The sequence below is a fragment of the Rhineura floridana genome, chromosome 9 (assembly GCF_030035675.1).
Source record: "Rhineura floridana isolate rRhiFlo1 chromosome 9, rRhiFlo1.hap2, whole genome shotgun sequence".
Taxonomy (NCBI): Eukaryota; Metazoa; Chordata; class Lepidosauria; order Squamata; family Rhineuridae; genus Rhineura; species Rhineura floridana.
The window spans coordinates 69,222,304-69,283,251 of NC_084488.1; the positions used below are offsets into that span (position 1 = coordinate 69,222,304).

Here is a 60,948-nt window from a genome sequence, read left to right on the forward strand (position 1 = left end):
TTATTATAGCAAGTCTAAAATTTTGGTTTGTTCTAAAGCTCAGAAAAAATATAAATGGACTTTAAATGGTAATATCATTAAGCAAGTTGCCCATAAAATATCTAGGCATACAAATACAGAGCACTGGACTTTGGTCTGAACAACGAAGGCAGGCAACTGACTCAGCAAATTTTAGTCAGCAGCTGATCCTAAGATTCTTTTTTATGCAAGGTGGTCAATTTATCCCTTCTGCAATTCAAATTTACAAAGCCAAGACTCTGGCCCAACTTATTTATGGTGTTCTTATTTGGATATTGGGATGTAATGCCTAAATTGAAAGAGTCCAGTCTGCATTTTTAAGGAAGTTATTGGGCCTTCCTTCCTTTGTGGGGAATGCAGCTATTTATCTGGAAGTGGGTATTCAATCAGTCAAATGCAAGGCATGGACTGATGCCTTTAAATGGTGGCCATGGTTACACTTCCTGGCAGTTCCTGGTAGCTATCTCTTCATACTGCTTTCAGATTCCTATGTCACTCGTTGGATGAGAGAGATGGAGAAGAAGCTACTTAGGCTAGGCTTCTCTGTGGAAGCTGTGGGCAACTATGGCCTTTAGAAGGCCCAATTTCTTGTTGTTCAAAGATTATTAGACTTATATCTACAACATTTAAGAACTGCTGCTAACAAATCTTGTTCCCCGTTACCAGAGCTTGGAAAAGTTTTTTTTTTTTAAACTACAACTCCCATCAGCCCAATCCAGTGGCTATGCTGGCTGGGGCTGATGGGAGTTGTAGTTTAAAAAAGTAACTTTTCCAAGCTCTGCCCATTACTCTATCATCACTTTACCAACTATGGACTCACTGCAGCTTCATATCTGCATACGTTAACTATGGGCTTGTTTATATGGGACCCCAGATCCACTTTAAACATGCTGCTTTTTCCATCAGGATTGATTTTGACAATTTACATACTTCCGCCCTCGCTACGAATACATTCTTTGTAGCATTCACACACGTGTGCGTTTATTGCTATCAGCGTTTCCTTGTTGTCACGCCCACACATTAGCATGTTAACTGCGGAGGAGGGGAAGGGGCGGTGTTTCCCTAAACGAAGGAATAGACGCTTGAAAGAAAAGGAAGAGAAAATCACAGACACTGGCCCCAGTAGGGTTTCTTATTTGTTTTGTTTTGTTGCCCAACAACTTCAGACAGGAGCAGTTTACGTGAGCAGTGAGAACATGGAAAAGTCCAGCAACGATAGCATATGAAGCATATTAATTCAGAAATGCTGAATGGGGCTCTTTGCCAAAGTATGCATGGCCATTGCAGTCGTACAATGCAATCCTCTGCAGCAGAGGCTAGAGGCTCCGCTAGTTTATTCAAAAGAGGCTGAAGAGGTCTTTCACACATACACATGGGGGAGGAAATGTATTGGGGGGAAGCGGGAGAAAGCAGGAGAAAGGAAGGCGTGCAGCCCGGGCTCCAGCATCCCCAAAAATGCAAGCGCAAAGACACATGTGCATGCTTTCACCCCGGCTCTCACCCCACTCGCAGGTTGATCTTCCCCGTAATGAGGTCTCCGATTTGACTGTTCTGCACTAATGGAAGCCCTGCCTTCCCTCTCTCTCTCTCTCTCTCTCTGAGCTTGACTGAAGGTGAGAGCAACCGGAAGTTACTTCGTCAAGGGCCGGAAACAAAATGACGCCCAGGGACAGTTAAAGGGGCGGCGACAAGGGAGGATCTAATGCTGAAGAACCTGTGCAGCCAAAAAAAGGCGCTTTAAAGGTAATACACGGTAGGAGCAGAAGCGGATTTTAAAAGCAAATGCTGGTTTTTATCGCATCCATTTAATCCAGAGTTAAAGGCAAAAGCAGTAATATGCACGCGGGTTGGGAAAAACGTCAAGTAAATGGTCCAAATTAAAAGGATCTGCATTTTGCGCCAGATGCGCATTTTCTTGGCATGTAAACAGGCCCTATCCCAAAGTACAGAAGAGCATTTACCCTTGCTCACTTTAACGTGTTGCCATCAGCACTGTTTAAAGGCAATTTAGTAAGATCCTGGTTAACAAACGGATATGTCCCTGTGGCACTGGAACAATAGAATCTGTTTAACATATTATTTTGTATTGTAACATGTATAAGGAATACAGAAAGAAGATAATTTTTTCCATTATTAACAGCCTTTTCTGGAAGTAACTCCACAACCTTTGTACTAAACTGTTTAAGGGATGTGTCCTCTTATATCACTGAAAGGGTTTCTAAGTTTATTATGATTTCAATGCAAATCAGGAAAAAATGTTATCCTCCTGAGAGAGGGAATTTTAAAAAACTGTATTTTGCTCTTATGTCATTTTTAAAACTATCTTTTATATGTTTTATATAACTTTGCTGGTCTGTGACTGTAATAAATAAATACTATTGGATAAATGAGGGGAACCAAACTCAGCACTCACCTTATGTGTCTTTTTAAGGAGCACTCTTATTATTTATTTAATTAAAAGCATTTGTAAATGGCTTAATACTTCAAAAATCTCTAACCTGTATACAGTATTAAAAAAATCCAATATCATTAAAACAAAAACCAATAAAACAGCTGTATAAAAACATGTAAAAGCATATAAAAGTAAATAAAATGAAAATTCATGGGATTCAAGAACATAAAATCGGTCTTTGGGGGCATGGAAAGCCCGAGGAGGGGAGAGAAATAAGTCCTTACAAGATGTCTTAAGCAACTGATGGCTGCTGCTTCATGTATGGCAGATAGTGTGATGGTGTTATTCATTCCCTTCTATCTCTCTGGTGGAAGCTCTGTACACTCTTGTACTGGAAATGTGTGGTTGCCAGTTCAGTTTAATACCAGAACTGCCATTAAGGATTGAGGTGAGACAGTGTACCCCCTCTTGGCTGCCTGTGCTGCACGCCCCACTGATCCTCTGTGGTGCACAGAACAGCTACTTTGCATGGGTTATCCATCCAGCTTCTGTGTGGTATGTCTTGCAATCTCTCCCACAGTGGCTGATAGCACAAATCCAAACAGGACAGGTCAGGTTAAAAAAAAAGTTAAGATTGTTTTCCCCACGTGATCTCGTCACTGTATCCTGTGCATACTGGCAGAAGATAGGTTCAGTGCACACAATTCCCTAGGTGGGATGTCTCAAAAAGTGCCATGGGCTGAGTTCATGTACTGCTGGTGCACACACAAGAAATTTCTTTGCATGGCGCTGTATATGAGTATGGGAGTCTATGAAAGAACAACCTGCTTTAAAAAAAACTGTAAAATTCCTCCCCACTCTTGACTACCAAGTGCTAACAATGCACACAATAAGATGTTATCTGCCATCCTAGTAGAAAAGGAGGTGTGCATAGTTTGCCTGTCAAGGATGTGTGGACAGTCTGGCAAAAGAAAGGGCTTCCTCTATTGCCAAGAATAAATCAAGTCAGGTTTATTCTTTTCCAAAGCCCAGCATACATACCTGCAACCAGAGATTTAGGCCCAATCAAACTGAAAGAAATTAGTTGAACTCAGTGAAACTGACTTTTGAATAAACCTATATAGGATCATACTATAAGCATGCAAAACATCTCATCTGTCAAGACTGTAATCCTATTCATACTTGCCTTGCCTGACTTCTTTGTAAAGATTTTAGGGCTGCACTGTAATTGAGATTGGAAAGGCCAAATTTTACTTGTCTCTCGGAAAAGATGCATCTCTATGAGCTGCTATCCACTGAACATAAGGCTGCAATTGTTACATTCACATTCTCTCTCCAAATGGATGGTGCTGACCTATCTTAAAATACAAACAGTTTTAGTTTACAACATTTATGTTTAAGCAAAAGGGGGGGCAGTTTGCATGGTTTCTCTCTGCTTCCTGCTGAGAGAGCACTATATTCCCCATATATCTCATCACAATCTGTTTAAACTTCAAAAGGCACTTAGGTAAATATATACAAACTAGGTTAGTGATTAAAATAATATAATGCAAATCTCAGAGACTAGATATAGATCTAAGCACTGTGTGTGTGTGTGTGTGTGCGCGCATGTGCATATATATACATATCTATTGTAACAACACATAACTTGTACTTCAAAGAAAAGCCATGTTGAAATTCTCATAAGGAAGATAATTGCTTGAAAGCCTAGGAAAGGCAGCGGGGGAGGAAAAATCATCAGTCCCCAATAGCAGCAGATGAATTTTACTTCCTCATAAACACTCAAGAGAAGGAGCAATGTATTTGCAAGCAATGAGCCGCATTTTTTCATTAACTTCTTGTCAGCCACTGTTTTTAAAGATCCTCATTTGTCCTCAGAGAGCTTAACTTTACATGCAGCTCCACTTTAGTCACCTGCTGAGATTGGACTGAATTGGTAAGAAAGAGAGACATCTAAAGGCATGTCTAGGAAATAAATTGTTATGGCATATATACAGTGTCTGTCTGTTTTCAGCATCTCCTTTTAAATTATAATCAGAGTAGGCTTCATTGTTTCACCAGAAGCAGATAGAAAAATAAAATAAACTGCGTACTTTGTAACAAAACAAGGTAACTTCTTAACATCCCTTTGATACAGCGTTCACCATGCACAAAGGCTGCGTACACATTTAATACACATTTGAAGCATATGACTTCCCCCAAGAATTCTGGGAACTGTAGTTTGTTGAGGGTACTGGGAATTGTAAATTACAGTTCCCAGGATTCTTGGTGGGGGAAGTAACATGCTTTCAATGTGCTTTAGATGTATACTGTGAATGCAGCCAAAGCACTTTATCATCCTTACCTAATAATCCTCACAAAATCTCAGAGAGATGAATCATCATCTGACAATGGGCAGAGGCACAGTTTCTCCTCCTTTCCTTCTGTCTACAGAAGCCTACAGAACTGGCAGTTGACTCTTACTTCAGCACTGGGGATAGAACAGCATCCTCCACCACCACCCCTGAGGGCAGCAGACCAACTTAAGGGGTGCAGGTCATGTTGTTGGGCACACACCGCTCTGCCATCCAAAACCTTGCAGCTGCTCCTTACCGAACCCTCCCCCCATCTAGAATTTACCTCCCAGGGTAATCACTCTGCATCAGTCTGCTTAATGGTGGGACTACTCCTGAAGAACTCAGTTCTTTAAAGCCCAAACCTCCATCAAGGAGAGGCAGGTAACATGCAAATGATGCGAGTAAAAACCTGGTGAGCAAGTTATTATTTATCTGCTGCTTTTCAACTGGCATTCTTCAAAAAAGTGCCTGTGACAAAATCTGGTCTCTTGCCCTCTATCATGTCTTGTGAAATAGGTGCATCCCTTCTAAAATACATAAAAGTTATTTATTAAGTCCTGTCTAGCAATGAGACAGAGAAATCTTGGTGAGAAATTCCACCAGCAATAATCATCTTCCTCGGCTTCCAGGAGGTGTCTTCCCCAGTGGCAGCTGGTGGCTCCATGTCAGTGGGGCAGTGGAATCCACTCTGGGTTTTAGTCTGAACTTTAAAGGAGCTGTCCAAGGTGCTGCTCGGATAGCTCCTTGAAAGTTCAGACTAAAGCCTAGAACTGGTCTTCCCTGCTCTCAGGGTGTCTGTTATTTTCCCCAGCCCCCAAGGAGGTGTCAAAATCCTATTTGCTGAACTTGATGTGACCTGAGCTCTGATTAGCTAAAAAGTGTCAACTGTCATTTAAGCCTAATGTGGGTCCTCCTGACTGAGCCCTTAAAAATGTGCTCTGGCCATGCAGCCATTGTCTCTCTTGAACCCCTCAGGCTGCCACTGATACCTGAAGCTGCCTCTGCCAAAAATGACCACTAAGAGTAAGTTTTGCAATGTTAGTTTTGGAATAATGAAAGATTAGTTAGGCCAATCGTCTGGTGTAGAGTTTTATTTCAATTTTGAGCCATATACTTGCTATTTCTCCTCCCGCCCTCTCCATTGTTACTTATTATATAGCCACGAGAGTGGCTGTATACTATAGCCAGCATGGATTATTCACATTCTGCCATGTTAAATTGAAAATACCCCCATGCCATTCTGCTGCTTCCCATAAGCTCATTTCAAAACAAAATTTACAAAATGTATAGTCATGAACTCAGAAACACTTGCTTAACAACCCTCTAAATTTTCATGGTGATACACAAAACAATCAGAGAGAATAAAGTGTTCTAAGTGTAAAACAAGAAGGGAAAATCCAGACCAAATTACAAATTTGTAGGGCAGTACAATATCTCAGACAGGAGGTCAGGTCTCCTGCTTCCCTGGTGCATTTACTATATCTGCTGAATTTCCCTGCTTTTTAAAGTTGATAGAAATATCTGTTGGCTAGAGGTACGTTCTTAAACCACAAGATGTTTTTGCCTATTAGTGAATACTCCTTTTGAATAAAGTGCTTAATTGGATTTCTGGACAGTACTGGTTTCTGAACTAAGTCAAGGAAACACACTCAAGGAGACATGCTGAAGTTGCCCTACAGGAGTTTGGCTGGCTGTTCCCTTGCTATCAAGGAGGCCACCATAAGGCAGTGAGAATCCTGCACTCTTGTTTTAGGTGTCCCATAAGTAGATTGTGGCAGCAGAGAGAAAGAACTAAGGCGAGGTCCCCAGGACTATTACCCCACTACAGGGTTGGTGCTGGAGCGGGAAACTGCCCTTCCATTACAGCACCTACATTTGTACCAAACTCCCTGGGTATTTAGGTCATGTGATAATTGGGGAGAAGACTTTTCTAACAATGGCACCTTGGTTATGGAAGGCCGGCCCCCCTTCCATAACCAAGGGCTTGCCTGGTACTAATATTACTTGCTGTTGGGTACCAGGCAAAACTCTTTTTATTCACCCAGGCATTTGAAGCATTTAATCCTGCCAATTTTGGTCTTTTGACATTGGGCTGCATCCAACTAAGTGTTTCTGCTAGTGCAAGGATCCCTATTTGCACAATGGAACTTCCCCTCCCACTCCTCTTCCTGTGTGTCCCCTACTCTGTCCTGGAGAGTTGCAGAAACTCCCTGAGTATGGCAGCCATTTTATGCTGGCACCCACAGCATGTTTATCAAGATATGAGAATTGGCACCTCATTTTTTTTTACCACAAAAAGCACCAGGCAAACAAATCAGGATGAATTCTAGATGAATGCTCATTGTCATCTAACCTCCCTCCATAAACAAATCTTCATTAAAACCTTAGGTGACTGACTTTGGGTGGATACTGGGGGGGGCAGGGCTGTTGAGAACTACCAGGGACTGCCCCCCTGGCTTCAATCCTTTGTGGATGCAGGATCAGGTCCCCGGTCAACCAAAATGGCTGAGGAAGAAGGGCTGGGAGGCAAGCCAAATGAGGAACAGGTAGATCCAGCTGTTGGTAGGGAGCTTTCAGAGGCCCATACAAGAGGAGGCCTGATGAAAGCTGGGCAGGGTCTTCAGCCTGAGAGCAAGAAGGGACTGCATGGGGCCTTGAGGGGCTAGAAAGCTACAGGATGAGGGGTGAGGCCCAGACCTAGGCTCCCTAGGGACTGCAAAGAGATCCTCACTGGAGAAGTGTGGAGTGATGCAATTGCCTGTCTCCAATCAATTATAAGATGCCAAACTGTCCTGGGGTTGTGATTTTTCCCCATCTACTGCAAGAGGAAGACCCAGACCATGGAAGCTGGATCTGTTGATGTTCCCCTGCCCATAGATGCCCCTTACATATTGGACAGGCACCATCTCTGTTATCTTTTTGGTGCCTGCTAAAGACCTTCCTCTTTCAACAAGCCTTTTAAGCAGAGACCTTATCTCAGTTTGCATCTGTGTTGCAATTGCTTTTTAATATGTTTTCAGCCTTTTTTTAAAAGATGTTTTTAAAGCTTTTTAAAAATGTTTTTAAAGATGTTTTAATTTGTTTTTAAGGATTTTTTTTAGTTTTAATATATTTTAAAGTCTGTTTTTATTATGTTTAAAAGTGTTTTTGAAAGCCAGTGTGGTGTAGTGGTCAGAGTGTTGGACTATGACCTCGAAGACCAGGATTCAAATCCCCACACAGCCATGAAGCTACCTAGGTGACCCTGGGCCAGTCACTGCCTCTCAGCCTCAGAGAAAGGCAATGGTAAACCACCTCTGAATACCACTTACCATGAAAACCCTATTCATAGGGTTGCCATAAATTGGGATCGACTTGAAGGCAGTCCATTTCCATTTTCAAAGTGTTTTTACTGCTTGTGTTTGCCGCCCTACTAGGCTCCTACTGGGGATATTTAATATCCTACTGGAATAAAATCAAACAAATAAATAGGGACAGATAGCATTTGGGGTGGTCTTATGGGGGGTTTGGGTCAGAGCCCTAGAGCCTCTGTGCCACTGAGGATAGCAAGAGGAACAGCAGCTATTCTTTGCATTGTTGTATTTAATATGCCATTTTATTATCTTACATTGTATTTTATATTCTATTTGATGCTGTTGTATATTGTATTTTTGTTTTGTATTGTACTGTATGCCACTTGAGTATTATTGCAGCAGAAAAGCAGATAATAAATAATACATCTAATCTAGACTAGGCATAGTTTAATCTCTGCATAAATTTTGTGCAAGCAAATCTGGATGAATGCTCAGTATTATTTATTTATTACATTTATATCACACCTTTCCTTCAAGGAGCTCAAGGTGGGTATATATGGTTCTCCCCTCCCCATTTTATCCCCACAACTACCTTGTGAGGTAGGTTAGGCTGAGAGAAATTGACTTGCCCAAGGTCACTCAGTGAGCTTCATGGCTGAGTAGGGATTCAAACTCTGGTCCAACACCTTAACCATTACATCACAATCAACAGGTAATTTGGAGAAGCCCTAATTGTGTCCCAATATAAACACTTAAGGCCATGCATTCAGGATGTGGATATGGAAAGGTTGGATTTCCCACCGAATGCAAGAACATTGGGAGCATGGCTGGCTACCTGGCTGTGCACTCATCTCAGGAGTGGAGCCAGCAGTGGCAGTTCTGCACAGCCATCAATTAACACAGGTTTGCCTGCACTGTCCTGTGGCTTTGGCACATTCACACTTCACAGGCACTTAAAACATCACAGATGTATAACTGTAAACTGTAAAAATGTAAAGTGCTGAGAGAGGCCGTATAACCTGTCTCAGGTCTGCAGAACTTTAAAGGGGCTCGTTCGCAATTACTCTTAAACAAAGTGGAGTCTCCAATTTAACATTGATTTTGCTCTAGCACTTCACTAGGTGCATATCAGAGAGACTGTATGACAATCTTCCTTCAAAAAATGGAAGTCTTGTCCGAATGAAGAAAATAAAAAAGAACACAAACTCTGGCAAAAGAAATGCAAGAAAACAATAAGGGATGCTAAAAAAGAATTTGAGGAGCACATTGCTAAGAACATAAAAACCAACAACAAAAAATTCTATAAATACATTCAAAGCAGGAGACCATCTAGGGAGACAATTGGACCCTTGGATGATAAGGGAGTCAAAGGTGTACTAAAGAACGATAAGGAGATTGCAGAGAAGCTAAATGAATTCTTTGCATCTGTCTTCACAGTGGAAGATATAGGGCAGATCCCTGAACCTGAACTAACATTTGCAGGAAGGGATTCTGAGGAACTGAGACAAATAGTGGTAACGAGAGAGGAAGTTCTAAGCTTAATGGACAATATAAAAACTGACAAATCACCGGGCCAGGATGGCATCCACCCGAGAGTTCTCAAAGAACTCAAAGGTGAAATTGCTGATCTGCTAACTAAAATATGTAACTTGTCCCTTGGGTCCTCCTCCGTGCCTGAGGACTGGAAAGTGGCCAATGTAACGCCAATCTTCAAAAAGGGATCCAGAGGGGATCCCGGAAATTACAGGCCAGTTAGCTTAACTTCTGTCCCTGGAAAACTGGTAGAAAGTATTATTAAAGCTAGATTAACTAAGCACATAGAAGAACAAGCCTTGCTGAAGCAGAGCCAGCATGGCTTCTGCAAGGGAAAGTCCTGTCTCAGTAACCTATTAGAATTCTTTGAGAGTGTCAACAAGCATATAGATAGTGATCCAGTGGACATAGTGTACTTAGACTTTCAAAAAGCGTTTGACAAGGTACCTCACCAAAGGCTTCTGAGGAAGCTTAACAGTCATGGAATAAGAGGAGAGGTCCTCTTGTGGATAAGGAATTGGTTAAGAAGCAGAAAGCAGAGAGTAGGAATAAACGGACAGTTCTCCCAATGGAGGGCTGTAGAAAGTGGAGTCCCTCAAGGATCGGTATTGGGACCTGTACTTTTCAACTTGTTCATTAATGACCTAGAATTAGGACTGAGCAGTGAAGTGGCCAAGTTTGCTGACGACACTAAATTGTTCAGGGTTGTTAAAACAAAAAGGGATTGCGAAGAGCTCCAAAAAGACCTCTCCAAACTGAGTGAATGGGCGGAAAAATGGCAAATGCAATTCAATATAAACAAGTGTAAAATTATGCATATTGGAGCAAAAAATCTTAATTTCACATATACGCTCATGGGGTCTGAACTGGCGGTGACCGACCAGGAGAGAGACCTCGGGGTTGTAGTGGACAGCACGATGAAAATGTCGACCCAGTGTGCGGCAGCTGTGAAAAAGGCAAATTCCATGCTAGCAATAATTAGGAAAGGTATTGAAAATAAAACAGCCGATATCATAATGCCGTTGTATAAATCTATGGTGCGGCCGCATTTGGAATACTGTGTACAGTTCTGGTCGCCTCATCTCAAAAAGGATATTATAGAGTTGGAAAAGGTTCAGAAGAGGGCAACCAGAATGATCAAGGGGATGGAGCGACTCCCTTACGAGGAAAGGTTGCAGCATTTGGGGCTTTTTAGTTTAGAGAAAAGGCGGGTCAGAGGAGACATGATAGAAGTGTATAAAATTATGCATGGCATTGAGAAAGTGGATAGAGAAAAGTTCTTCTCCCTCTCTCATAATACTAGAACTCATGGACATTCAAAGAAGCTGAATGTTGGAAGATTCAGGACAGACAAAAGGAAGTACTTCTTTACTCAGCGCATAGTCAAACTATGGAATTTGCTCCCACAAGATGCAGTAATGGCCACCAGCTTGGATGGCTTTAAAGGAAGATTAGACAAATTCATGGAGGACAGGGCTATCAATGGCTACTAGCCATGATGGCTGTGCTCTGCCACCCTAGTCAGAGGCAGCATGCTTCTGAAAACCAGTTGCCAGAAGCCTCAGGAGGGCAGAGTGTTCTTGCACTCGGGTCCTGCTTGTGGGCTTCCCCCAGGCACCTGGTTGGCCACTGTGAGAACAGGATGCTGGACTAGATGGGCCACTGGCCTGAACCAGCAGGCTCTTCTTATGTTCTTATGTTCTTATGTTCTTAATCTCATGGTTAGAAGCTCCACACAATCGCCCAAAGAAATGATAGTCTTTCACAGGGAAAGGTCATTTTGGATCAGCATTAAGTGTTGGGTTGCAAATTGCTATTGTTACCAGCTGCTCACAGCTGTTCTCTGTAAAGCAGGTTGCTTGCTTCTACTCAGAGGGCTAAGCTAATGGTTGGAGAATAATTTTCTGAATAGACAATTCATCTGCAGGGGTTGTGGGGCTAGGGACAATTGTGCAGGCTATATGTGTGTGAGAAGGCAGTTGACATGACCATCTGAATTAATAGATTTTTATGGAATTTCATAGATGGAGAAAGCTGGAAGTTCAGATGGAGTTAGACTGTGTGCACAGGACATTTTATTCAGGAATCGGTGGAGACTGATTACTTGTTTTTTCTACATACTCCACTCACAATCTAGATCTATTGCATATGTTTTGCCCCTGAAAAGTGCTTCTTGAGAAACTGGTTTCATTCTGAAAATAAAAGGTCATTGCAGATTGATTCTGCATTATCCCGTAGTGTGTCCATTTGGAAACAGATGAAAACATATGTAGGTTGTCCTGGCAGTAGGGAGGGGCATCCACACCTGCCCAATGACATTGTGGGTGGGCATATACCAAGACTGCAGTCGCCACTTGCTTCTTCATTCACCTGGGGCATATGCAGGAAGGAAAAAGTGTGGATAACCTAATCAAGGGGAGTGTTTTCAAATATGTATCAAGTAACCACACCCACCCTTGTGGATGTCAGGATCTAGAATCAATCTGCATTGAAAGCAGCCTTTTGAGGACACTTATGAACAAATCCAGTGTGAGAAAATCTACATTTTGGTGCTACAAACAGGATGGTGTATAGAGAGACTTAGCTGAACTAGGGAACAGCCTTACAGGTACCTACAACTGCCTGATTGCCTTAGGAGGGCCTATGCTCATCTTGTATATTTGAAAACAATGCAGATATTAAAGACACTAGTGATGTTGCTCACGTTTGCGTTTATCTAAGTTGGAATGTTCATTTATTTATTTTATTTGTTGATTGCTTTTTACAAAAGAGCCTCAAAGCAATTTATATAACATTTATATAAAATTGTATATAATGTTTTCCAACTTGTGATGTGTGGTTGAACTGACAACAGATTCTCCCCCAAAATCCTAAGCTTCTGAAGCTCAACATGTAAGGTGAACCTCTTAGCATGCATAGATCTACAAAAAGCTTTAAGACAAGTTATTTTCCAGGGAGGTTGAGTACTCTGTAGGGAGATCAAGTGCCCTGGAAACTAGGTCCCATGGGTCTGGGCACCATGAGCATATCCTGCAGTGTCCCAGGTGCAAGAAGCCCTGGAACATATAGTTTCCAGGGCACTAGATCACCCTGCTGAGCACTAAGATACTTAAAAACTACATAGGAAGCAGACCTTTAGTGTTGTGGCACCGACACTTTGGAATTTTTTTTATAAATATGTTTTTAAAGTTGTTTTGTTCTAACATGTTTTAAACTCTTTTGTTTTTAACATGTTTCAAAGAGCTTTTTGTGTTTTTGTTTGACACCCTGGACTCCTTCTGGGGGGAAGGGTGGGATATAAATTTAATAAATAAATAAAGTCCCAGCATTCCCAGCACCTACTGCAGCACTGCTCTTTTAGGGTCCCAGATACTAGAATGAAACTGAGGCCTCACATTAGCCTCCCACCCACTAATATCAGTAATGCTGCAGATAAATGCAAGAACAAAAGGAGGACATTTTCCTCAGGAACTTTTAAGGAGCTTGCAGGGGTAGGTGAAGTGTTTGGGCCTAACTGTGTTCCCAATTATGTCATTAGCAGTGAAACAGGACTTCAGGATTTCATTCCCAAATGAACCAAGGAGAGTTTGCCCATCACCAACAACAAAAAAGGACTCTCTAAGCCTGCTGTGCTCTCTCCTCCAAAGGAAACTAGACTCATAACACTGACCCTGGAATTTCATTTCTGCTACAAAGGAACATAGTTTTTAAGAGTTTGAGGTTTGGGGGATGTAACCTCCTCTGCAACTTTGGGAATGGGAGGGAACAAAGAGGCAATACAGTCTACAGAACTTGATTACAGCGCTTTAGAAATAATTTGAATGCAGAATTCTCTTACTTGCTGAACCTATTACCCTCCTTAAAGGTTTGTTGTATATTTAACAAAGCAGCTTGAACTGTAATGGATAATTTAGTTTCAAATGATCTGGCAAACAGGAAAAATGTAAAGGCAAAACCAAAAGAAAAGGACATTTGTTTAGGCACTCATGTGTTACCTAATTTTATTTTAATTGACTTTTTGAAGAACACTGTATGTTGCTTTGCTCAGAAATGCAAGCTGGAGCATTATATAGCAGCAGCATTATGAAAGTTGTTTTATGCAAATTAGTGGTCACAGCACATAACTTTCTCTCAGTTTAAAAAAAAAAGGAGAAGTGTGCCTTGGAGCCTCAGCAATCTACCTCATCCATTGTGTTTCACATGCAGCATTTTATTTAGGTAGGTAGCTACCGATATCTATGTACGTGACACTTTACAGCAAGGATGAGGACACTGTGATCCTTCAGCTGTTGTTGGACTCCAACTCCCAGGACTGATGTGAATTGTAGTACAGCAACATTTGAAGAGCCACAGGTTCCTCATCCCTGCTCTACAAAGTATGCAAGGACAGGTAACGGGAAGAATACGCAATTATTTCTGTTACCATAATATAACTAAGTCTAGGTATGTGTATTGGGTTTAGATGGTTATTTCTAAGGCTTCATGGAACACAAGAGCCCTATTACTATAGCATAATCACTATAGTTCATATAGGAAGCCACAACCAAATATGGAAAGGAGGAATCAGTCACTTGAGTACATGTTGTTTCATTAATATAAACTCCTGTGTCACCAAAGGGCATGCCTTCTGGATGAAGTAAGTATAAGAAGTGTTTTCAGGCTAATCAATATTGGCACATCAGTAAAGACAATCAAATGTTTCCATTTAATATTTCAAAAGTCTGCTGTCTTTATTGACTTTGCACCTATCATACTCAAGATGACAAGCAAACAGTCCCAGGTGGCGAGATTATTTGAAGTTATATTGCTGGGGGCAGCGAAAACAATTATTCTGGTGTACCCACATTGTTTTACACTTTATTAGTTTTTCATTCTATAGTTACCTCTAAGCCAGATAAAAGATGAGTAAATTGATTCTGAAAATGCATCTTAATTCCTGAGTTGTCATTTAATCACCCAGCTGTCTTCCAAACCTAATTGAATATAAACCCATTCCTATGTAAGAAGCCATTTATTTATTTGGTAATTGTCTTTTCCCATGACAAATAAAGGGAAACAGAATCCTCCTTGCAAAAGAAATCAATTCTAACATTTCAGAATTCTGTATATAAGGCAGGTCTGGGTGTGGGAGTTACATTATATATGAAATATATGGAAACATTTCAGTAAGAATACCTTGGCATTTCTTTGAGGAGAAGCCCAACTATATACCAGTTCTCTGGATTGTGGCATATATACCATATTTCATCAAAATGATTACAAGGCAGTTTGCAAAATAAATAAATACAATAAAACCAAACAACAAATTAAAATATACAAAAAGAAAAAGTTACCCAGAAGTTGATTAAAAGTTGGCACTAAGACTCAACGGCCTGAGAATGCTAGAATAAACAAGTGTGTTTAACAACTGGTGTAAAACCAACACTGTGGTTATATATATTTACATTCATGTGCATACTGAAACCTAAAGCATAACCCAGATTAGTAAAATATGTCTAGGTCCTACTGTAAGCGATAAACTGGATTCAAATGAAATGTTCTGGATCTTCCAAAGCAAGGTTTATTCTTGGCTATGGCTCAGAGTTAGGGAAGAGATAGCTTAACCATGAGTTCTGGGTCAGGCAACATGCTAAGCAAAGCCTTCACTTTTGTGGAGCAGCAGCAAAAAGAACCAGGGAGGAGCAAAGCAGTTGAAGCTCTTCTTCAGGAGCCTGCATGTTCGTATAGTCCCAGTAAGCCATACTTTGGCTTACTCTGTCGTGTGAATCAGGTCATATATTGTGCTAGTAGTTTCTTGCTGCTTTATTAGGAACTAGACCATTTGGTGCCTCATTCTGCATCCAGAAGGCAGAGATGAGATGTATTTTCTAGCAACAGCTAGCATGAATTGGCCAAATCCAGGCCAATTCTCCATGAGGAATGCTTTAGAGAGACAGGTGTTCCCAATGCAGCAAAAATAAATACATCCACCCAAATGTTGGCTAGATCACAAACGTCTGTGCCCAACCAAAAACAGCAACTAGGTCTTTTACAGCTCAGCATGATCAATCTGGCACAAGAACAGTAGGCAGATTGAAGGTTAGAACTGCGTACTAATTGGCAAAGTTTTGCAGGGAAGCTCGCTTGGCATCTGTCCACATTATTTCCAACTCCAGGGCAAAACCATCTAGCTTCTAGTTGCATGAGAATAAAATTGGCACTGCTTGCATGAAAAAATGATTGCTGTCTTTATCCAACGTGTGGTAGACCCCATTTGTTGATATTCACACTCTGTAATCAAAATTAGAAGAAAGTTTACCTGTTGGAGCCCATAACATGAACCAGTCTGAAAAGCTAGTGTGCACATGTGTGTTATGTAATATCAAGATAAAGAAGAAATATTATGTAGTGATTTATGTGCATTGCTTACAAAAAATCAAATGGCAGTTATCACTATTTATAAGCTAGGAGAATGAAATGGAAGGACCACTATGAAGTTTCAGTTCAATCTAAATCGCACTTTTCTGCACTTCTGTGCTGTGTTAGAAATTCATCCACATTCTATTCTCAAACTCCTTACCTGTTGAGATGATGGTACCATGGCCAATAGCATCCCTGCAGATACTAAAGATGTTGCACTCGGCTTCTGCTGGTGGGCTACCCATGAGCATCCGGTTGGCCACTGTGAGAACTGAGGGCTGAACTGGATGGGTCTGAGGGCCTGATCCAACAGGCTGCTCTTATGTTCTTATGTATGGGCTGAACTTAAGCACACAGGTTAGGGATGCATGGATGAGTGAAGCTAGGGGTGGAGATTTAAGCATCACTACTTCATGAGAGGTAGTCAGCTGCCTCTGAGTTTCATTGAAATCTATGGAACATATCTTTGTCACTTTAGAACAGAAGTATATTGATTTATTACATATCCCATTTCCTCCAAGACATCATTTATTTATTTCATTTATTTCATTAAACTTATAGACCGCCCCATAGCCAAAGCTCTCTGGGCGGTTCACAAGACAAGAAACATCAAAAATACAATAAACGTGTAGCAATATAAAAACACATCCATGGTTTCTCCCCCATTTTACCCTCAACAGCCCTGTGAAGTACACTAGGTTAGGTTGAGAGAGAATGTGTGTCTGGTCCAAGATCACTTAGTGGTGTAACTTAATATCTACAAGCAGGTTCACAGAAAAGAGTCAAATGCACCTAAGTCATGTTGCAGGAGTATGTTTCTTACTTACCTAAACTTGTTTCCATCCATACAAAACATTTTGGACGCTCTCCAGAAAAAAAGCCAAGTGCGCTTAAGGTTCTGGCCTACAGAGGTTTTGCAAACTCATCAGCATTACTTATTTATGTCATAAAGGGAACAATGTCACCCGGGCTGCTCGTCTTTCTCTAGTTCTGACACTTCCTTGGGCACTGGTGGCAGGTCAGGATTAATTAGCTCACTGATGTATTGATGCTGTAGTTCCTTAAGCTATCCATGCTTCAGATTGCTGTGCTACCAAGCACAAAGTGACAGCTATTGAAATTAAATGAATGCCACTTTTATCTCATGACCCTGTTCTTTGCTTCTTGAAGCCTCTTTGCTGCTTTGTTAAGAAAAAAAGAAGGGAGAATACTGAATCACAAACAGGTATTATTTGCAATAATTTTACTATTGATTAAAATGCCCATCAATATTAGCAGTCTCTAGCTACCTAAGCATCTGACACCCCAATTAATAAGCGTGTCAGTTCCTGTTCTCTGCCTTTTGTAATTAAGCTTCATCAGGCATCCTCTTTTCCCATCTATCCAATTGTCATTGACTCTCTCAGTAAGATCAAACAGAAGTGATGTCTATGTGGAAAAAGGGCTTTGTAGATGCCTGCTTTAGTAGTTCCACCACCCTCAGGAGTGGGGGGGGGAGAGAATGGTGACACAGGGGAGGGCTTTCACTGTGGCAGCCCCTGAATTGTGGAACTTTCTCCCCACAGAGGTGGATCTATCCATTCCATTGTATGCTAAAGCCACACCTCTTCATCCTGGCCTCTGATAGCTAAGGTATTTTTGTGGGGTGCACATCTTCTGTTTTGCTTAAACTGTGTTGTGGTACTTTTGCTTGGAATTGTTTAACCTGTTTTTATAATTGTATATAAACTGTTTTACTTGCTTGTAACTGTATGATTATATTGTTGTAATCCATCCTGGGACCTTACGGTGAAGGACAGGTAACATTAAGATATAGATATATGGCTAGATCAGGAACCCCATGCCTTATTGCTGGGGGAAGACTATTCCAGAGAGTGGAAGCCACCCAAGAAAGCCTCTCAGCATGATAGTCACCTGATGGACAGCTGCAGGCTATGGCACAACCAGGAAGATCTCTCTTGATGACCTTAGCAACCAGGCTGATCTGTATGGAAGAAGGCACTCTCTCAGGTAACCTGGTCCCAACTTCTTTAGGGTTTTATTTAATACCAAAACTTTAAACTAGGCCTAGTAAAATATTGACAGCCAATGCAGCACCTGTAATTGATGGTGTTACATATCCACGGCAAGGCACACCATTCAATATTCTAGCGGCTGCATTCTGTGCTAGCTACAGCTTTTGGAAGCTAGATGGAGAAATGGTCTGACTGGGTATAAGCCAACTTTCTATATTGCTGTGATCTTCCTCATGTGGAAGGTTTGTGAGCCCCTTCTTAACTAACTTCTCAATGCTTCATGCAGAACACAAATATAAATTTATTAGATAGAAATCTAATAAATAAATAAACAAACATCTCATTCTGGCCTTCTTCAAGTAATAGTTAGCTGATCTGCCTGGTCTGTATGTTGTTAGGCATAGCACATTGGTTCTGTTCCTTGGATCCATTTCTGTTTTTCATTGTTACCTGTGCTGCTCAAATTTTTATTTTTCCTTGAACTTTTTCCGTAGTTGTTTATTGTCTGATTTTTAAATTTTAACTGTTTCTTTGCATACCACTTTGATACCATTTTTGGAGGTGAGGAAATGACTCAAATTCTAATATAAATAAGTCAATCAAAGGGTTCAAGACTTGCATACAAAACCACCAAGGACTATATCTCCACAACCACCTTGGAAATGCTTGGTTAATATCCAAACGTTCAGGAACTACCTTTCGAAAAAGTTTTACTTACACCTTTGTAAAACAGTATCCACAGATTGGCACAGATGTATTGCAATAATTTTTTTACATCAAATAAACTAGGGCTTTCTGGTTCATTTCCTCCCTAGGTAATTCTATAGCTTCTGTTGTCAAGAATGCACAACAAGTACAACAGGTAAAAATAGAAAGGAGATGCCAGGAAATGGGGACAGTGGCCACAGGGAATATCCTTGCTTGTCCCAGTCACATCTGCGGCTTTTTAATGGCCCTAGAATGAACACAACAGGTCTTCTTCACCTGCAAGAATAATGTATCTTTCGGCAACTCAGATCAGTGCATTTCCCCATGAAAGCAAACCCTAACAACCATTACCTGTAAGAAAACTGATGCCTGATGTTAAGAACGTCAGGCATAAACATAAGACACAAAATTAAGTGACTGTCATTACTGTTTGGAATAAGTTTCCATTAGTAGTGAAGCTATAAAATGAGAAATAGGGGGGAATATGACTGATGGTTTAAAGATGATTTAAGTTAAAATGGTGAGGTATTTACCATTTTATCCAAGCAATGGAAAATACTCCATGAAAGACAAATAAATGTGTTTTTCCTGTCAGTGCAGTTAATTCTACAGATCTGCCACCAGCTGTAGTAACGGCAAATACTATAAAGATCACTAATGGGCTACATGACATCCAGTGTAGCGGTGTTGTGAAGGAGAATATCTACCTGACAGCCATTTACCAGTCTTTATCAATGCCTTATCGCAGGCATGGTCAAACTTGTAAAGGCAGGTCAAAGTACAAAATAATGGCTGGTGGAGGAGCCAGATGCAAATGGTGCCTCAGAGGATGGAGCCCCATTTTGGTCAGCAAAATGGTTAAACTATGGAATTTGCTACCACAAGAAATAGGGATGGCCACTAACTTGGATGGCTTTAAAATGGAGTTAGACAAATTCATGGAGGATAAGGCCATCAATGGCTGCTAGGCATGATGGCTGTGTACTACCTCCAATATTGGAGGCAGTATGCCTCTAAATCCCAGTTGCTGGGGAACATGAGTGGGGAGAGTGCTGTTGTGCTTGCAGCCTTCCCACAGACATCTGGCTGGTCACTATGAGAACAGGATGCAGGACTAGATGGACAGCAGGCCTCTTCTTAAGTTCTTATGATCCAGGTGGCGACTGCACTACTCCAAAGCCCACACCCTGGGATAATCTGCATAATACAAGTATAACAAATCTACATGTGAGTAAATAAAGGATTGCAAAATATCCTAACTTAGAAAAAAAAATCTGGTTTTGGTTGCTATTGTTAAAACTACTGCAAGTTGGAAACTCTTGCTAATCTATTGCAAACCACACAGCAACCTATGGTCTGTCACTCTCTTAAAGTGGGAGAGAATAGCATGGAGCAAAGTGATACAAGTACAAGTGAAACGTAATAGCAACACATTTTGGTGTGGAGTACACTGAGTTGTGGGGTGATTTTTTTTCCTAAAGGTTTTTTTTTTTTTTTTAGTATTTCTGCAAACCTTGACCCCAAGTATGCCAGTGACGTAGTTTTGGCCACATAAGCAACAGGCACTCACAGCCCAAATGTTGGAAATAGAGGACATAATCCTGTGCTATTTAAACTTTCTAAACCAGAGGTCACCAACCTTTTTGGACAAGCCGGCACATTTTTGAATTTGGAGAGTAGTGTGGGGTCCAGCTGCAAATGGCTGCCACAAGGGTGTGACATAACACAAAATGAAAGAGTGCAATCATTACTGCTCTCCCACCCACCCTGGACAACCTCAGGCTTACCTTGTGAAGTCAGCAACACACACACAGTGGCTCTCTAACAACAGGCAGCATTCCCCTACCAGGAAAAATATACAAAATAGCCATACCACATTCAGTTTCCCACACACAGTTCACATACAGACTACAGACACACATGTATCACTCTCACACATACAAACTTCACATGTACACCTCTCCCTCACTTACACAGACCACATAGTCATACCTCCCCCACCCCCACCCCTTTCCCTCTCTGACACACATGGGCATCTACAGAAATTTTTCAGGGGAAGAAAGTGAAATACCAAAAGGTTGGAGCAGGCTCTTTTCTCATGAAAAATGAGAAGAATGGCATCTGTACATTTTGCCTCATATGTAAAAGCGACAGAAATTTGCTTTTAAAAAAGGAAGTTGGGAATCTGGGGATTATGGCTCATCCTGGGGGCACCAAAGTTTTTCACAGCTGCAGGAATGGCGACCTCAGTACTAAATAGCTTTTCTCTGGTTATATTAAGGTTAGATCCAAGTGCCTTTCCACATTTGGCAGAAACACCTACATATCTCAGTAGAGCACTGCTGTAAAATGTGAATGAAATCTAAAGACATTTGTCTGCTTGTGCAAGAGGTTGGTGCAATGTCTTACACAAGCAAAGACATAAGGGTTGCTGTTGAAACTCCCTATTATAGCAAGCATTTGCAAAACAGCTTTTTCCTTCCACTCAGTTCTTTGAAACCAACCCCTTTTCACTTCAGAATATTGTTCTACATGGTCTGATCAACAGCAGCTATTCCTTTACTGTTTGGTTTGTTACTATGAGGAAACAATACAAGATACAGCGAGAAACTTCCAGCTCTACAAATGTTGCCATTTATTAATCAAAGCACCTTTCAATTGTTACAATTTATTTTCAATCATTACTGTTTATTATATTTATATCCCACCTTTCCTCCAAGGAGTTCAAGGTGGTGTACATGGTTCTTCCTCTCCCAATTTTATTCTCACAACAACCCTGTGAAGTAGGTTAAACAGAGTCAGTTACTGGCCCAAGGTCACCCAAAACGCTTCATGGCTAAGTAGGTATTGGAACCCTGATCTCACAGGTCCTGCTCCAAACACACTGGCCCTATAATATCAATTTACAATTGGCCCTATAATAGCAATTTCCAAAATACCACACTGGCCCTATAATAACTATTTATAATTCATCTTAAGTTTTTTGATCCCCTTCAATATTTGTACTGTTGTCATCTTCAGTATTTTATGCTCAAAATCACAAGCAAGGTATTGTTTATATATTGGGTGGAGACTATTGTAACCATCTTGAACCTGCACTTTCACTTTCTGACATTGTCTATAAATAGGATGTGTTTCACTATGGCTTCATCTCACTTTATCTACAGACTAAGACAATGGCAAAGATAGAAGAATAAATAGCTAAAAAGATTTTTTCTCACAGGGGGATCATCAATGCAAGAATAACTTAAAGAAAAATGCAGGAATCCTTTACAATTATTAGGATAATTCTTTTACATCAACAGCCTATGGCATAGCCAATGGCAAAAACGTAACTGGAAAATTTGAACCTAGAAGTATGAATTTAGTTCCAATGAGTTAAGGAGAAAATAGAACTTAGAAGGTTGACTAGCAATCCATTGTCACTTTTAGGAGTATGACTACAGTCTTGTACATGCACCTGGGTTTAACACATTTATGTTACAGCAAGTTCCTGCTGTATCAGATGAAGGGCAGATCAGTCAAATGTAGAACTACCATTACATGAGCAATGCGATCATTTCTGCCCCACTACACTATTGTACACCTAAAGCATCCCCAACAAGTTTCTGACATCCCTGTTGAACCATGGAAATTTTTTTCTGTAGTACATCACTCTTAATGGAAATGGACTGCCTTCAAGTCGATCCCAACTTATGGCTACCCTATGAATAGGGTTTTCATGGTAAGCAGTATTCGGGGGGGGGTTACCATTGCCTCCCTCTGAGGCTAGTCCTCCTCAGCTTGCCACAGCTGCACAAGCCAGCCCCTTCCTTGTCCTCAACTGCCAGCTGGGGGGCAACTGGGCTCCTTGGGACTGTGCAGCTTGCCCACGGCTGCACAGGTGGCAGGGCACATAATTGTTGGATGTTGTATCTGGCGCAAGCAGATGCCCAGGATGCAGAACAGTATAGTGACAGGCTAGATGCCAGTTGAAGCAATGAGCCAGACAAGTAATAAGTTTTGAGTCACTTTACTGACAATAGAATATATCACAAGCTCTCTCTGTGTACAAACTCCTCGACCCCCACACTCTGCAAGTGTCTGCTGGCCCTCTGTATAGATAAGGCCAGCTGCCCGAGGCTAGGTTGCATAGCAACGTGTCCTTGAAGATGGCTCGAGCTCTGCCAACTTTCGCTTCTAATCCACGTAGCTCACTTGTGGAAATTTAACCTCTGCTTCCTCGGTTTAATAGCCAACAATCCCCCACCTTAAATTTCCACATTCTGCCAGTTACATTTCTTTTCCATTTACATGTGTTACATTTCATATTTACATTTGCATCATCTGGTTTTACAGCCATTACATTTCATTAGAATCTTAGCATCATTTTTATTACATACATTTATTACAGCAATTATTTATTACTCTTCATGATTTCCATCATCCCACTTCTTCCAGTTACTGAAGTCTATATGTTTAATGGAATTTATTTTAAATCTAACAGGTGGAATACCTTTGGTTGTTCTCTCTGATCTGCGTGGTTGTATTTCTGCCTTAGTGTCTGTGTCAGGCGATTCCTCTGTTTCTCTCTCAGAGCTAGAACTTGATTCACTACTGCTGCCTGTTTCTTCTTGTTTTATTGGTACTGTGTCTGCCTGTTCTTGTTCAATACTAACTTCAGTGTTTCCCAACTCCACATATGTTTTCTCTTCCCAATCCTGCTCTATTGCTTGCACGCTTCTGCTTAACACCACAGACCTTTGTTTTGGCATCCAAATTCTGTAATACGTGTTTTCAAATCCCAGAATGTACCCTTTGCTCTCCTTTGCAGCTTCCCTGTCCTTTTATTTTTGGGAACATGTACCCAGCATTCTGCTCCAAACCTAATCAAATGTTTTAATCTGGGTTTTCTGTCATACAATTTCTGATAAGGAGACATTCCAGTGGCTTTATGGAATATTCTGTTTTGAATGTAAGCTGAATACAGAACACACTCTCCCCAGAAACCTTGTGTTAAAGAGGAGTCACACAGCATTGATCTTATTGAGTCCTGAAGCAACCTGTTCCAGCGTTCAGCTAACCCGTTCTGATGAGGACTATAAGGGGCTGTTAACTCCTGTTTTATCCCTCTTTTATCCAAGTATTCAGTAAAAGAGTGTCCTGAGAACTCTCCTCCTTGATCTGATCTTATTCTCTGTATTTTTACACCAAACTGCACTTCAATTTTTGTAACAAATCTTTTCAGTTTCTCTGCAGCTACACTTTTAGCTTTTAGTAAATAAACAGTGCAGAATTTTGAAAAATCATCAACTATTGTCAGGAAATATCTTGCACCCCCCTGAGTAGGTTGAAATGGCCCCACTAAATCCATGTGTATTAACTGATAAGGTGCATCAGTACTAGGCATGGCTTCTTTGTTCTTTGCAGCCACAACTGCCTTAGTTTGTTTACACACATGGCAGTCTACATATTTACCACAGTTTCTCAATGTAATATCATTACTGTTCTCAGTTGTTTTCACCACATTTTCATATCCTATATGGCCTAGTTTTCTGTGCCATAAATGTACACAATCATTATGGGGTTTCTCATTAGCACACATGAGTACATGATTTGTTTGTTTCAAGTGTAAGAAGAACAATGAGTTCCTTACTATTCCTTTCATGAATATTTGTTCTCCTCTCATAATATGAACTGAACCCCTTTTGAACATTACATTGAACCCCATTTCATTGAGTTTCGACACAGCCATAATGTTGCATTCAATGTCAGGAATAAACAGCACATCTGTCATTATTGTATTAAAACCTGCTAATTTCACTGTACCCCTACTTTTGATCAGTTTCTTAGATCCATCAGCCATTATTACATGATCCTCTACGTCACAAAATGTATGAAACATAGATTTATCTTTGATTATACTATTTGTTGCCCCACTGTCAATTGCCCATAAATCTTTACAGTTATTTCCCTGCTCATTGTTAATACATTGCTTATTCTTACTAGCTTAGATCACCTGTACACATGGTTTTCTTCCTCTTTCTCTTCTTCTTGCTTCACAATTCCTTTGAAGACGTTGCTTGGAACCACAAAAATAACATGCCTTTTGTCCATACAGTCTCTCTTGTGCAGCTTTGTTGTTCAGCTTTCCTAAGTTGTGTTTAGACTCAGTCCTTTCTTGCTTTGCCATTTCTTGCCTTCTTTGAAATTCTTGTAAAAGTTTGCCTTCTATATAATCCATATTGAGATTTGCATCATCCATTGCTTCCAAAGAGCTCACCAGACTGTCATAACTTGAATCTAGTGAAGCTAATGTGATATACACTTTTTGCGTTTGAGAATGTTCAATTTCACGTTCTGACAACTCAGTAAACAGTCTGTTTATTTCCAACAAATGCTCTGACATGGTTGTATCTCCAGATAAGCGCATCTGATACAATCTTCTGGCAAGATATATTTTAGAACTGGCAGTCTTTTTCACATGAATATTTCTTAAAGTTTCCCAGGTTTCTTTTGCCGTTGTTGCATCACGCACGTGCAGTAATTGAAAATCATCAATAGCAAGAACAATTAATGCCTTTGCCCTCTCATCCAGCCTTCTCCAATCTGCTGGAATAGGCACCCCGGCGGGTGGGTCTTCTGCGATAGCTTTCCACAGGTCTTCTTTCACTAGAAAAGCCTGCATTCTCTGTTTCCAAGTGCCATAATTTTTCCCTGCCAGCCTTTCCAAGGGAATCCCGGCCGATAATGTAACAGACATACTTTCACTTTTCACAGTTCACCGCCTTTGTAATTAGAGCTTCTCACCTCTGTCCTTCAGTTAGTTTTTTTTCTTTCCCACGGCTCTCTCACAGCTTTCAGCTCAGCTTTCGGTTTCTCCGTCTCTCTGCTGTTTTTCCCGCTGGTCTGCAGTTCTGGCTTTTCTCTGCCGCTTTTCTGCAATCCTCTGCTCCAGGTAATCCTCAGCACCAGGTAACCATCAGCACCAGGTACCATCAGCACCAGGAAACCATCCTCTGCTACCACTTGTTGGATGTTGTATCTGGCGCAAGCAGATGCCCAGGATTCAGAACAGTATAGTGACAGGCTAGATGCCAGTTGAAGCAATGAGCCAGACAAGTAATAAGTTTTAAGAGTCACTTTACTGACAATAGAATATATCACAAGCTCTCTCTCTGTACAAACTCCTCGACCCCCACACTCTGCAAGTGTCTGCTGGCCCTCTATATAGATAAGGCCAGCTGCCTGAGCCTAGGTTGCATAGCAACGTGTCCTTGAAGATGGCTCGAGCTCTGCCAACTTTCGCTTCTAATCCACGTAGCTCACTTGTGGAAATTTAACCTCTGCTTCCTCGGTTTAATAGCCAACAATAATCTCTGAGCCACTCACTTTGGGGGTGATCTTTAGCTGGCCCTTGACACCCAGGAGACATGAGCGGGGATTTGAACTCACAGACTCTGGACTCCCAGCCAGGCTCTCCTCCCCACTGTGCTGAAACCAACTGCCAAAACACTCGAATGCGCCATTTACATTAATGATACTGAATTCATAATAATGTTGATGGCATAGGACATCCCAAGCTGTGGGGTGAGAAAATACAATTTTTCTGATTCCAACAGTCCTTGCTTCAAGAACACGAAGGGTATTTGCCTCAAAATTAAAAAGCAAAACTCCAAGGCACTGAACTTGTGTATTAAAATATTTAGTAGTCCCTGCATCCTCTCTTGTCCCTTTCTTACTGAATAAATAAAATCAAGCTGTTGTTGCAAATTCCTTTATATGATTTTGGAAAAAATACATACATCCCATAAACTGCACTAATGCCTTTTAAGGTCATTTCAATCACATTTTTGATAGCTACAAATGTTTCTGGTTCATCAAGGCAAGATACCAGCAAAATATCTTTAAGGGGGAAGGCCACAGCACAATGGACAAGTGCATGGTTTGCAAGTAAAAGGTGCCCGGTTCAATCCCTGGTATCTCCAGGTAGGGCTGAGAAAGTTCTATCTGAAACCCTGGAGAGCTGCCATTATTTGATGTAGACTACACTGAACCAGACAAACCAATGGTCTGATAGTATAAGGCAGATTCCTATCTTTCTAAGGTAGAGAAGTAATACAGGTTTCAATAAGTACTTAGCAATGTGACTCTATTCTTCCACTCCCAGTTTCTCTGGTACATGTCACCAGAGGTAAAGCTAAAATAGAACACACCTGACTTGCAGTGTAGCGAATTTCTTTCTTTCTTTTAATAGCCGTTGCTACTCCACCCTTTAAAAGCCAGTAGATTCCCTCCTTTGGCAGTGTCATGACATAGTTGGCTTCATCAGAACAGCTGGTTAAGTTCCCTTCTAGGATTGTTTGTGCAGCGATTTAAAATTCCCTGCTCTAGGTATAATAGAGGAGAAATCAAGGAAAGAATATAAACCATGCCAGGAAAAGTATGTTCTACCCGTAGCAGAGAAACCTGGCTCTTGTTATACTAAGAGCATAGGAAGCAGTTTGATATGGTATGAGACCATTGGTCCATCCAGCTCAGGGTGTTTACACTGACTGACAGGCTCTTCAGGGTTTCAGACAGGGTTTGGTCCCAGCCCCACCGAGAAAGGTCAGGGATTGAACCTGGAGCTTTTCTGGATTCAAAACATATTCTCTGCCACTGAGCTACAACCTTTTTGTATGTATGGGATATAGAATTAATCATGGTATTTCTTGCATACATCCTGATCCTGAGATCTTCAGGAGAGGCCCTTCTCTCAGTCCTAACACCCTCGCAAGTGCGATTGGTGGGGACGCAAAATAGGGCCTTCTCGGTGGCTGCTCCTAGGTTCTGGAACTCCCTTCCTAGGGAGGCACGAATGGCCCCCTCCTTGCCATCCTTCCATCGGCAAGTAAAGACTTTTTTATTCCGACAGGCTTTTGGGATAGGTGTTTAGGATTGGGCTTTACAAGGCTTGTTTTATTGTTTTATATTATTATTTGTATTATTTTAAATTGTTTTTAGATTTTTAAGTGCCTTTCACGGTTTTAAGGTTGTGCATAGTTTAATTGTATTTTAATTGTATGTTTTTCTATGTTTTTAACTACATGCAGTTCTATTTGTAAGCCGCCCTGAGTTCCAGTTTGGAAAAAGGGCGGGGTAAAAATAAAGTTTCAATTCAATAAAAATACCCTACATTTATAAACAGATATACTCACTGCCAAAGAATCAATGTAGTCTGGGGTTAGATTATCAGGCTTCTATTGGGGTGCTCTTGGTTCAAATACACTCTCGGCAAAAGTTTCTGGGTGAATTTCAGCCAGCCACTATCTCTCAGTATGGCCTCATACCAAACCAATGAAAGATGTTATCAGGGCCACACATCTCCCTCGCTCTTTGGAGGAAGGACATGGTAAGGATGGCTTTAGAGCAGGCATAACCATCACAGTGCCCTAAAATGCTAGACTATGACTCTCATCTTCCTTGATCACTGGCCATGTTCTCTGGGGCTGAAGGGAGTCGAATTCAACATCATCTGGACGTACCACATTGACTATCCCTGCTTGAGAGGAAATACCAACAGCTCTTCAGACCTGATAAAAAGTAATCAACGTGTATAAGCTAGTAATGTGTCTGGATGCATGTTACGCTCTCTAGGTCTGTTAATCTCACTGATTTTAGGAAGACATTCTACTGGTTTGTGTCCCTTCTTTTCACAACTTCTCTGACCATATATCTATCAACTACATCCACCCTCCACTTCAACAAAACACAAGGATACAGAATGAAAGAGTGTGATGGACTTTATTAGGCAAGGAAGCTGCAGTGACATTTTTATGGTGATAAATGCAAGATCAAAAGTTTATTTAGGTCCCACTGCAAGTGGTTGTGAGCTCTACAATTAATGTATACTCATTCAAAAAGGCAGGAACTGATAACACTCCAGAAGTGCATAACAAGAGAATATATTGATCAGCCTTGCTTACACAAAATATCAAAGTAAAAATTAATTTCAATTTATGTTTAGAGTACAATAGCTTGCAGCAAGCATTTCCCCAAGTGCTCAAGCTAGATCAATATTTATGAAAAATCTAGTTTTCACTGGAGACAATATTCAATCTATAAAAATAGTGGATGCCCACTGCCACCAATAATTACAAGTTTATGAAATGTGATGACACAACCCACCCTCAAAGTTATTCAAGAAAAATACCTCTGTTTCTGAAGAATACTTGGAAACAAAAAATTACTGTACCCGCCTCATACTTCTGACTTAGCTGTGAAGAGAGCATTACATTTGAGCCCAATTTTCAAGTTCCCTGGACTAATGTGAACCTACACACACTTTATTCTCCAAGCATTCCAACATCTTTAGCCATACAAATTTGTTCTTAATCTGCAAATGCTCCACTCCCTTTGTTTCCTAATAAGCTCTGCTACTTGAAAAACCTAGTTGTGTTATTCTAGTACCACACATAAAATTCACTAAGCACACTCAGAGTTCCTTTCAAATGCTAGTTCCACCATAAACATAAGCTTATGGCCAGATCCTAAACAGGTTTACCCGGAAGTTAAGTGCCAATATGTTCAAGGGGACTTACTTCCTGTTAAGTGTGCTGAGGACTGCAGTCTTAGTCAGCAGGCTCCTCATAGTGTGCATAGCCACTAGCATAGGTCCTTCCTAAATTCAAGTTACTAAACACATCTGTTGTCTCCATTTCTGAATCCCTTCCTCCTTCCTCCTCCTCCTCTTCTTCTTCATCATCATCATCCTCTACTTCATATTCATCATCTTTGCCAGTCGAAAGGTTCTTCCAATAGGCATCATAGCCAGAAGCCCCATCAGCCTCTTCACCTCCTGTCTGTCGGCCAAACCTCAGAGAGCGTGCTGCAGAAAAATAAAAATAATGCAGATGCTGGCTGGCATTTTGACATTCTGTCTGTGTTTTACTCCCAATCAAGGAAGGTGTGGGTGTCATGCAAAATCATAACTTTGACTTCCAACTATTTCCACATATGTAATTATGTATGCACCAACAAATAATTCTAAAGCAGGTAAGGCATTATTGTAAATTCATGAGAAACAGATTCATTAGATGCCAGCTAGAGATCCAAGATTATTTGAGTGCTCTGGACAAAATAAAGCACAGAAGCTTCTCTGCAGCCTGCACCTTTCCTGACCTAGATGGGACCATTCTCATCACTTTGCTTTATTCACCAGAAGCAGGGAAGAAATGCATCAGAGTAAGCCCCAGGCTGCCAAAAGGGGTCCTATGCCCCGTGTGCAGTTAAGTTCAAAAAAAGTCTGGCATCAAGGGGAACGATGGGTGCCCTTCCACAACACATGTACAAGAATGGTCTGCTCCAAACTAGATGGGTGAATCTGGAACCAGCCCAAGCCTACGCCATCCTTTATAACATTTCATACAATGATGAAATTAGGAAAATGTTCAGAGACCATTTTGTTATGTGGTCACATAATTGATAGATTAAAAATCAGTCAATGAGTTCATAAAAAGAGACAGTGACAAAAATAGTCACAGCCACTATGTTCTTCCTTACAAATATTCCCTACAGTTTAAAAGCTAGCATCATGGAGAAGCTTAGGCTAGAACATTCGCCCTTGGCAAGCTAGAGTTCCAGGGGCAGGGGATTTCAAGCATGAGCAGCCAATAATGAGATAACATCCATTTGTCTTCTGAAGTGGTACAGTTCCACGAGGAATAATTACATGATTATATTACATACACAGAATCATAGATCACCCCATGGTCAGGGGCGGGTATAGGAGAGAGAAGAGACAGAAGACAAAAGAATGAAGGGAAAGAAACAAGAAGATAGAGATGGTTTGGACATGTGCATGCAAAACATGCGCATGTTCATCTCACATGGCAATGCTATCAATGCTATCCATGATGGCACCTGCCACTGAATTGGGACAAAACAACTTGCATTTCTTAGCTGACAGGGCAGACAGGAGGGCTGTGTCTGGGGCTGGAAGGGAGCTGCAGTCTCCATTACATGAGCAAGGAGGCAGCCATGCTGAATAGTTGTATGTTGCCCACATTGCAATGGCTGCAGCTCATTACAGCAAAGAGAAGCATCTCATGCCTAATACAAGACAACATATGATTCCTCCCATATTTTAAGGCAGTGGTTTTCAGATGAAGTTCTGGAGAACTCTGGGGTAATTGTAGGTCATCCACTGCTACTAACGTTCCCCGGGGCTTTCTGCGCTTTGTAAATCACACTCACAGTTGAGGCAGGGCAACAGCAAAGCCCAATAGGTCTCTCCCACATGAATGAATCATATTCAAGAGAACATGCCACAGACACCTCTGCAATGTGCTGGGGTTGCACAGTAGACTGCATAGATCCTTAGCAGACAAATCCATCTTAGAAAGGTACCCAGAAGACAGGGAGTCTGAAAATGTCCTTGTGACCTTCAACAGTAGTTTTCAACCAATTGGCTGTAAACTATGTCTCACATGCTACCATCTTAATGAGATGTTCATGACAAGTCTTTTGAAAGTGGAGGAACATGAACTTCCCAGTGAAGGGTACTGCAGGTGGAAAGGAGTACTGAGGAGAAGCTTACTTGACATGCTCAGGTTCTTAGTCTGCTGTGTTTCATGTCCACACTTAGGGCATGGAGGCTCTCTTCCCTTTTCTTGTTTGAAAACCTTGCTCCGTACATGATCATCACAGAAACAAGCCTGCAGTTAACATAAAAGAAAAGGAAAATGCAAATACAGTGCTCAGTTTTATGATGCCTTTTTTTTGTTCTACTCTCTGTATGATTCATTTTTATGTACACCACTTTGAAATACTAATGATTAAGTGGTATATAAATGCCTTAAATAAAATAATATAATTATTATTTATTAAATTTATTAGTCGCTTGTTACGAAAAGGTCTCCAAGCAACTTACAACACTAATAAAAACATAAACAAATATAAAACAAGAAAATTGTAAAACACCACCCCCAGACAGCTACAGGAATTTTTCACAGCATACTAACAATAGACAACATCATTTCAGTCTATCAAATGCCCGGGGGAAAAGGTAAGTCTTTACTTGGTGCTGAAAAGATGTCAAGAAAGGTGCCAGCAGACCTCACTGAAAAGGCTCCCTCCCTTGTCACCACCCTCAGAGGCTCCCTCTTATCAGAACAGAATACTCTGAAGCCAGAAAAAAAAAACCCTAGAGAGAAACACAATAGACTGACCGAGATGATTGATGGTAGGATACATAGCACTCTCCGTTTAGCAAGCTTCATTTGAATTTTTTTATTTATTAAAATATTTATATCCAGCATTTTGTACCAAAGACCCTTCAAGCCATATTAGAGAAACACAAAAAAAATCCCTCCTCCAACTACTGTTGTGAGTTGGGTGACTGGAAGTTGAATGAAGACATTTCAAATGTAGGTGTCTATAAAGACTCAACATAAATCAATACCGGGAAGGTGGGTGAGTGCATAGGAAACTGCCTTATGCAGAGTCAGACCATAGAGGAAGTAGGAGACACTTCCCTTACATCAGTGATACACACATATGTACACACACACATACAGGCTCCTCACCCTCATACTTCCCTTTTCAGTCACAGCCATTGATCGTTGGAACTCACAAGATGTTTTAAGTCAGTGATGGGCAGGGCCATAGCAAATGAAGCAATGGATGTGGCTCTTAGCTTGACCACTATTGTCCATACACTGGTAACCTCCAGGCTGGATTACTGTAAGCGCTCTGCCCTTGAGGTTGGTCTGGTGCAAAATGTGGCAATGTGACTGCTCACTGGGGCAGGGTATCACCAACATGTTACCCTGCTGCTGAAAGAATTGCAATGGCTGCCCATTAGTTACTGGGCCAAGTTCAAGGTTCTAGTTTTGGTGTACAAAGCCCTATGCAGCTTGGGATCAGGAAACCTGAAACATTGTCTTACCCTTTATATACCCAGTCAATCACTGCGCTCTGCATGTAAGGGCCTCCTGCAGATACCATCTTATCAGGAGGTCCATTCCACACAACCTACGAAGCAGACCTTTAGTGTTATGGCACCGACAATTTGGAATTCCCTCCCCTTAAATATTAGACAGGTACCATCCCTGTTAACTGTTTGGCGCCTATTGAAGGCCTTCCTCTTTCAACAAGACTTTTAAATAGAGACCTTATCCCAGTCTGTGCTGGAATTGCTTTTTAAGATGTTTTTAACATTGTTTTTTTAAAGATGGTTTTAAGATGTTGTGTTTTAATATGTTTTGTTTTTAAGATGTTTTAGTGTTTTTAGTGTTTTTGTTTGCCACCCTGGGCTCCTTCTGGAAGAAAGGGTGGGATATAAATTTAATAAATAAATCAAGTAGGGTACATTCCAGTCATTCAGAACTCAGTTTTCTACATAAACACACACATCTCCATCCTCCATTGAGGCAAACAAGGACATCATTTCAACCAGACAACAGCACTGGTGCAAAGCAGGCCCAGTAGGGAGTGTGGTCTGGGGAGAGTGTTAGGAGCCATATAGAGAGGCCTCGAGGGCCGTGCTTGGCCCTCAAGCTTGGTGTTCGCCACTCTTGGGGTAAATCATTTATCAGAGCCCACTGAAAGATCATGTTAACAGAAATAGAAAAGTGCAGCAAAATGCAGTATTCTCTCAGCTACAGGCGGAAGCAGACTGGTGCAGAACACAGCTAGGCAGCAATGAAACATTGAATAAAAGTAAAGAGAACAGGGAAAAGGCAGTGGCAGTGCTGTGACTGCAACAATAAGCAAGGAAGGCAATTTTAGCAATTGTGGTTTAGAAAGACTGGAGGGAAGGAATGTTACGTGTCCAGGAACACAGCACGGAGGTTACATTAATCAAAGCCGGATGGGAACAGGACACAGGTAACTTCTTTGGAAAAAATCAGTAGACATTTTTGATGCATTGTGGAGAAGGCCCTGACGAGAACTGCCAGCAGCTTTAGAAGTACAAGAGCCGCAAGCTCAATACATCTACTTTTAAAATGTTTTTGCTATTACCTTACAACGGAGACATGAATGCTGCCCAAGTCGATTACAGGAAACACCTATTAGGCAAGATAAAAAAGGCATGCTTGAATAATGAGATTTCATGGCTTTGCTCTTTTCCTTTTGCCTTCGAAGCCAAGGTCAACTATTCAGTTCAATGGGTAGCCTCAGGCTTTCCATGACTGTTCCTCTTTAAAGTATAAGGGAAATGAGCACTTTGCCTCAGCGTAAAGAAAAGCGGCAGACACTTTTAATGATGCCCCTACAGAGCTTCGGCCCAACACTGTCTTTCCTCCCCTCCTGAAAGCCCAACAATGGCAGGTGGTAAAACTAGACTGAAGAACCAAAAATGGGGCAGGAATACACAGGCAGGAATGCTGAAGAAGATATACAACAATTCAAGCTGATCATAACCTCAGCACAAGCGCACAGACCCATACACACTGCTGATCAACAGCCTGCTTCTCCTTGTACTAGTGGTACACCCATTGAGATCACTAAAGATTTCAGGGATACATGACGACTAGACCCTGCACCAGCATTGTTTAGTACCCACTGACATCACACATGCTATAATCTCCTACATTGGACAGGTGCAGCCAATATGGTGCCTTCCAGACATTTGCTGCACTCAAACTCACATCATGCTTGACCACTGGCCAACCTGGTTGAGCCTGGTGGGAGTTGGAGTCCCACAATAACTGGAGGGCATCACAGTGACTTCCCTTGCCCTAGGAAATTGTGATTGATACAATGAGCATGTAAGAGAGCAGGTAGGAACCTTGGAAAAGTCAAGAGAAGGCAGGCGATAAAGCCAGGGGTGGGGAACCTTTGGCCCTCCAGATCTTGCTCACCTTCAACTTCCATCAGTCCTAGCAAGCATGTCCAATGGCCAGAGATGATGGGAGCTGTAGTTTAGCAACATCACGAGGGCCAAAGGTTCTCCACACCTGCTATAAGGAGATGCCTTCCACAGAGTCATGCCATTGGTCCACCTAATGTAGTTCAACTACTCCAACTGGCAGTGATTGTCCATCTCTCTCAGGTAGGGGTCTTTTCTAGCCTTCCAACTGTGATGCTTTAATGCAGATCTGGTCTGTGGGCCAATCTTGGCTCACTAGGGGTCCAAACTGGCCTGTAAGGCTATTTTCCCCAAACCACTTGTCAATCAAACCACTTATCAACCAGGAGACATCACCTGCAATGTCAGCTGATGGATGGGGTGGGCAGGGTACAGTTCCATGTCGGCTGCTGGTGTCTGTTCCCAGCAGGGAACAATTGCCAGCAAGCAAAGCATCAGGATTTAACTCACCACTCAACAGCTGATGAGTGGGGGGTTCAATCCTGCTCAGTTTGGCTGTGCACACCTGTTTCCTACTGGAAACAGGCACTCAAAGCCAAAGCCCCTTTTTCCCCCAAACATCGGCTGGATGAAGGAAAGCTGTTAGCATGTACATTTCACAAAGAAGGAAAACCAGCCATGAAAGGGTTAACTGACAGTAAAGAGTAAATCAAAACCCTCAGGCAATGCAGGTGCAGACCCTAAATCACCTAATGACTAAATGACCGTGATGGGCTATAAAGACAGGAAAAGAAAAGGATGTGTTTGTGTGCGTAGGGAAGTAAAGAGGAGAAAGACGGACTGTGTAACTTGTGTATTCGATGCTGAAACTGCTTTATGTTATTCTGCTGATAAAAGACTGTATATTTCTACACATGAGTTGCGTTATTTCTTGGCAAGGTGCAAAGCAAGGGAGTGACTACAGTCGGGTACGCCAGTGTATGTCTGCCAGAGCAAACACCAACAAGGGTTATGGGCCCAGACTGCAAAGAGCAGCTGAGGTGCAGAGAGGAATCCAGACCAAGGCAAGCACAAGTGGACAGCGTGTTTGGTTAACGCCGGAACGTGATGGCTGTATCCCTGAGTTCAGCAATGCCGCTGGAAAGGCTGAATGACATGAACTATACAAGTTGGAAGGTAAAGATGGAGATGTTATTACGCCGGGAAGAGTTGTGGGTGTCCGTCAAAAGTGATCCCCCCACTGACCCCCCTTCTCCGGAATGGCTTCGCAAAGATGAAAAAGCGAGAGCGACCATTATTTTGGGTTTGGAGAATAACCAGCTGCTGTTGATAAGAGGGTTGGTTACAGCAAAAGAAGTCTGGTCTGCTCTAAAGAATGTTTACGTGAGAAAAACTGCTGGCAGTAGAGTTTATTTGGCAAGACGGCTGTATCAAACACGTTTAAGCGAAGGTGTAACTATGCCTGCACATCTGCAGACAATGAAAGGTCTTTTCGCGGAACTGCAGGAACAAGATGTGGAGCATACGCCCCAGCAGCAGGTATATATTATATTGTCTTCTTTGGATGCTTCGTGGGACACTATTGTGTGCGCAATGGAAGCCATGACTGAGACTAAATTAACCCTGGACTATGTGACAGGAAAGCTCTTACAAGAATGGGATAGAAGACAAGAGCAGAATTGTTCCGCAGTAAGCAAGCAGCGCAGCGGAGAAACATCAGGAAAGCAGAGGGAAGGCGAGTCAAGATTGTACGGTTGTTTTCGTTGTGGGTCCGAAAAACACATAAAGAAAAATTGCCCGGTGATGAGAGGGACTCTTAATGTGGCAGGAAGAGGTCGGCAGCAAAAGGAGCTGTTCTCTGTTCACATGGTCAAAGCAAGCGTTAAGAAACCAGAGGAGAAAACTGGAACTTCCTGGGTGGTTGACTCAGGGGCTACCCATTTTCTAGCAAAAGACAAGAAGTTATTTCAATCACTGTTCCCTACGTGTGGACATGTCGTACTTGCTGATGGAACCCATAGGGAGGTAAAAGGGAAGGGGACTGTATTTGTAAAATGCCTAAAAACAACTGTTACGAACGTTCTGTTTGTGCCCCAAGTAGAGAATAACATCATGTCTGTGTCCACATTAAATGCAATGGAATTTGCAGTCCTGTTCAGAAAAGGCACATGTGAAATAACAAAGGCAGATAAGGTATATGCAGTAGGCGTATTAAAAGATGCTTTATATGTTATAAAACAAACCTCAGAAGCTGTGGTAAGCACTATAGAGAACAAACCCCCCCATAATAAATGCATACATCTATACCATAGGAGGCTTGGGCATGCAGGTTTCAGCACCATAAGCAAAATGCCGAGATACAGTGCTGATTTAAGGATTAAACCCTGTGCTACGTTTGTAGACTGCAATATATGCCACGAACATAAATCAGTAGCCGCACCTATCAACATAAAATGTGAACGCAGCACTAAAAGAGTTTTAGAGCTGGTACATATGGATTTCGCCGGTCCATTCCGAAAAACACTAGGTGGCGCCAGATTTTATATGTTGCTCGTGGATGACTATTTCCGTTTTTGTTTTGTGTACTTGTTGAAACACAAAGGGGAGGCAGAAAAGAAGTTCAGGCATTTCGTAAGGTGGGCTGAGGCAAAATATCACACGAGCATAGCCGAGGTGTTAACTGATAGAGGAGGCGAGTTTACCTCGCATACGTTTGAAACCTATCTAACCACAAAAGGGATAAAGCATGCGTTAACCGCACCATTTTCCCCACATCAAAACGGAACTGCAGAGAGAAGGAACAGATATATTCAGGACATGGTGAGAGCTATGCTAAATGATTCACCATTATCTCCGGCTTTTTAGGGTGAATGCATTGTTTATGCGAATTATATACAAAACAGGTTGTTTTCTAGTGCTGTGCTGTCTACTTCATTCGAAAGATTCCATGGAGTAAAACCAAGGTTAGAGCACATAAAAGCGTTTGGGTCCGAGTGCTGGGTACACGTGCCAAAAGCACAAAGAAAAGGAAAGCAAGCACCCAGAGCAAAAAAGGTTATTTTATTAGGACTCGAAAAGGCTTACTATAGGGTGTGGTTGCCAACCGCAAAAAGGGTGGTAGTGAGAAGAAGTGTCAAAACACATGAGCAAGATTGGCAGAACGTAGGACGTTTTGTAGACATAAACCTCAGTACCCCTAGTGACAAAATGCAAGAAACAGTGGACGCAATCCCACAAGGGAAGGGTTCTGACCAAGGTTTTGACATTAAGCAAGAAAAAGAAGGGGAAGCTGATGTGTCTGAACAAGAGGGTACAGACGAAAAGGTTCACCCAGAACCAGAGCTGAGGAGGACAGATTTAAAATAGGTGTGACAAAAGCGTTGTGTACTCAGGTAGAACCCTCTTCTTATGCTGATGTAAGTAAACTGTCCCCCAAGGAAGCCCAAAAGTGGCAAATAGCCATGGAGGAAGAGATAAGCGCCATGAACAAAAATGCGACATGGACTTTAGCACAGCTACCTCCAAATAGGAAAGCCATTGGTTGCAAATGGATATATAAAATTAAGAAAACAGTAAAGGGGGAGGTGGAAAGGTACAGAGCACGGCTGGTGGCTAAGGGATTCAATCAAAAGTATGGAGAGGATTTTGACGCTGTATTTGCACCCGTAGTCAGACATGAGATCATAAGACTAATGTTGAAAGTTGCTGCAACACAGAACATGCAGGTATACCACTATGACATTAAAACTGCGTTTCTTTATGGTGAGTTAGAAGAATCTTTATTTATGGAGCAACCCCCTGGTTTTGTGCAGAATCCTGCACTAGTATGTAAACTGCATAAGTCAATATATGGTCTCAAGCAAAGTGCCAGGTGTTGGCACACCAAACTTAATAAGGTATTGGAGTCAATAGGATTCAAAAAGAGTGTTGCTGATCCTTGTTTGTATGTACAACAGCAAACTGAAACTGTATACTGTCTTGTATTCGTAGACGATATCCTGTACTTTTGTTATACAGACAGAGAGCAAGAGGAATTTTATGATCAATTAAAGCGACATGTTGACATGACATGCCTTGGGCCAGTAACCCACTATTTAGGCACAGAGATAGTGAGGAAAGATGACGGCAGCTTTATGCTCCACCAAACAAACAAAATAAAACAGCTCCTACAAGACTGTGGCATGGCAGACTGTAAACCAGTGAGAACGCCAATGCTAGTGGATTTCAAGAGAGAGCATGAAAGCAAGGCATGTAAAGAACCAAAACCGTATAGAAGCATTATTGGAAGGTTACTGTACATAGCAAAAGTGACGAGACCAGATATATGTAACGCGGTCAGTATCCTCAGCAGAAAGGTAGAACACCCAACCCAGCATGACTGGGAAGGCATAAAAAGAATACTGAGATATCTAAAAGGCACCGCCACCAAGTGTCTACTTTTATCCGCCTGCAAAAGGGATGGCATAGTATGTTATACCGATGCAGATCATGCGTCTGATGAGACTTGTAGAAAATCGACATCAGGAGTAGCAATAATATTTAAAGGGTCGTTGACAGACTGGTGTAGCGCAAAGCAGAATGTTGTTGCTATATCAAGTACAGAAGTGGAATACATAAGTCTATCAACAGCCTGCAATGAACTATTGTGGTATGAACAGTTGCTTCAAGATGCCTGTCTAACTGTACAGAAACCATTTGTTATATATGAGGACAATCAAGCCTGTATACGATTGGCGTTGGCAGAAGGTGGCACCAGAAAAATGAAACATGTGAGTGTTAGATACCACCACCTAAAAGACTGTGTACAACAAGGCCACGTTGATATCCGATATTGTGAAACGGGTAAAATGGCAGCAGATGTCCTGACAAAACCACTGTGTGCTGACAAACATGACAAACTTGTACAACTATTAGGCATGTATAATGTATGAGATAAGACGTGCAAATATTCATTCTGTGTGAAATGAGGAGGGGCTGTTAGCATGTACATTTCACAAAGAAGGAAAACCAGCCATGAAAGGGTTAACTGACAGTAAAGAGTAAATCAAAACCCTCAGGCAATACAGGTGCAGACCCTAAATCACCTAATGACTAAATGACCGTGATGTGCTATAAAGACAGGAAAAGAAAAGGATGTGTTTGTGGGGGGGGGGGGAAGTACAGAGGAGAAAGACAGACTGCGTAACTTGTGTATTCGATGCTGGAACTGCTTTATGTTATTCTGCTGATAAAAGACTGTATATTTCTACACATGAGTTGCGTTATTTCTTGGCAAGGTGCAAAGCAAGGGAGTGACTACGGTCGGGTACGCCAGTGTATGTCTCCCAGAGCAAACACCAACAAAAGCTGGGGTTTCTCTCTTGCCAGTCAATGCCTGGAAAAAAGGTTCTGCATGCCTTGCCAGTAAGGAACAGGTGTGGGAAGCAAAAGCAAGCAGACCCATTGTTTTCCAGGCACTGCTATGCAGGAGAGAAGTCTCTCTTGCAGCTGACCTGCAAAAAACAAGCCATCCCCCACCCCTGCCGGTGGGTTGTTCTGCCCACCTATCAAAGTTGGCCTGTGGGGAAGGGCCAGCCCAAGATCTGATCCTCAGGAGCAAAACAGAGCTCCACCCCTGTTTTCCAGAGACTTCTGAAAACTATCCTGTTCTGGAGAGCCTTTGGGAGGGACTGAGGGTAGAGTCTGACACTGACTTTATGCCTTCTATGTAAATTTTTTATCTCTGTAGACCCTTCAGTACTACTCCCTATATATGTGTGTGTTGTATTTTATGTATTTTAATTTATTTTAATGTTTTTGTCATCTTTATTGTGTACAATTATGTAAATGTTCGATTTTATTGTAAGCTGTCCTGAGTGCCCTATTATAGGGTAGAAAGGTGGGACAGAAATATTTTAAATAAATAAATTTAATGAAGGATAGTAAGGAGCTGAACCTAGGAACTGAGACACATAAAAGCACACGTTCTGCTACAGAAATGTCCTGAAGGAACACTGAAGACACTTTACAATTATTTTTCTGTCTTGCTTGTATAGATAAGAGATTACAGGGTCACTCCATCCATCCAGGACCTGAGTAAACCCTGCTTGTTAATTGGTTTCTCTTACTACTGTCCTACTTTTTTTTATAAAACAACCTACACACTTTAGAATAACTGTTTGAAGATTGATAACCATCAAAGATGCTCAGCCCAATTTATGAAACAAGCCAAATGAAGGCGAGAACAAACATGAGAAAAGGCAAGAATATTATTGGCCAGGTACAAATTCTCCCAATTCTTAATGCAGCCTGGACACCTTAACTCAGGCGGGATTGGATGGCCCACTTAGACCACTCTGTCATTATATCCCCAACCCCACAAACCTGTACATGTTAAAAACAGTTTCTTTAACGGTGTAAAAAACATACTGAAAGAGGAAACTGTACCTGCTGCCAAGAGCAGGATAGGACCTCAGGTTTTTCCACTTCCTCTGCAAAACACTGATGCACCAGCTGCTAGGGGTGGAGGAGGCTGCTACTCTAAGACCCTCTAGTCCAGCTAGATTTCACAACACTCTGACTCCTGGTTTAAAATTCACTACCAGACTGCTGTCTGTATACGAGCTGTGATCCAGAAGCAGTTAAAAGTTGGTTTACCTTTGGTAAGAGGAGCTTTAGGGGAAATAGCTTACATTTAAAGGTCTCGGCTTCCAGAACCTGGCAGCTGGCCTGATGTTCAAACTGATCATCTTCGCAGAGAAAATTGTGGCAAAAACAGCAGCTGAATATTCGGCCTCCTGGAAAAGAGTGAGAGCATATAACAGGTCAGTATTTTTTCTATATAGTTAAAATCAGTCTCCACACCTCCCGCCAAGCAAAAAAAGAGCAAGTATCATGAATGAACTCTTGGAACAAAAGAAAACCTGATCTTGTCCATAATAGAAAAATAAATAAGATGTCCATGCTGTCTCTAAATATTATCAGGGCAACTTACACAACAACAAATATAACAAGATGATAAAAAGATGTAGGAAGACATTTCAGCAGAATGTTTTAACTAGAGCTATATTATCTTGCCTCAGAAAATACAGTGAGTGGTGGGGATACTGATGAAACGTATAAAGAAAAAATTGTATAATACTAAACATATTTTTCCTGGTTAGGTTGATTTGGCTTGATCGTGGAATTAAGAGATCAACAAATTAAAACAAGAGATTGTATTGCAGAGCAGCACCTAGGCCAAATATTTCAACCTTTTTTAAAAAAACTAAACAGTTCAGTCATACTATACATGTCAACTTTCAATGCAGCTCACTTCTAGGTAAGCATGTGTCGCAGCCTAAGGTGATATACAGTTAACGGCCACTGGGATAAAGCACAGAGAGTCAACAAAACACCTTTTCCTGAAATGGGAAAGGGATGGAAGAAAAGAGAGACACGCACACACACAATGTGCTGAGATAATGTTACAGTTTTGCAGAGTAGATGTTTAGGCATGAGTTTTATGGTACTGTAGATAGTACCATGTGATACCTTGGTAGCTTGAAACTTTCTTCATGTGTAATCTACTCTAGGATTCAGAATTTGTCAACGGGAGGGAAGTTCATGTGATAAATTGCTTCATGAACTAAGTCAATCAAAACAGCTTGCAGAAATACTCTGAGTGATATCCAACTAATTAAGACAGACTTAATTTCAATAAGTCTACTCCAAGTATAACTTAATGTTGGTATCACTCTCCACCATCGATTCCTACCTTTAGAACGAGGCATAGTTTTCACGCATATGTCATCTGTAATCATTTGCTCTGGTGATCCACTATGTACGGCATCGGCTTTCCAGTGGTGGTAACGCTATGTTTGGGATTGCAAACGGGTGCAAAAGTGATGTGTGGTGGGCCTGCCTCATGGCTGGGAATTAGCTACTGGTCTCTTCCAATTCTAGAAATCTCCCCTTCTGGTTTTTGTTCTAATTTGTAAAGAGAAAACCAGCTGTGGCAAGGCTTCTATGTGTACTCAACTTTACTTGATCTTTGTGGAGCTTTCAAAGAAGCAGGTGAAATGGAGAACACACATATACACCTCTTAAAGCTGAACAACTCACCATGATCCCAGACACCTCTCTCGCATTCGATGCACTCTGCGTCAGCAAGAGGACAGATACAAGCGTGGGTGCTGAGGCATTTCCTGCCATGGCAAACCCAAGCTTCACAGAAATCACATATTGCCCCCTGCAAAACAAGAACGAACAGAATTCTGTAGAAATGTGTTCTGCTGAACAAGAGCCAGGAACACATTCCAAAGAGCAACAGGATGGGATCATTCTGAAGCAACAAAAGAAGATTTGTTGAGCACTGAGATCAATATTCCAAACACATTCCATATTTTCAGGGCTTGTTTTTTTGCAACACTGCTAAATCCTAAAGTACATTACATGAAATTAAATCCCACTGATTTTCTCTTTTATTTTTTAATCCCACATGCTACTCTCAACACAGTGCTCAGAAACAAAAAGTGCTCAGAAGGAATGTCTCTGTAACTGAAGCGCTAAGAAATATGACTGACCTGCAGCACTCAAACAAGCCCTCACTCCACTGGCTGCTTTTCTCCAATGGATCAGCTCCTGCTGTGCTACCTTCCTAATCCAACTGGTCATGAGTATGGGTGAGAATAGTAGGCCTTGCATTATGCCAGAGTTGCCCATTATGTTCGAACAAAGCAACATATGCCCAAAGTCTGAGACCCATTCAGGAAAGTTTTACTTATTTATGGGTTTCATGCTACAGTATTTACTCATAACAGCAAAGGACATGCAGAAACAAGAAACCCAGACTGTTGAAAATTACACAAAGAAATACCAAAAAATCACAGATGGCCCATAATTCAGTGGTAGAGCCTTGCATGCAAAAGGTCCCAGGTTCAATCCCTGAGATCTCCAGGTAGGGTTGGGAGAGAATCCTGCCTGAAACCCTGGAGAGCCGCTGCCAGTCAGAGTAGACAAGAGTGAGCTGCATGGATTTATGGTGAGACTCAGTAGAAGGCAGCTTCCTATGTTCCTACAATCTTGTTTTCCTCCCCTAATAAATAATAAATAAACTAAATAATAATAAACTAATAAATAATTAGTTTATGGGCTAATTATATTGTGTTTTTTGACTGGGTTGCTAAAGGCTTATATGTTTATTAGTTTTCTCTTCCATGATACCAGGTTCAGCTGTTACCTCTCATGGAAGTAACATGTTATCTCTCTTGAAACCTGTAAATCTGAAGTCCAAGATTTGGATTTTCATGACCTTGGTTGCAATCTAACTCACACCTAGGCATGGTTACACCAATTAATTTCAACAAGACTTAAGGATGCACAACTATCTGTGCAAAATGCAGTTTCTGCATTTTACTATAGTCCAAATAAGTAACGGTGATGCAGCTGGGCTGTACCTCAAGGCTGAAGTCCAAGGCTCTGCAGCTTAAGGCAAAACTGCACATGCTTATGAGTATTTTATTTATCATGGTTGGCTAGCTGTTTTTGCTTTCTACTCCAGCATATCAGGAATGAAGAAGCAACTGTAATGCATGAAATTGCAGGGGAGTGGAGGAGACTGGAGAAGAGAAATGTGAACTTCATAACTCCTTCCCCTGCTGGTAAGACTGTCAGGTCCAGGTTCTAAAATTATTTAGCTGCACCACCGAGTAACAAGACCCATCACCACAGTCAGACATGTAATTTCCACAACCATTAGCTGCATCTGTTAGATATCCTAACACTGATTTATTGTTTTCAGATACATACCACCATAGCAAGCCCAGTGCTGTACACACCAGCATGTTTTATGACACAGTCTGACGATTTCATCATACATTTTGTTTTTCCTGTAACAAAATAAAAATTATACCAACATGCACACACACAAGACTGTTCAGAAACACCACCATGTCAATAATACAGCTCCATAATAAGTCAGAGCAAATGTCTCTGTCAATATTCACAAGTGTTCAGGCTAAGAACAGAAAAGAAACAGAGCTATCCTCCTTAAGCTATCCTTAAGAGGTCTGAGTAAACCATATTAGTTTTGATTGTTTAAATCTATATACATCTGCTTAAAACAATGGGTTGTATCCAACAAAGTCATCCCATCAGTGTAAGGACTTCCACCTGTGCAACTGGACTTTCTCACTCTCTTCCCCCCAACCCCCCCATCTGCTCTAGGTCCCCGCCCCATGCCCTCCAAAGCAGATGGGGGGCATGGGGAATAGAGGAAAGGAAATCCCATGGAGAAGGCAGAAGTCCCAACAATTTTATAATTCCTTTGTTTTTCAGATAGTTCATGTATTATGCTGTAGCAAGCACTACCTCAAAAGAGGCATTCTTTCTTCATTCTCTCACTAAAGCATGAATGGGGAACCTGTGGCCCTCTAACTGTTGCTAGACTACAACTCCTATTATCCTCAACAATTGGCCGTGCATGGTGGGGCTGACGAGAGTTGGGAATCCAACAACATCTGGAGAGATACAGGTGCCAGAGTCCAAAAACAGGTGCAGGTTCCACATTCCTGAACTAGAGAGAATGCCTCTTCAAAAGGTGCTGTCTTCTACCTGCAGCTTTTACAAGCGATTTATTAAAAATAATTTATTGCATGGTTAGACATGTCATTTAGATTAAATAATTAAAATCAACTAAAGCTTTCAGCCCTTTTAGAAGCACAAATAATAATCCTACCACACCCAAGGGTGTATCCAGATGGCTAACCTGTGGCCCTCCAGATGTTGCTCGATTCCATCAGCCTCAGTCAGCATGGCCAATGGTGAGGAATGATGGAAGGTGATATCCAGCAATATCTGAAGAGCCACAGGTTCCGCATCCTTGGCTTAACCCAAGCACCTCAACCCAAAATGCCTAAGGATATCATAATAGCCGATATCATAATGCCGTTGTATAAATCTATGGTGCGGCCGCATTTGGAATACTGTGTACATTTCTGGTCACCTCATCTCAAAAAGGATATTATAGAGTTGGAAAAGGTTCAGAAGAGGGCAACCAGAATGATCAAGGGGATGGAGCAACTCCCTTACGAGGAGAGGTTGCAGCATTTGGGGCTTTTTAGTTTAGAGAAAAGGCGGGTCAGAGGAGACATGATAGAAGTGTATAAAATTATGCATGGCATTGAGAAAGTGGATAGAGAAAAGTTCTTCTCCCTCTCTCATAATACTAGAACTCGTGGACATTCAAAGAAGCTGAATGTTGGAAGATTCAGGACAGACAAAAGGAAGTACTTCTTTACTCAGCGCATAGTTAAACTATGGAATTTGCTCCCACAAGATGCAGTAATGGCCACCAGCTTGGATGGCTTTAAAGGAAGATTAGACAAATTCATGGAGGACAGGGCTATCAATGGCTACTAGCCATGATGGCTGTGCTCTGCCACCCTAGTCAGAGGCAGCATGCTTCTGAAAACCAGTTGCCGGAAGCCTCAGGAGGGGAGAGTGTTCTTGCACTCGGGTCCTGCTTGCGGGCTTCCCCCAGGCACCTGGTTGGCCACTGTGAGAACAGGATGCTGGACTAGATGGGCAACTGGCCTGATCCAGCAGGCTCTTCTTATGTTCTTATGTTCTTAATCAACAGAACCAAAATATATGTTTGTACAATCAGATCACAATGCAAGAAATCGATTCTAGACAAAGACCAATTGTAGTAAACAGCATTAAGAGAAATACATTTTAAAGCACTCACCACACTGTGCACAAATGGGCAGCTTTTGGACAGAGCTACAAAAGTAGCAAAAAGCTCTATTTTTCTGCCGTCTGTCAGAATAAAAAAGGGTGAAACAAATAAATGAAAAAAGTCTGTTTTAAATGGTGTCAAAAAGTGTTGCATTGAAAGGAAATACTGAATGTGGATTTACCTTTGACATTTATCACATTCCTGTAAGAGAAAAAGAGCTAATTTTATAGGAATTCCTATTTACATTTAGAACTGATAAACTTGTGAATCCATTGTACAACATCATGGAAAAAGATGGACATAAAGTTACACTTCACTTTGTAACACTGGCTCTGTTGCATTGTATCCACTGTATCATTCTATCTAATTGTGCATTTTGGAGCTCTTGTTCATTTTCTGAGTGGGATGTGATATTTTACACACTGATGTTTCACTTGCCATGAATACAATTTAGGACCCCTTTTTCCACCCCCAGGGCCTAATGCAAATTTTAAAAAATCATGAAGGTGCAAGAGTCAGGGCTAAAAGTAGATTACATACTTGTGTCCTGGTTTCTCTAGTTCACAGAAGGGCTCTACAAGCTTTGGTTTGGATCAGTAGCCAGCTGTTATTAGTACTTGCCACTGATCTTCTCCTCCCGTCCCCTCAGTCCTCTGTGAAAACCAAATAACTTGGAAGAAGAGGGGACCCCTCTGTATCCCACTGTGTTTTAGAGCATGGACAGTTTCTGTCTTGTCAGTCTGTCTGATGTGAATTATTTCATTATTTCAGAAGATGTATAATAACATACAGTGTCTTTGGCAAGGTCTGAAGGTTATATCCTTAGGATCTAGTTTCATCCATTTTAGTCTGATAAAGTATTATCAAACTTGAAACCTGCCAAAGACACTTAATGTTGTTACACATCTTCTGAAACAATGAAATAATTCACATCAGACAGATTGACAGACAGAAACTCTCCATTCTCTGAAACACAGTGGGATACAGAATCATTCTCCTCCCCTTGACACTGGAAGAGGAATTTTAAAACCAAGGTTTGGGTTCCAATTTTATTAGACGCTGTCACAGAAAGAATACATCTCAATATTTACCATGGATGCATTGCAGGGATGTTTAGCCAAATCGATGTTGCCTCTTGAAGCTCTTATCTGCTTCTCTCGTTCTTTACGGCTCTCAGCCTTTTTGCGAGCACCTGTCTTCTTTTTAGGCATTCTCTTTCTGTAAGACAGCATATTTATTTATCAAAATTTTGGGGAGAGAGATCAGTATCCTCAAAAGTGGATGTTAACCCTAATTGTTTAACAATAACATATTCCTCCCTTCCAGATAACACAAATGACTGAAAATGCATTTGCATTTTTAATTACTTTAGGGCAGGGCAGCTAACCTTTGGCCCTCCACAGGTTGCTCAACTACATCTCCCATCATCCCTTACCATAGACCATGGCAGCAGGAGTCTAACAATACCTGGTGGAGGGCCACAGGTCAACTACCTCTGCTTTAAGGCCCCAAAACTAACTACTCAACACAAAATAGCTACCTCAGGAAAGAAAAGAAGATACAGAATGAGAACTAAAAGAGTCACCGGCAGAGCTGCAAAGGATGCAACATGCACCCGTGACATAAATAAACATACTACAGTGACGTTTATAGATTGAGAGTATTCTCAGATTATAAACATATCATCAGATTCAGATACCATTCTGGAAAAAGTCTTAACACACCCAGGAATTCTGGGCTCCTTCTGTGAGGAAGGCCAGGATATAAATTTATTTAATTAATAATAATAATACTAAGCTATAGAAAGAGCTAAAGTTTACAAAACGTGTGCTTCGTAGCACACATGCATACACACGTGTGTTCTGACCATGAAATAGAATATATCTAAACCAATTTTTAAAATTATTATTGCAAGTATATCCTGCCTTTCCTCCAAGAATCTCAAGGTGGCATACATGTTTCTCCCCCACTCCATTTTATCCTCACAACAATCCTGTGAGGTACGTTAGGCTGAGAGACAGTGACTGGCCCAAGGTCACCTAGTGAGCTTCATGACCAAGTGGGCATCTGAACCCTGGTCTCCCAGGTCATAGTTCCACACTGTAACCACTTTGCCACACTGGCTCTCAATCCAGGCCAGTCCTACCATTAGGCAAATTGAAGCAGCCACCCTAGACTATGGATGCTGGGGATAGCCAGGGCCAGTGCTGGCGTGTTTGGCGCCCCCCTGCAAATTATAAATCGGCGCCCTTACCTTTTATAAAAAAAAATTGTTCATTTTTCAATTCAAATATTATAAAAATGTAACAAGGCAAATAAGGACAAATAAGAAAATCATAATGATTTAGTAGGAAAATATTTTGTGTGAATAGTAAAATAAAGTAAAAAAAAACCTTTTTGTCTTGCCTTTATTTAGCAAAAAGATACATAGTTACACGAATTTAGCCTAACGTGCTTTCATGTTTGCGAACTTATGAATTAGTTCACTAATGTTTAATTGGGAACACACATCATTTTCAATTGCAATCATAGCTAGGTTTACAAGTCTATCTTATGAAACACTTGACTGTAAATAATTTTTATTTTTAATCTAGAAAAAGATCTCTCACCACTTGCCACGCTCACTGGAAGTGTCAGTAAAATTCTTAGTGCAATACTCATATTTGGGAATGACAGGTGATTGGTCTGAATGAATTTTAGAGTTTCGTAAGGATTACGAAATTTATACAATTTAATGGCTTCGTTTCTGTTGCCATCCTTTTGTTGTGTTGCAAGCCAGAGAGCTTTTTTTTATTCTATTGTAGAAGGGTATTTACCAAAATGTTAAAAAAACACTTGATATCTGAATTCATATATGATGCAAATAACTTAAAAACTCAATAGTCAAAACACACAACCACACATTGTTGAAAGTCGGCCCTTTCGCTCTCTCATTGTCGCAGATGCCGCACCATAGTCATTCACAGTTACAAAAAACACTCGATTGTCACCTATTAAAATGAATGTGAAGTTTCAGCAGTTTCGGAGCAACCAAATTAGTTTAACTGACCAATTAAGTAGATCCGGACTGGGTTAGTAATAGGGCCAAAAATCTGCTAAATTTTAAAGTACTTTAATTAACTGAGCAAATGGAAGAGAAGGGACATCCACACCTAGACCCTCAAACAACCCAGTCCTATGTAGGAGTACTCAGAAGTAAATCCCACTGTGTTCAATGGAGCTTACTCCTAGGAAAGTGATTTCTCAATAAGCATGCATAGGATCGTGTAGTTGCAGCGCAATCTAAAGCAAGTCCCACCGTGCTCAAAGGGGCATACTCTCAAGTAAGTGTGTATAGGATTGCAGTAAATCTCACTTAACACAGTGGGACTTACCTTTGAGTAGTCCTATATAGCAACCACCCCTCCCTTTCCCTTTTGTTTTCATAAACACTGAGCAGGCTTTAGAAAGTACATTCCATTAAATCTGAGAGATTTGGACTGTAGTTAGGATCTGGATCTGGAATTCCCTCTGCACTCAGTGAAAGGGTGGATCAAAATTAGGTTCTGGAAGGGATTGCACTTTCCCTAAAGCAGGGGTCTCCAACCTTGGGGACCAGGGACACATTTAACATTACAAGAAATTGTCATGGGCATCACAAAATACCCATTTCACAGAAGAAAAACTAGTGATACGCCCCCTCCCCTCCCCAAATAGGCAAAATATGAGCCCCGAGTTGTGGACTCCAAGCCTTAAAGCAGAGGTGGAACCCTCTGGCCCCCAGGCCTAATTAGGCTCTCCAGTGAGGCTGTTTTGGCTGTCCATGCCTGCTGCCCTGCACCAGCCATGTCATATATGATGCATTGTCAGATGTGGGGCAGGTAAAAGACAGTTTAGCCCAAAGGGGGTTTGCAGGCAATGCCAGTCAGCTGGCCTGCAAAGTGCTGTGCCTTTCCATGAGCCAGCCACCAGCTGACTGCAGTAAGGAGCCCTTTCCAAAGAGGTATCTTGCACAGTGCTTGGAAGGGGCTCAGCAGGACCTGCCCATTGGCTAACTGTTGGGTCTTCAGGAGCCCCTTTCAAAGTGCTATCTCAGTGACAAGGGCTTAAAGGATAAGGTAGCCAGACTGAGAATACTCCTTACCTCTTGAGGCTCAGGCAGCCTTGGTGGCACAAAGGGTCTCCTATCAGTCAAGGCCAGAGCACAAATTGCAACCCCTCCTGGACAGAGATAGCCTAGCCAGAGCTATCCATACCCTGGTAACTTTGTGGGTTGGTTACTGCAATGCGTTTGATGTTTATTTATTTTATTTCTTACCTCTATGTCCCACCTTCCCTCCAAGGGGCTCAAGGTGTATGTTTCTCCCCTTCCCATATTATCCTCACAACAACCCTGTGAGGTAGGTTAGGCTGAGAGGCAGTGGCTGGCCAAGTTCACCCAAGGAGCTTCATGGCTGAGTGGGGATTCAGACCCGGGTCTGCCAGATCCTAGTCCAACCCTGCAATCATTGCACCACGCTGGCTTTACATGGGGCTGCTGCTGTTGAAAATTTGTGGCTGCTTGGGTTGCTTTATTTTTATAGTATTTTAAATTTTACTTTTTGTTTCTTACTCATCTGTGAATGCTCTGAGAATGCTGCAGGACATAAATTGTGCAAATAACTAAGCACAGGATTGCAATCTCTCTCTCTTTCTCTGGCCTGCCAGCTTTGCAAGGGAGGAGTTTGGCCATCCAGCAACCACTTGGTGTGGCCTTGTGTTTTTTTCTGGCTGGTTGATGTCCCCTGATCTTGGCCTCCAACAGCCCTGGCAAAAAAAATCCTTCAGGTCCACCCCACTTTCCCTTAATTAGAACTCTGGGTTCTAGGCACATTTTGTTCCACAAATAACTGCATGGGATGAGCCAGTGTGGTGTAAACAATGTCAGACTGGGACCTGGGAGACCAGGGTTCAAATCTCTGCTTGGCCATGAAACTCACAGGGTTGTTGTGAGGATAAAATGGGGAGGGGAAGAACCATGTTTGTGCACCACCTTGAGCTCCTTGGAGGAAAAGTGGGATATAAATGTGATAATAAATGCATCCATCCATGACCTGGCATTTCTCTCTGGCCTGGGTCCTGCATCTGTGTAGGACCAACTTTGATCACTCACAGAAGGTGCTTGATGAGGGCCCCCAGCATCCAGCACCCTCGGTTGCCAGGAGGAGAGTGGCTCTCTCTGGCTGCCACCTCTATAGGTGCCACCTGGGCATGAATTAATTGATCCCATTCATTTCAAACTAGAGAACTCCAGAAGGTTAAAGGGGGGCATGAGAAGTGCAATTGATGTCCCCCTCCCCCCACTCTTACCCAAGGAGCGTCCGTCCTCCCCTTCGATTCTAGAGAAGCCAGAACACCCAGAGGCCGCCCAGGGGCTGATGGAGGGGGGAGACATGGCAGTTGTCTGCGTAAAGTGAGGAGGGACCAGAGAGGTTCCAGCCAGCCTCAGAGAGCTGATGAGTGCGGCCCTGGGTGGGGCTTTGGTCGGACCCAGCAGGGACCTTCCAGTGACTGCAGACTCTCCAAGACCAACCAGGTTATTCTGTCATCGGGTGTGGAACCCCTTCCCCTCCCCGGCAGTAAAACACACACAAATAACGTAAGGAACTATCAAATTGCTGCCTTGTCATGGAGCACCAAAGCGGCCACCTAGGCTGGCCCTGCTCAACGGGATTTGGTCGGCGCCGAAGAGAGGCCCGCTTCCTCGCACCTCAGCCGGGGCCGCACAGGGAAGCGCTCAGCTCGGGCCCAGGAAGGGAGGCAGGCCAGCCACGGAGCCTCAGCCATGGTAGAGGCGAAGGGGCCGGCATCATGAGCACCGCCACCCCGTGGGAGGGCAGTCGTCGTGACTGATGGCTTGGCGATCGCTTCCGTGCGTTGCTGCTTTCAGGGAGGTGGGGGGGGCGCAAAGGACCGCCTCTCCTCTCCTCCTCGCTGCTGCAGTCAGGAGTGACGGCATCTGGGGGTGCCTGCCTGCCTGCTTAGGGGTGCCTCTGGCACCCCTCAAGTGTTACACCCTCCTGTCATGCTTACCTTGCTTACCGTGTTACGCCGGCCCTGGGGATAGCAGCAACAGCCCCCTGCATTCTAACCTAGTTTGTTTTCCCTCAGGTGCAATGGAAGATACTTGTCTCAGCATGCCAATGTTGAAATAATATTGAACTGATAGCCCATTCAGCTTCTGTACATGGAAGCGGGGCTGCTGTCTTCTCCTTTGCCTCAGGGAACAAAATGCCTTGGGCCAGCCCTGAATATTTGTCAAATTTTTGAAGTTGTTTTACCTCATAGGTGTGAGTAGTCATTCTCCACTCCCCCCCTCCCCATTCCACCTACGTGCATGGCTGCACAGCCTCTGCTCTGCAAGTTGCAGAGATCTTTAAATGCAATGGTGAACCACAGCTTGTAAGAATCTATGGACCGAGAGAGTTGTTCAAAGCTAGCACTAGAAGAAGAGGGGTCTCTCTGACCTCCTCCCAAAATCAAGCATTGGGGGGGGGAGAATAACATTCTTCTGAAAGCAAGTTAGAATGATGGCGTGATGCAGGAGCAGCCAATGACACAAATCCTAAACGAATCATTGAATGTCTTCTGACAGAGGACATCCAACCCACCTAGGTATTGGCAGGTGGGGAGCAAGAAAGGATCCATTGGCTAAACAATTTATTTTTTATTAATTTTATTAAATTCATTTCCCACCCATCCTCTTAAAGCAGCCCAGGGCAGCATAAAGATCATATCCCTGCAGAGCTCTTTGTGCACTGCATGGCACACAGGGATGTCCGACTTCCTCAGAACCCTTGTATTTCTGGAGAAACACAGGAAGGATGCAGGCCTACTCAATTTCTCACCTAGTGGTGTCTGCTGCCACCTTTCATTGCTCTGGTCAATTACTGAAAAATTTCCTGAGGTAACTGGCAAGTGCTTGGCACTTGGGCTTTTTAAAAACGACATTAATAAACAAAGGTTTAATTTTATATTTAATAATACAATTACACAACTTTAATCCTATTTGGCTACTCATGCTCAGCTTCTAACTGTTTGGCATCAATTCCTCACCATCCCCACGTGTACCCACCTTGGCCTCCTCACCACAAAATGTTCAGCTTCAGACCTAGCACAGAATGGGGTAAGGAGCGTCCGCTCTGAGTGTGAGAACTATCGATTTTGTCATTAGTTAAAAGCCTGCTTTTTGACGGTGTTTGGGTACACAGCATTAAGCAGCAACAGAAACCATAAGCACTGATGTTTACAGAATTGCACACACAAAAATGTATATTTTCCTTTATGTTAAAAAGGCATAACACTCAGGAAGACCCAAATCAATTATGAAGTCTCCAGTTTTCAAAAGCAGCAGGCTTCAGAGATGAACTGCTTGTTCCCCACCCCTTTGATTTGCCCCATTTTCCAAGGCGGGACATGGCCCCTGAACTGCAGTCAGCTATACAAAGCTGCCTACTCACCTCCCCATAAAGTATTTTCCCACAAACACCTAGCTCATGAGTGTCCACCCCACAATGATATTGCAAGCCCATGCAAGCTGGAATGGGACAGAGTGAGTTACCTATAGCCAGCCTATATTCTATCGCTAGTGTCAGCAGCAGTATGCCCCTGACAACCAGTTGCTGGGAATCAGAAGTGGGGAGAGTACTATTGCATTAATGCCCTGCTTTCGGGCATCTTGTAGACATCTGGTTGGCCACTGTGAGAACAGGGTTGTGGCCTAGATGGGCCTTTGGCCAGAACTAGCAGGGCTCTTCTCGTCTCATTACTATGTATTACAGAGTTATCATCAAAGGATAAAGCACAAACAAGTTTTCCACATGCACAGCGTCTTCAGTTTATTCTCTCTATGGGAAAGAGAACAAAACAAATCAGTGGAACCTGATCTACCTTTGAAGGGATTTTATTTTTACACTCAAGATAATGGAAAGCACTAGACAGCATTAGAGTTTTAATTATAATGAAAGGATTTTAAGTTAATTTTTAAAGTAGTAGTTCTCTCAGAAGGGAATGGCATATATCCTACTAAAGAAAGCTATATATTTTTCTTAACAACAGCATCGTTGTTGTTTTTGTATAACCCATATAAATGGGTTAGTTTTCTCCCCTGTTTTTAAATTGCATTAAAAAGTCATATTGTATATTTAAGGTTGTATACTGAAATGCCTGCTGGCAACAATCATTATTCGGCAAACTGACAGTGATGACATTGAATACCCAATATCACATTATAAACTAGGTTTTCTTCCTGTTTAATGTCAATTTAGCAATAAGAACTTCCATCTTTAGTATTTAGACATATCATTCTAGGCATTTATTGCATACCTTGAAGCACTATAATAGCAATTTGTGAAAAAATTGGATACTTCAAAAAATGTCAGGAGTATATTGGTTGTAAAGCAATGTTACCACCTAAAGTTCTTTCTTCTGTCAGTGAATTGGACAAACATTACGAAATTGTTAGTTGTATGATAGCAGTTGCTAGAGTCATTTATGCAAAATATTGGAAGACATCAAACACTCCTAATCTTAAAAAATGCAGAATTATGCTGCAATGGCACATTAAGTGGAGGAGGAGAAATATTAATTGGTAATGATTGATCTTTTTTTTAGCACAATGCTATATACTTGAGTGTACAACTCTCCTTTAAAAAAATCAAATCTTTGATACATCTCTGGAATACTTTGGTTAACCTCAAAAGTTGCTCGATCTTCTTTGTATAGTAGTATATAGTATTGTGTTTGTGTAACAGAGGTAGTATACAGAGTATATAGTTAGAACTCCCTATATTAGCATATTGTTATTGTTATAAATACCTTGTTTTCCAAAGTATTTATGTACTTATATTGTTATCGGGTACAATATATGCATACCTTTGGACTTCACAACAAGAAGAAAAAGAAATGTTTAAGAAGTTGCTTTCAGAGAAAACCCACTGAAATAATGGAGAAAATAAACAAACCAACAAAAACATGAAGTATGGATCCCAGAGTATAATCTAGAGGAGAGATGGGGAATTTGATCCAGCTGGCAGCTAGGTCTACTTTTGACAGGTGAGTGGGGCCACCCACCTGTCAGTTTCCTGATATCATGTGACTTCAGGTACGAAACGTCAAAGGAAGAATCAGGTGCACACTCAAAATACACTCCTGTTTTTCTGAAGTGAAAACCTTTCTTTTCACCGAAGCATTTTAATTTAGTTTAACTTAAATTTATACAAATTGTTGTAATTGATTTTTGATTGTTTTTATATCCTGTGGTATTGTATTATGATTTTACTGTACTTTGTTCACCGCCCAGAGAGCTATTGCTAGTCGGGCGGTTTATAAGCTTAATTAATAAATAATAATAATATTGTATCCCTTCACAGCCCTGGCTTTGACTTCAGCCTGGGTTGCAAAAGAAGAATCTTTGCAGCCATAGCCTGAATCCAAGTGGTGGTTGCAAATCAGACGCTTCCAGGTAGAACTGATCCCAGCAGAGTTTGCATTTGGTGCCAAATTTAAAAGGCACCGAATGCAAGCCCCACTTGCCAAGGATAAATCAGGAACACACTTTAAGGTTCCTGATGTTGTTTTGCAGCCATGGGTTTATCTGCCCCACACCTGATGCCATACAATGTCACGTGGGCATGGCTTGGGGAAATGGCCTGATAGACCAAATTAGGAGCCCAACAGGTGTAATTTGGCCCATGCGCCAGAGTTTACCCATGCCTGGTCTAGAGCCACACAGCACCATCACCTTGCTGATACATCTCTGTCAGAGATGTCTGGTCAGTGCCTCGATGGGAGACCTTCTGAGAACCACATGGATGCCACCTTGAGTTCCATGATGGAAGAAAGGTGTGATAGGAATGTAAGAAAATAAATTAAAACATTAAAAATTGTAAAAGAAAATATGAGGCACAATACATGTACTAAGTCAAAATTGCACTAAACATTTGAAACATTTGGGAAGAGCCAATACCAATGCTATCTAATTATACTCATAAAATTAAGCAACACTTCAACATTACTCTGTGCCTCATCTCTATTCTACTAGGACAGCGATTACCACCAGCTGCAAGGCAGATGTGAAAGTTGAACTAGAACTTCAACTTACAGGAGGCAGAAACAACCCTCTCTCCATCCCATACCCCAAGCAATTTGAAGATACTAGGCTGCCTTACAAGACTTTTATATTACAGGGAATGTATGTAAAGTGCTTTGACCAATCAGGAAAAATGCATTAAGCTCTGTATTATTATTACTAAAAAAAAAACTAGAGGCCACATTCAGCATAACAGAAGTCAAGAGAACTTCTGAGAAAGTTACAGAAATTACTAGTTACAGCCGCCCTGGGCTCCTACTGGGAGGAAGGATGGGATATAAATCTAATAAACAAACAAACAAATAAATGCTCCAGCAAGTCACTCACAAGAGTGAAATCATGACACGACAAGGGTGTTTGTGAGCAGGCTGGCTTGAACTGCCTCACTCCATCAGCAACAGCCACTGTACTGTTAGGTTAATGAATATAAATAATCTGGATTCAGGAATTACCCATGAGGTGGCCAAGTTTGCTGATGACATCAAATAATTCAGACTGATAAAAACAAGAGAGAGACTTTGAGGAGCTCCAAACTCGGTGACATGGCATCAAAATGGTAAGTGCACTCCAATGTGCATAAGTGTGAAGTGATGGACATTTGAGCAAAAAATTGTAACTTGACATATACACTAAGGAATTCCGAAGTGGCAGTGACTGGCCAGGAAAAAGGGGCTTAGGGTGGATAGCTTAATAAAAATGTCAAACCAGCATGCAGCAGTTGTGAAAAACATGAATTCCATATTAGGGATTAGTAGAAAAGGGGTAGATAATACTGCCAATATCATAATACAAATCTATAGTGAAACCATACTTAGGATACTGTATACAGTCCTGGTCACTACACCTCAGAAAGGATATTGTAAATCTGGAAAAGGTGCAAAAAAGGACAACCAAAATGGTCAACATGCTGGAGCAACTCCCCTATGAGGAAAGGTTACAATGGTCTTTTAATTTAGAAAAAAGACCAGTATGAGAGAAGGAGGAGGGACAATAGAGGTGAATAAGATTGCGCATGGCATGGAGAAATCAGATAGAGAAAGGATTTTAACCTCCTCTCAGGAAGCTGAATGGTAAGAAATTTAGAACAGACCAAAGGGGGTACTCTTCAGACAGCGAGCAGTTATGGATTCAGTACCATAAGATGTGGTCACAGTCACCAACTTAAACAGCTTTAAAAGGGTATTAGACAAATTCTTGGATGATAATGCCAGCAATGACTACTAGTCATTATGGCCATATAGTAGGGGTGTGAAGGCCAAACAACAAGGCAAATCAGGATTATCTGGGCTCTTTCCCCTTCAGAGTCAAAGTGTAATGTCAACACACAGATAATCAGTTCAGATTACCTACAAACCCTTGTGCCACTGTTTTTCTTTATCTTGTAGCTCTATGTTCTCCTGCAGCTCTATGTTTCTCTAGGTCCATGGGCTTTTCTTGAACTGAGGCTGTCCAAAAAGTTATCTGTGGAGCACTTTAAAAAGCTCTGGATTGGTTTTTTCCTTAAAGCACAGCAGTGGGGGGGGGGGGGGTTTTTTAAAGTAACAGCTTCATTTAACTTTGTTTAAATCTAGGTTACTCCACTTTAGAAAAAAACAAACCAGAGTTCTTCACAACTCCATAGGTAGTGTTCTACACAGCCTCATGTTGTAAGGCCTGTCAGAGGCCGTAAGGCATATTTCAGAGTACATAAACCACCCAACAGAAAGTTTTTTCAAAATGGACTTGCAAGAATACACACCACTTGGCCACCTTTTTTTTTATTTTCAGATAAGAAACAGCAGAAGAATCCCCTGCTCTCCGCTCCTCCCCTCAAAACAGCTGAACGTCAAGAAGACTAAAGTAATGACAACAGAAGATTTATATAACTTTAAAGTTGACAACGAGGACATTGAACTTGTCAAGGATTATCAATAGCTTGGCACAGTCATTAACCAAAATGGAGACAATAAGAAATTAGCAGAAGGCTAGGACTGGGGAGGGTAACTATGAGAGAACTAGAAAAGGTCCTCAAATGCAAAGATGTATCACTGAACACCAAAGTCAGGATCATTCAGACCATGGTATTCCCGATCTCTGTGTATGGATGTGAAAGTTGGACAGTGAAAAAAGTGGGTAAGAGAAAAATCAACTCATTTGAAATGTGGTGTTGGAGGAGAGCTTTGCAGATACCATGGACCAGCCTTTCCCAACCAGTGTGCTTCCAGATGTTGTTGGACCACAACTCCCATCAGCCTCAGCCAGCATTGCCAATGGCTGAGGCTGATGGGAGTTGTGGTCCAACAACATCTGGAGCAACACCGGTTGGGAAAGGCTGCCATGGACTGTGAAAAAGACAAATAATTGGGTATTAGAAAAAATTAAACTAGAGCTATCATTAGAAGCTAAAATGATGAAACTGAGGTTATACTTTGGACACATAATGAGAAGAAAAGACAATAATGCTGGGAGAAACAGAAGGGAGTAGAAAAAAAGGAAGCCCAAACAAGAGATGGATTGATTCCATAAAGGAAGCCACAGACCTGAACTTACAAGATCTGAACAGGGTAGTTTATAACAGATGCTATTGGAGGTCACTGATTCATAGGGTCACCATAAGTCGTAATCGACTTGAAGGCACATAACAACAACAACGGTATTGCCCTAATATGAATTATAGAAGAAGGTACTCTCACCAAAGCTCCTGGAATTTTTGTCTGCAGCCTGGAAGGCTTAATGCAGTCTTGTCTGTAAGTTTCATCCCCTCTCACCAAAAGGCAAAAAACTTATAGCCATTTTAAGAGTTCCCATTATAATGGGGACCTCTACAATACATAAATAACCCTGTAATGTATAAATAATAGCAATACCAACAATAAATAATCCTGTAATGCAGTTTATAAGAATAGGAGCAGAACTGCCTAGATCATGAACTGCACGTCACCTTTCATTCCCTCAGTTCAGAAGCAGGCACAACAGCGTAGCTTTCCGAATATCAGAGAACGAAAGACTGTCCACAAATGCAGCAAAGAAACTCCAGAACTGCTCAAGCCTCAAGAAAGGTTTTGATTTATTCCACAAATGGGAAATGTAGCCCTCCAGGTGCTATTGGACTACAACTCTCATCATTCCTGACCACAGACCGTGCTAACTAGGGCTGGGAGTTGTAGTCCAACAACACATGGAGACTGTTTTAAGGCCTAGTCTACTGACGCAACAACTAGGCACAAAGCTGGGAAGGGGGTAGGGAGATCATCATCCAACTTCTAGAAATTCTTAGAGGGGGGGACAATAATGACAAAGAAAGGAGGAAATTGGAAAAGTTGAAACAAATGTCCTGGAAACAGTTTATCCACCACATTGCAATAAATAATCAATCTAAAAGCTCTGGAGAATCTGCAAGCCAACTGCAATCGCGGCCCCTGCTCCAACCGCGCGATCAAGGAACCTCGTTACTATTGTCGGTCCCAACAGATCAATAGGGACAATCCCAACATCATTCTCTGTCCACATCCCTGCATCTACCCATTAGGGGTTACCCAGTAGCCCACCCCGTCCAGTGAGAATTTACTGCGCGCGGCAGGACCTGGGGACCCCATATCCCCGGCTCCAGAACTGTACGTTCCACTCTCGCTCACCTAAAGTTGCTTCACCGGCCACTCACCAGCACCAGGAAGGCGAAGGCGAAAGCCGGCGTGGCGTCTCCTCTCCTACTGTTTGCTCCTCGGAAACTTATAACTTGCTGCGACTGAGCATGCTCGGTAGACGTGAGCATGCTCAGTGAGAGATGGCAAGTGAAGTTTCTCTCCGTCACGTTGCCCTCAGCTGGTGCCAGATTTTCCCACGTCCTTCCAAAACCTGGAAAGGAGGAGCAGCAGGGATTGTTTAATAGCACGATTTATTCCTAAATGAAATTATATCCCAGGGAAGTAGAAAGATCCAGAGCTGCAGATGTTGCAAGCAGTGGGCATGCTTCCAGCTCTTGCTCTCTTTCTTTATCCCCCTTCCCTGTCCGAATTAAATTAGGTGATTTTATGACAGAAGAAAATAGTACTTTTCATGTCAACGTGCACGGGAGGACTGGTTGCTCTACTATGAAGATGAGTGAACCCTGCGGAGGCAGCATAAGTCTGGCTCAAGAAAGAGGAACACACTGTTCCTGTGCTTGTTTTCTTGGAAGTAAGCCCTACTGTGTTCAATGGGATTTACTCCCAGGTAAATGCATATGACTGTAGCCTTCGCTTTTGTTTAGATGTCTTCAGGCAATACAGTATTTTGTTTTACTTTACAGCAAATAATATATTTTTAAGACCTGATTGTCCAGTTTAGGATGATCCCTATCTTCCTGTATTGTCAGATGAGCAAACAGACCTTCTCCATTGCTTCTGGTGTCTTCCAGATCTTTTGGACATCAACTCCCATCATCCCTGCTCATTGCCGTGCTGGCTGGGGCTGATGGGAGTTGAAGTCCAAAACTTCTGGAGAGCACCAAGTTAGGGAAGGCTGTTCTAGATCACTGTGGTCTAGGCTGTTGATAGACCTGAACCAGGGACAGGGAGCCTGTGGTCCTACAGAAGGTGTTAGACTACAACTCCTATCATCCCTGGCCATTGAGGATGGTCACTACTAGCTCGTCACCTTCCCCTAGAGCAGGGATGGCCAACTTGTTGCCCAAGGACAGCATGTGAAGGTGCCCC

The 60,948-nt window shown here is 41.9% G+C and overlaps 1 protein-coding gene across 1 annotated transcript; it reads right to left on the reverse strand.

The window, feature by feature from the left end:
- Window positions 1-28,440: 28,440 nt before the first annotated feature.
- ZNF330 (zinc finger protein 330) lies at window positions 28,441-60,085 on the reverse strand. Its single transcript, XM_061584047.1, has 10 exons — window positions 59,890-60,085; window positions 47,259-47,385; window positions 46,349-46,368; window positions 46,177-46,247; window positions 44,238-44,317; window positions 42,552-42,678; window positions 41,141-41,245; window positions 33,680-33,726; window positions 31,254-31,371; window positions 28,441-29,543 (listed from the first exon to the last, which is right to left on the reverse strand). Exons 2-10 carry the CDS (start codon window positions 47,376-47,378, stop codon window positions 29,287-29,289), a joined length of 945 nt encoding a protein of 314 aa, XP_061440031.1. The 5' UTR covers window positions 47,379-47,385; window positions 59,890-60,085; the 3' UTR covers window positions 28,441-29,286.
- Between the last annotated feature and the right edge of the window lie 863 nt (window positions 60,086-60,948).

Coding starts and splice junctions, on each gene's coding strand:
- ZNF330 (XM_061584047.1), bottom strand. CDS start 47,378: ATGCCTAAAAAGAAGACAGGTGCTCGCAAAAAGGCTGAGAGCCGTAAA. Junction 46,369..47,258: donor ATCCCTGCAATGCATCCATG/GTAAATATTGAG, acceptor TTTCTCTTACAG/GAATGTGATAAATGTCAAAG. Junction 42,679..44,237: donor GCACTGGGCTTGCTATGGTG/GTATGTATCTGA, acceptor CTTGTTTTGCAG/GGGGCAATATGTGATTTCTG.